The following is a 72,089-nucleotide window of genomic DNA, read 5'->3' on the forward strand; positions in this document are numbered from 1 at the left end:
CAACTAATAGTTCCTGAGGTTTAGTAACATATGTTTTTTTACAGGAACAGGTTGTCAGCCTCTAGCCCAACCCCAATCCTGGAGAGCCAGGGACTCTTTTGTTAGGGTTGCCATGTCTGTTTTGGTTCGGGGTTGGTATTTTTATTTCCCTACTACCCGCAGGTCCTATGACCGGTTAGGGCGTTCTCCTATCCACCATTTGGGGACGTGTCCGATGGGAGACAGACAACTCCCCACGGACAACTGTATGGATAGAAAACGATAAAACATGTGAACTTGCAAGGAGGCCACGTATGACGTGAACTCAAATTGAATATAAAAAGAAAAACAATTCCTACAGTTGAATTTCCTAAAAAAAGTTCAGGAAAATTAAAAATGGACAAAATAAAGATAGTTATAGTTACAGGAAGAAAATCAAAAAAATATGACACCTTAAATAACATTTTTCAGTTTGGTATAACAAATTGCTCAAAGAACTAATAAATGTGCTAAAACAGGAACAGAATTAAGCAAATATATTTATAATTAACCTTAAAGAGAAACAAAACGGTATTAAAAAATGTACAGTATCTTTTATAAAAAAAGAGGGGAAACACATTTCTCTGAGAGTTTATATTGCGACGTAGGGATGCCGCTTACTGCTTGTATGAAAGACTAGATGGCGCTCACTTGGAGATCAATAATCAACAATTTGTACGTATACGCATTTAAAATTGCACATAACATTTGCTTCCTACAAATAAAATCAAAACTAAAAAGTATTTTTAAATACTTAGGTGTATCTTGGATAACTGGTAGCGATATAAATCTTTTTGTAGTGTAGAACTTTCTTAACTGATGATATTTATTTAAGAAGTAGGTTAGGGTTACAAATTACGTTAGTGAAATATACCTATAAAGTATCAAAATGTGTGAAGTTAGTTCAAAATCTGTGGTATAAGCAGTTGTGTTAAGAAGACTTCTCATATTATACATCTTGTACCATCTACGATATACTATCAACAAGTTTCAGATGTTCTTTTAGCGAATACATCCATTTTATTCGAGAAAGTCCTCTTTTTTTCTGTACCATCCTCTTTTTCTTTCCGTTCCAAACGTTGACGATCATTCTGGCTATGATGACTTTGTTGGTTGCTATATGAAATAGCTGTGTTGAAGTCTTTCTATATCATGCTCTCAGGTTAGCAATCCAGGATATTCTTCTTCGTCCTGGGGCCCTTTTTCCTTCAATTTTACCTTGCAAAATGCATTAGAGTAGCTCATATCTGCCTTGATTTCTTATTATATGACCCAAGTACTGCAGCTTACGGCCCTTCACGAAGTTAACCAAATCCGCGGTAGTGTTCATCCTCCGTAGTACTTCTTCATTGGTGACTTAGTCTGTCCTTCAGGATCCTTCTGTATAACCATAGCTCAAAAGCCTAAAGTTTTGATAGTCTTCACCTTCAATGTCAACGTTTTTACTCCGTGCAGGAGCACTGAGTACACGTAACATTTAAGGAGCCTTATTTTTGTTTCTAGGGTGAGGTCATGGCTCTTTAACACAGAGCTCATAGTCAAGAATGTACTTTTTGCCTTTTCGATGCGACATTTAATCTCTTGGGTATTGTCCCACGACTCATTGATTATAGTTCCCAAGTAGTTGTACTGTAAGACACGTTCAATTCTCATTTGGTTCACATACAGATTTGCTCCAGTTATGTTTTCCTTAATGAATCCAGATATGCTCTCCTTCAAACCATCTTGCAAGGAAAAATATTTGGAAAACGAGGTCCAGAAAGAAGAAGATCATCTTTGTTAAAGAACCTCAGAATCTGGTTCAATACAACATCTGTGCAGCTATTCCGCGCTGCTGCAGATAAGATAAAGATTGCCATGATGATCACCAACATTCGTAACGGATAGGCACATCAAGAAGAAGAATGTTTTCCTTGCTGATCATCATTAGCTTCTATGGTATTAGAAAACACTATTGTATCATCTGCATATCGCAGGTTATTGAGCTTCATTTATTGAGATGAACCTCTTTAAAAATTTGCTACAAGTACAGATTAAATATCAGTGGTGAAATTATGCACCCTTGTCTCACTCCCCTTAAGATTTTGACCTGATCTGTATATTCTCCATTTATTCGGAGCAGCACTGATTGATTCCAATACAGGTTAGCTATTATGTGTAGGTCTCTTCCGTCAATTTCTGTCCTCTTCAGCACTTCCACCATTTGTTCACGCCCGACTCTATCGAAAGCCTTCTTGCAGTCAATCAGGCATGCAAAAACATCACAGCTGACATCTCTACATTTCTGAAACAATACCTGCACGCTAAATAAAGCTCTCCCCGTACCAACGGCGTTCACAAATCCAAACTGATTGAGCGCAATTTGTTCTTCACATTTCTGGTAGATTATTTTGTTGATGACTTTTAAAAACAGCTTCAGAATATGTCCCGGTGCCTTTCCATCCTTCATTTGTCTGACGGTCTTTATTTCTTCTGGTAGGATTTCGGGACCTGAATTTTTTTCAATGGTGGGTTCTTGTATTATTCTAAGGTCGTGGAAAAGTTTCTCCAAGTATTCTTGCCATACTTTCTTTTTATCTTATTTTATTATGGCAAGATTGCCTGCATCATCTGTTATTTTTATTCCATTATTGTGTTTTCGGAACTTTCCAGCTATTTCCGTCACCTTTCGATGGACATTGAAGTTATCATATCGACTCTGATACTCCTCTATTTCTTGACATTGTTCTGTTTTTTGTTTCTCTTTGGCTTCTCTTATCTTTCTTCTGACGATGGTACGTTTTCTCTTATATTCTTGGAGATGTTCTCTTAGAGATTCTTTGTTATTTTTTCTCTGATTCATAAGTTCAAGTATTTCATGGGTCATCCACGATTTCCGTTTCTCTGTATCTTTTTTCAGGTATTGTCCTTGTATCTTGTATTTCTCTCACTGTTTGTTGTATGATGGTTAGATTTTCCTCTATAGTTCCTGCATTTCTACATTTTATACCATCTGTACCATCCTGTACCACCCTCAGTGTTTATTAATTCTTTGAGAATTCTTTTTTTTCGTATTTTAGCTATATCATTGCTCTATCTTAATCGTTAAATTTTAGCAAGTATCATTATTTTTGGTTGTTATATATTTGCATTATTTCATTACTGGTTCTCGCCAGACATAATACTCTTTTAAACCTCCGTATATTCTTTTACGTATCCTTCGCTACTCCTCCTACCCGTTTGTTCATTTTTAAAATCATCAATAAAGCTCCATTTAGCTCCGAAAAAAACCTTTTTACCAATGATAATATGATTGTCAAATTTTTAAAGTGTCCTTATAAATATGGGCACTTGTATTAGTCTAACGATACATAAGTTCGTCTAAAATAGAAAGTGGACACGTCCTATCATTCGACCTTTCTTTACAAACATTAAGATTCGCTGATGACACTGCATTAATAGTAGCAATAAATGAGGAAATGTTGAATTTTTTGCAGACTATAGTTTGAGAGCCATCAATTTGGCCTAAAAATAAATAAAACCAAGACAACAATAATGGTGGTAGGTTGATTTCGCTTTGTACAACTGACAGACCACTCACACGAGTATAAGATAGCAGATAGATTTATCTACTTAAATTCTAAACTTGATAACAATAGAGGTTGTAAAAGGTTTACAAAATAGAGGTCTCACGGCACATTTTTATGTCTAAAAAATGGTTAGTCGCTTAACCCGGCAACTGTCGTGTGGGGTGAAAATTACCCACGTCGTTCATTAGCGCTTGTTAAAATAGTGGTAACATCGTCAGATTCTTCTGGCGCTGCGAGTACCTTCCGAAAATATAACAGACCTTGTATTGCATCATAAATTTCAGTATATAAACAGAGAAAAACCCAACACTGTGTCTCTGTTATTCTAGGATATAAATAAGATTTGAATGAGTGGTGTCGCGTTCTTAGGACTTGTTTGTGATTATGACTCCACCACATAGTTGTAGCTCAGTATTATTTAGATTTTGGTAATTTTCACCCCACAATACTGGTTCATTTTTAACAAGTAAGTTCTAATATTGAAAATTAACTAAATGTTATTAATTTCAGACATATATAAATATGTGTAGTTGGGAGAAAGAACAAGAAGTCCTCTTGAAATTTTGTCAGGAAGAATTAACTGAATTAATTTGCAATTTTTTAATTTTCTTTTAATACCTATGTAAGCTTTGCAGATGATCAAGTAGTGATTGCATAAGACCAAGACGACCTCAGCTACATGATGAAGAAACTACAAGAAGAATATACCAACGCTGGCCTAGATATTAACCTCGCGAAAACAGAGTACCTATCTACAAGTGAAGAAGACATAGAAGATCTACAGATTGATGACAACGTAACGTAACGCAACGTAAAAGATTAGGACAAACAAGAACAGCAACTTAACTCAGTATGGTGGGATAGACACCTAAATATGAAGACAAAAACACAGATTTATAAAACATTAGTGCGAAGTATTATGACATATGGGGCTGAAAATTGGATCATAAACAAGAAAATAAGCAGTAAGATAGTAGCAACAGAGATGGAATGCCTGCGAAGATGCTGCAGAGTAACAAGAGATAGGAGAAGTAATGATGAAATAAAGCAAAGAACATCAATAGAAACAGACATACTAACATATATAGAACAAAAAAGACTAAAGTGGTATGGACATGTAAGAAGAACTAGCGACAGCAGATGGATAAAGAGAATAACCGAATAGAGCCCCATAGGAAGGAGGAAAAGAGGACAACCCCGAAGATCCTGGAGGAACGAAGTAGACGTCGCCATGAGTAAGAGAGGCCTAAATGATGGAGAATGGGACAACAGAGAGAGATGGAAACGATTGAGCGAGGGAAGGCAGTGAATACTGTAGATTCCCTGAATATATATGTATATATATATATATATATATATATATATATATATATATATATGAATGAAATGAAAAACTTCACTGAAAAACTTCAATGAAAAAAAAAATGCTGAATGAACTTCATCAAATATCACTGCAAAAAGGCCTAAAAATTAACTTCAACAAAATAAAAGTAATGACAAACACGGAAGACCAAGAGACAATAAAAATACAAACAGAAAAAATAGAACAGGTAAATAAGTATATCTATCTAGGACAAGCAATCAGAGCTAACAGAGAAAATCAAACAGCCGAAATATCAAGATGAGTAAGAATGGGATGGGCAGCGTTCGGCAAACTTTCTTACGTTCTAAAAATTCAAACAACCCCTCTATACTTACGAAGCAAAGTATATAACTCCTGTATAATACCGCTGCTCACCTACGGATCACAGACATGGACATTTACACAGACCAATTTGGATAGGATAAGAAAGACACAAAGAGCGATGGAGAGACAAATGTTGGGTATATCCCTTAAAGATAGAAAACGTAACCAGTGGATCAGAACCAGAACAAAGACAGTAGACGCGATAGAACAAGCAGCAAAACTGAAATGGAAATGGGCTGGACACAATGAACGTCTCCAAGACGGACGATGGAACAATGCCATCGGAAAGCGGCGTCCATACAATGCAAAGAGATCAAGAGGCAGACACAGATGAGGTGGAAAGATATATATAATTTTCTGAATGATTCCCTTACCTCTTCCTCCTCAATATGTATTTCTTTGTTTGTCGCCTCCTCTTGTGTTGGTGATTCATTATCGTGACCTTTAGCAAATTGGGATTTGAAGTAGTCTACCCATGTTTCCTTCTGAATGTGTTTCATTTTTATTAGTTCGTTCATCCCTTTTCTTTGTCCTCTGATTATTCTCCATATTCTTTTTGTGTTCCGTATTCCATCTGTTTTGAGAAGCTCTGGCAGTGTTCCCATTTTATTTCTCTAACTAAAGTATTCGTTTCATTTTTGATTCGTTTACAGTCTGTGTATGCCTGTGGTGTTTGCTGTTTTCTCTATTGCAAAAAGGGTTTATTTTTTACTTCACATTTTGTCTTCACTTCCTCTCTAAAACATGGGGTTTTCTTTTTTAATATGTTAGCGTTTGTTACTTCCCTCTCTCCAAGTGATTCTGTTACTGCTTTAATTATGTTATTTTTGAGTTTTTCCCAGCTTTCCTCGATGTTATCGTTTTCTAATATTTTGTTTCCAGCGATCTTCTCTGATATTCCAAAATTTTTTGGTAACCAAATCTGCATATTACAATAGTTATTATATTTGTTTTTTTGCAATTGATTCTTCTTAATTGATTTCCTGAAGGAAAAACTGGAGAAATGTTTCAGAAATGCCGAGAATAATGTACCATTAGAAAAAAATAATAAAAATACCTGTAGATAAATTCTTGTTGAAATATATTTATTAAATAATTTATTACAAAGACAAAACGAAGTCCATAACACATTTTATATCTAATACAGATTGTAGAAATATGAAAGAAAAACCTAAACCTATCTACTAAAAATACTTAAATATTTTTCTAATTGACTAGATTCTTTGAGTACGACAAGTCTTATTATTGCTAATTTGGCATTATATTGCTTTATCTTAGTTTTATAACTACCTATCTGTCCCACACATTTATTTATCAATCTTTTAACAGGGGTTTTCCGGATAAATAACAAAAAATATTATTTTTGATCGAATAAGTTCTGGCATGGGCATATCGTTAGAATGCAACTGAATATAATTACAAAAAATGTAACAATAAGGAACAAAATCGCAAAACAAGGCGAAAGCCCTTGTTTGGGACTTTGGAATAATCCAAGTATCGAGCATGTTTTTTTAGTTATAAATACTTATAGAAATAAACTTACAATAATACACTCGAAAAAGTAGCATTTTTGGCAATTGAATTTTTATTACTAAAAAACAATACCGAATTCTAGACAGGAAACAGTAATTCTTTGCATTACTTCCCTAGATTATAATATAAATCTAATTCGTAGCATGGAAAAGCAAAAAAAAAGTAAATAAAGAAGAACAAAACCTAAAAAGAAGTGAAAGAAGATGACTAAATACAAATGGAATGCCAGAGCACAGAAAACTGAAGAAAGGGAACCGAATAAATAGAGCAACAAGAGCAAAAATTGAAATACAATAAAAAATATTCTTTTAAACCAATTACAAAACTTCACCAATTCAATAAGTACAATTTTTGACCTCATTTTAAATATTTTTGGGAAATAGGGACAGAATTTCCCAATATGGAATTTTTTAAATGGACGATCCTGTACCGGTTGCTCCATCTCCACCTCTCGATGCGTCACTCTGCAGCGTCTGTTGTTGCAGGAATTTTGCTGCTGCGGGAAATCCTTGCAAGTCGAATCCAGGTGGCGCTACGATGGCAGCTGCTCCTGAAGTTCCCTGTAAAGTATTGATATTTTAAGTGTATAAGGTTATTTTATAAACGCAAAACTTTGATGATTTTTTTATGTTCTTGAATTTTAGATTTCTATCTCTTTCTTTTTCTTTATTCATTTTTCGTAATAAGAAAAATAATACAAATTCTGATTTACCTGCAAATACGATATAATCCTCTTCATTTCTTCTAAGGCATTGGCTTGCATCAAAATGTAGTTTTTAGCGAGTAACAAGGTTGCTATCTTTGACAATTTTCTTACAGACGGGGAGTGGGCATAAGGAATAACAGATCTGAAACAAGAAATAAGTTTTAAGGGCATATGCCCAAAATGTCGCTTGTCAAAATGTTCAGTGTGTTTTAAATGTATTCCTTTTTTTTCGAATCCTAAGAAAACTAATAAGTATTTGAAAAATTTAAACGCAGAATGAAAGATTACATTATTACCGAAGGCCAAAAGTACCTGCAAACTTCTATTATGTTTACTTTAATAAGTTACAGGGGTGAAAAAAAAAGAGAAAATTTAGTGTGACTTTTAATTTCAAATATCTCATTCAAAAGAAACATTTTGGTTATTCTAAGGGACTTTTGGTCCTCGGTAATAATGCAATCTTTCATTCTGCGTTTAAATTTTTCAAAAATACTTTTAATATAAATTTTTAATGGATTTTTTATTACTTTTATGAACTATCTTTACCTTAATTCATCTAGCGCATCATTCAAATCGTGCATTCGTCTTCTTTCTCTGGCATTAATGTTTAAACGGACGGTTTTTCCTTGTCTTCCTTTTCCTTTTGACGAAGACTGACTTTGGGCGTTGTGTAAACGAGACTCTTGGGGTCTAAACAATAAAATAAATGTTATTTCAAATATCAAAAAATCAATATAATCAATTATGATAGATGTTGTTTTAGTAATTCTTGTAGGAGAATTAACGTGCATTGTGAAACCATACGATTCGAATATATTGACCAAGGATAATTGGGTAGCACAAGCAACAGCGTAATTAATATACAAGTCACCGCGTAGAATCTTTCTGGTTTTATTGGGCAGATCGTCTAACAAATTTAACAGGTTCTAAAAAAATAGTTCTGTGGAAGAATCAGGTGATCTATAAATGCAAATAGATTAAGATTTTTGTTATAAACCAATGAAAACTCAAAAAAGGATTCATTCAACAGGAAGTCATATTTTATTATAAAAGAGAAATCATTATTTGTAAAAAGAATTAGGGTGCCACCATGAGCTGAACTTGGACTATAATACCTAGCAATTGTGGTATATTTTTCTATCTATGTGGTAACCGCAACTATCGGGGGAAATCCTAATTCCTCTAGAAACAAAAATAATTCATCTGTTTTATATCTTATAGAACGAATACTAATCAAAACCATGCTAAAGTTGTCATCACTAAAATAATTTGAGGTTTCTAGTCCCACAGAACACGTCATATTATTTAAAAATTTCGTTTTGGAGAGGCAACGAAATAGTACCTAGTTTCGGTGACTTTCCCTTGATTTTTGTAGGAGAATAATTATTTGCGAAGTATAAAAAAACCTAAAAGCAGCAAGATTAACTTCCACCTCAGTTGGACTAATTCCATAGGCATCGTTATATTCTAGAAATATTTTTCGTAGATCTTCAGTCTTAGTGGGAACTCGTTCGAAAGCCAAAAATGTGTTGGTGAATCCTTCGTAACATACTGAAGCAGGTTTGTCTTGTAGAAAACCAAGACGTAGTTTAATGGCTTTCAAGATATTCGGTTCCTTTAATCTTGCTAGAATATATCGACTGTTCGAGTTATTGGTTAATCTAACTCTTAATGGGGTCGAAGGATCCAGATTTATCGATGCTTCCAAAGTATTCTTCTTAATGAAGTTAATATGAGAATGGAAAGCATTCTAAGATTTGCAAATTTCGATGGCCTGCTTGTCTGTGACTATTTTTGTGTTTTCCACTTCACTTTTGTTGTTGCTTAAAATGGTAATTGAATTTTCCAAGCTAGCGGGACTTCTGATGTTCTTCGGACTCATATTTGACTCGGAGTTCGGACTCATATTATACATAGAGTAAAAATATAGAAAATTAAAGGAATTTAAAATAAAAAAGTATTCAAAAATACCGCAGTCAAAATTGTAAGTACTTTCTTTTTAACACTAAATTTTCCTATTTTCCTGTTTTCAAAATTGGTATTTTGAGAAAGCCTTGCTTTTACGTATTTATTCCTTTAATGGATTATATAATTAGCGCCTATCATTAAATAAAAACACTGCCGAAACACTTTTCTTAACCCAGGCTACAGCAACCAAACTCAGAGTAGCCCAAAGACGAATGGAACGCTCGCTACTTCGACTGACTCTCAAAGACAGATTGAAAAACGAAGAAATAAAAAGAAATATAGCATAACTAAAGTGGAACTTTGTGTGCCATGTGGCTAGAATGAATGACGGGCGGTGATACAAAAAATTACAGTATAGAGACCAAGAGCTGATAGAAGATGCAGTGGTAGACCACCTAGATGACGGACAGACGGCGTCAAATGAATTGCTGGGTTGGCTGAAGGAAGCTCAAGACCGACAGAACTGGAAGAAATTGGGGCAGCCTATGTTCAACTTTGGACGAAGAAGGCTGGATGACGATGATGATTGTTAAACAGTCAACCTCTGCCACAAAAAGACGACATAAGCACATCTTTACCAAGCGGAAACAGCTGCGCTTTAGAGCAAACTATATAGGCCGGAAGTCAAATCTGGAGTTATACCTCTCCAAATAAAAAGTGATTAAAGTAATTCCGATTATAAAGATGAAACATAAGAAGAAAATATAAATTTAAAATCATCTTACAATAATGATGAAACTAAGAGATTTGTAAACGATATTGTGGCCAGAATACTTAACAGACGCCATGCTAGAGTATTTATAAAAAAATTCCCCAAAATCAAGAAATGGATCTGTGTAATCATCTTCTATTCGATGCAGCGAAGGGTTAAAACAAATCACAAGACAATTAACTATTGCCTCCTACCCTTCTCCCAATAACTAAAAGATATTGGTTGGCTTCTACTGAAACCAACAACTTATTGTACTGTTATGTCTGCAAATTATTTTCCAAGCAAACAACGCTAATGATTAAAGGGATGAATGATTGGAAAAATGTACATAAAAAATTGCCTGCATATTAAAACTCCAGTGATTACATTAACTCCATTTTATTTAGGATCTAAAATTATCAGACGCATTGACGCATTAAAAAAGAAATGATGAATAAAAAAAATATTGAAGAAGAAGAGAAATATGCAATCTGCGGCACCGCTACTATAAACTAAATAAATTAGGCCAAATTTTACTCTCTAATTATTGATTCTATTTATCTATCTTCTAAAACAACACAATAAAAGTAAAAGTGGAAGCCCTATTGAAGCTGCCAATTGGATAAGACAGATAGATTCCCTGAGTCCTCTATTGATCAACGCGATTATGGATGAAATAATTTAAAAAAAGTAAGAACTAAAAAAGGATACTAAATGGGAGAAAAACAACTTAAAATAATCTGCTATGCAGACGACACAATACTACAACGTATGCTGCACCAATTTAATATAGGTAAGAAAATTTAACATGTTAATTTCCCCAAAAAAGACAAAATGCATAGTTACAAGAGAAAATTTACTAAGATGTAAATTGGAGCTGCAAAGTCAGATAATAGAACAAGTGATGCAGTTTAAATATCTAGGCATCACATTATCTAGCTACGGAAAGCTCCAAATTGAAGTGGAAGAACAAGTAAATAGAGCAAACAGAGCCACTGGCTGCCTGAATGAAACAATATGGAGAAATAATAATATCGGAAAAGAAATGAAATTCAGAATTTAATAACAGTCATCAGACCAATAATGACATACGCGGCAGAAACACGAACTAACATAGATAGGACAAAAAGGATATTAGAAACAGCAGAGATGAAAGCACTTAGAAACATTGATGGTACGACATTATGGAACAGAGCTAGAAGTACAGATAGACGACGTAGATGCAAGGTGGAAAACATCAAGAAACTGGGAAGAGTAGAATGGAACGATCATATAAGCCGAATGACAACAAATAGAGTAGTAAAGACGACAAAGGATGGTTCCCCAATAGGAAGACGATTAGTAGGAAGACCAAGGAAACGATGGAACGACAACTTACTAAAGGCACATTGAAAAACAGACAGAGTCATGTCTATATAAAAAAAATAAGAAGAAGAATTATTGATTCAACACCTGATATATCTCACGTAGATCATCTAACTGTCATTATTTGCTATGTTCTTCCAAGTGCTATAAAAGAAAGATTTTTGGGATATCTACTTATATTTTCTCATAAAACATGTAAAAAACTGGTAAAAACTTATTAGAAAGTTACGAGAAATTTATTTTAGAATTTTTAAATAATTTAGATCTAGACATCACTAACTGCCGGGAACAGAGTTGTAATAATGTATTTATTATGTCAAAAAAAAACATATTTTTTCTTCCATATTATAGCGTGCGCTAATCGTTCATTAAATTTAATTGAAAACGCTGCTGACAAAATTTCCATGGAAGTGACCACTTTTTTCAATACCATTCAGGAATCGACTACAACGATCGATTACGGCCATGGAACTAGAAGAAGAAAGAAGTTCAGGAATTGTACGAATTTTTTTAAGGTCTGTACATAGGTGGGATGCATTACAAAAATTTTGTAAGAACAAACACTCGAGTATTAAACGTATTTGTGACACTTTGTCTGTAGATTTGTAGACTATCTTTAAAGGAAAATTATGAAGAAATTAAACATTAATTACGTCATTTTTCCTCAAACATAGATGAAAAACCATTAATAAGGTGCGAAACTACTGGTTTTCATAAAAAACTTGATATATTTGAGTATGCACTGTAACTTACTATATTGGAAAGATTTTAGAGGTAATAAATGCGTTAATCAAGACTTTTCAATTTTTGTACATAATTACTTTTATCTTTGCTTTTTAACTGATATATTTTTTTCTTTTAGCTTTTCCCTCTTAGGTTGTATTATTTCGTAACATCTCGCAGTGTCACATTTCATGTGTCTCGGGTGATCCATTCTCTGTTTTCTCTTCTCTTCATCCTAATTGTTTCGTTTGAAACGTCCACCTTACTAATGTTTAATCAGAGTGAGAATATCTACATATTGAATACCAAAAAGTAAACGTAAAAAAATTTCAACTGTGTTCAACAATTTTCTTCCTTACCTTTGTCCTTGACTAGAACATCCAGGGTCAGGATTATTCTCATCCGAGGGCGGTCCATGACTAACAATATTAGGATTGGACTGACCGCCTTGAAAATAAAAACCACCCAGTCCAACAGTACTAAGCGGTGTTCTCCTACCAGGGATTTGTTGATGGTCGTCAGAATTGGTTGGAAATTGAGCAAAGCCAATTTGGTCCACAGCGGCGGACCCACTAGTGTGGGAAGAACTGGCTCCAGCGACAGAACTTCCCTAAAAATAAATTTTTACAGTATCAATAAATATTTCTTTCAATATAACTAACTCGAATCTAACCAAAAATGCCTTAATGAACTCATAAACATTGAAAGAAAATATAACGACTTACCGCCGCCTGCCATCCCCAATTCGGCGCGTTACCGCTTCTTAACCATTGCGGTGGTTCTACCACGCCCCTAGAAATGGCGTGCATGGTGGGCTCGTCGCCTTCCGAAGACGATTCACAGTCGAAGGATTTCATCCTTATGGAAGGTAATTCAATATCACAACTTCAAGATCAAAGCAGGAAATCAGAATTTTAGGTTAAGATATTGGTTATTTCTGATGGTTTCTTATTAATTAATCTTGTAGACTAGGTAACAGAACCACATGCCAATAAAGTGTTTTTTGACTAGCTAAAAAGTAATAAAAGAAAATAATATTAATTTTTCATGCCTCTATCTATCAGTAGTATATGTACTAATTTTATAAATTTAGGTATCACTCCTTCGTTTTAATTGTAGTTGTCTTCAATGCTTAAAGACTTCTTATTTCATCATCTATCTTAATAATCTCTGTTATTGCTCAGCCCATATCCATTTCATTATAGAGCGTGTCGTTTTTTTAGTTTTGCTCCGTATCTCTTCATTTTTCTTTCTGCCTCGCAATGTATGTGTGGTTGGTAGGAAAAATGACTGCGGATCACTGGATTCAATCGTTTAACCAATTTTAATAGTTATTGATATTTGAAATGTCAAACAAAAATTACAAAGTGCAGAAATTCATGATTCTGCCTCGCAATGATATACCAAACAATTTTCAAACCTCTGAATGTGATAGCAATATATGTACCAGAGAACAACAGAGATACCACCATAAGGGAAAACTTCTACAAACACCTGCATACTGTAATAAAAGAGACCCCAAATGATCAATATATAATCATTATGGGTGATTTTAACGCCCGTGTTGGCAATAATATAGTTCCAGGAATAAAACAACGATATAATGAAAATATCAGAAATGAAAATGGAGACCTTCTGACGGACCTCAACAGCATAAACGAGATACGTATTAATAATACATTTTTCTCTCACAAAAAACAATACAAGTATACTTTTAAAAATAGTAAAGGACAAAGATCTATGACAGACTATATTCTGTCGAACAAAGAGTTACAGCCCTCTCAAATCTTGGATGTAAGAGCACTAACATTAGCAAAACTAGGAAGCGATCATAAATTGGTATTGTGCAAAATCCGAATGAAAACATATGTGATAACAAAACACCCAAATACACCACAAAGATAAAAGTCGAAAGCTTACAGGATGACTCCACAAGACATCTATTCCAAAAAAGAATAACCGAAAAAAGCAGAAACATAGAAAAAAATCGCCTAAATATTATAAAAACTATCGAAAACATCTACCAAAACAACAAAATGAAAGTCAGAATAGATGGACAACTTACAGAACCCATAGAAATAGGCAGCGTAATAAGAAATGGGGATTAATTGAGTCCCATGTTTTTCAATTTGATCATGGATAAAATCATCAAAAGCATTAACAAAGGAAGAGGATACAGAATGGGAAACAAAGAAATAAAAATACTCTGTTACACAGACGACGCAATATTGATAGCCCAAGATGAAGATAGTCTGCAAAGACTGGTCCACAGATTCAACAAAAGGGCAAAAGAATATGATAATGAATAATAAGATATGACAATCTCATCTCAGAAAACTAAAACAATCGTATGCTGGCATAACCTATGCACAGCACTAGAAGATGATGTATGGGGCGAAGCCTATAGAATTGCCACAAAAACATTAAGGACAGAGACCCCATACAGCCTTTCTGCAAAAAAACGGAAGGAAATAGCTAATACCCTATTTCCTGCTAAGCCCCCACAGCAGTTCACTCAAAATAATGTCAACGTTCGATCTGTTGATTTTTCGGCTGAAGAAATAGCAATAGCGACAAAAAGTATTAAATTAGGAAAAGCAGCTGGTCCGGATGGTGTGCCTCCTGAGCATGCCTCCATACAGGCCGATCTGCCTTCTAGTCAGCCTGGGGAAATTTTATGAAAATCTTATTAAAAATCGCCTAGAAGAAAAATTACAGATAAATGGAAGTATATCTGACAAACAGTACGGATTCAGGAAATCTAGATCATCCATCGATGCGGTAAAAGAAATAGTTGACACTGTAAAAAGGACGAGGAAGAAATGGGCCGCACTCGTGATGTTTGATGTGAGAAACGCTTTCAACTCAGCCAACTGGGGTCACATTATCACCTCACTGGAAAAAGCAAATGTGTCAGATTATTTGATCAATATAATTAAGGACTACCTCAATGAAAGGTATGTCCAAGTGGCAAAACCTAAAGACCTGAAAACATCAGCAGGTGTACCGCAAGGATCCGTACTAGGACCAATGCTTTGGAACATTTTATATAATGAAATCCTAGAAATCGACTATGGAGCAGAGACCAAAGCTATTGCATACGCAGACGATTTAGCTCTACTCATTCAGTGTAACAATAACTTGGAGTTAGAAATGTTAGTCAACAGAAGCTGTAGAAAAGTCAAAAGATGGATGGTGAAACAAGATCTAGAGCTGGCAACAGAAAAAACAGAAATTCTGATCTTGAAAGGCCCTAGAGCCCGCCCAAACCTGGTTTTTGTAGTAGGTAGTACAAGTATAGAGCCTTCGTACTGTGCTAAATATCTGGGCATCCAACTAGACACAGGTCTAAGATTTACAAAGCACCTGATGAAAGTAGTCCAAAGAGCAGAAGAGAGAACCGCGGCATTAATAAAAATTATGCCAAATATCGGCGGTCCAAGTGCCCTCAAAAGAAGAATGTACCTTCAGATTGTGCATTCTACCCTCTTATACGGCGCTCCCGTATGGTACGAAGCCTTGAGAATGGGTAAGTATAAAGAACTGCTTGCAAAGGCACAAAGGAAGCCTCTACTAAAGGTAGCAAGCGCATACCGGACTACTTCTACGATTGACCTACAGGTCATAACAGGTACGCTCCCCATTCACCTCCTAGCTAAAGAAAGAGACACTTTATATAACAGAGAAAACGGTCATTTACCGGAAATAAAATCCGAAGTAAGATCACATATGCTCCAAATATGGCAAAATGAATGGGAGGCACAAACGGAGAAGGCACAATGGACCAAAATGTTAATCCCTGATGTGGTAACTTGGTCTAAATGTAGGTTCAGAAGGTTAAATTATTTTTTTACACAATTTCTCACCGGCCATGGCTCCTTTAGGTCGTACACGTATAGAATAAAGAAGACAACAAATGATTTGTGTATAGATTGTGGTGTCATAGACGACGCAGAACAATGCATTTTTGCTTGCACTACTTTCCAAAGAGAACGGAATAATCTAATATCAAGGCTAGGAGCGATAACGCACAACAATCTGATACAGAAAGCGACGCAAAACAAAGAATCCTACGATGTTACTATCGACATAATTACGCAAATTATAAAGAAAAAGAAGACGCTAGAAAGAGCGAGACAGGAACAGGGTGGTTGAGGTAACAAATTACATAATACGCTGTCATGAGTTCTTTACAGCTCGGCTGCACGACGGAATAGACGGCACCTTTACAGCCAGATCTGTAATTATATTACGTACGTAGTTTTCACGACCTCATGCCTCTTTTAATTCACATTCCTTCCTTGTCAGGCTGAACACACCTGCACTTTTTATGAACCCATATCTTGTTTCTCCACAATACCGTCTCTGCATATCATTTTAAGTGGTTCTTATCGTTGTTAGGTAAGAACCCTTTTACAATTTTCTCCCAAATTTTCAGACTGCACAAGGCATCTCAATGTTTCGTTCACCGATTGAACTCGTCCGGGGGTGCCTTGTCCGAAGAAGGGGTGGTTTTTAGTTGGTAGGCGACTGGTCAGGGGTGCATGTGGCGCATATAATCCATACTTTGGATGCTATGTCCTAGCATGTGCTCCTTTCCGGATCGAATCCAACAGTACTAGGGAAATCTTCCCTAGTCGGTTTAGAACCTTTCCACCTCAGTCCAAAAAAAAAAAAAAAAAAAAAATGTTAAATAGAAATTGATGGCATCAGTATTGAACAAGTAATGGAAATAAAATATCTGGGAATTACACTGTCTAGTACTTAGTGTAATTCCCAGGTATTAGTCTACACAAATAGACGGGAAGGATGCCATAATAACACTATATGGCGAAACAGACACATTAACACTGAGATGAAGTCAAGAATTTATAAAGCCAGTGTAAGACCAATAATGACATACGCCTCAAAAACAAGACCCGACACAGCCACAACGCAAAGGCTATGTAAATCTTAGGTATTTATTGTAAACCAAAGAACAAAGTCCTTATTATTAACTTTAAACCGACGATTTTGCTTGATAACATCGATGAAGACATGAAAAATATGAGAATTCGTGCTTGGTGGAGAAAGGCGATGGATAGGGATGACTGGAAAAAAATTCTTGAGGAGGCTAGGGCTCACGCAGGGTTGTAAAGCCGTAATGATGAAATCTTATCCTGGACGACGTAACGGACGACTTTGTATTTAGAGTATAGAGAGCGTATTAAGGTACTCTTCGCTCACGTTCTCTCAGTTTCTAATTTGAATAATTACACGATTGGATTGTTTAGGGACTAACGCATTTTAAATGCCAGCAATCAAATATCTGTACATAAATATGTAATAGATTATTTTGTTCCAAAAATAATCACCAATAATACCACTTTTTAAGTCGTTATCTGCTATATATAGTAAGAAAAAAAATGGGGCACTGAAAAAAGGCTGTAAGAAGAACTATACCAAAAAAAACCATAACTGAATCTATCCAGAATGAATACAAATAAAGTTACCAAAACATGAAATAACGGGATAAATACATTTGGAAAATATACAGTACAAAAATAGTCAACAGGACCTACGAATTATAAAAATAAATATATACAGGACATTGAGGAGGCACCAAAGGGGTGTCTCAACAATACAAAATCATATTAGACAGAAGAAACTGACAGGAAAATCGAATTATATCAATAAAAATGAATCTATTAAACTCGTATGGGCGATTAGAAGTATTATAGACCACAAAGTTATCTCAAATATGTAATGTGGGGAGAAAAATAACTCAGCGATTTATAGATATTTGCTAGAAGCTGAAAAAAAGATTGTGAAAAAATCACAAATTAATGAAAAGTCACCTTTAAGATGATATAAATGGCTTTTGCAAAAAAAAACAAATACCTTTTAGAGAAGAACTATAATATGAAATATATGTTTATAAAAACCAAAATAGCATGCCTGATATTATCAAATATTTATTGATATGTTAGCTTACCTTCAGTGTTTAATATAAATCCAAAATATTAATTTTTTATCTGCAAATTCGTCCATAATCATCTCAGTTATTAAATCGCACAAATTCGCAGCTTTTGATCGATTTATTCTGCTACAAATCCTAATCTATTCTTTTTGTCTATGTACATTAAATAATAATTTTAAATATAAACTAAAACTAAGGCCACAATCGACTCCGAATGGGAACTAGAGCCGAAAAGTTGACAGATGCAACCCCATGAAAAGAGATTCGCTCTGAGAAAGACTCAACTACATAGTCGCTGGATAGGGAGGTTTATAGGGATTAAAAATCAATTGGGTACAAAATTTTGTTTACTATAAAAGGTGATTATACACCCAATAATTATTTTGCTAGCTCGTAGATGTCTATGTGTTTTATCTCTTAGTATACAATTTCTACATTTGAATTGTTATGTTTTTCTCTGCCGCTTTTAGCATTTCCACCGCCATCGTTTTCTGCCCATCCATTCGTCTTATTTGATGGCTCTATCTCTCATTATGTACCGTACATTTTTTTCCCAGGTAACTGAAGGCCTTCCCCTTCTTCTTCTTTGTTGTGGTATGTAATTTAAAGCTTTCTTTGGCCATCTATCTTCATTAATTCGCTTCACGTGACCATACCACACTAGTTGTCTCGTTTCAATTCTGTCTACACTGGAATATACATAATTTGTCCTCCTTCTAATATCTTCATTCCTAATATGATCTTTTTTGGATACACCACACACTCTCCTTTGAAAATCTATTTCTACTACTTCTATTCTCTTTTTATCTTTTTTCGTGATCTGCCTAACTTCTGCCCCATAAGTCACAATAGGCTCTTCCGAGGTTCGATAGATTTTCAATTTCGTTTCTTCTCTGATATCTGTAGACCATATCAGAGAGTTTAGAATGTTTACCGCTTTTTTTTTTTCCCTGCTGCGTTCTGTTTTCGATGTCTCTTTTGGTAGTACCTTCTTTAGATATTATAGATCCGAGATATTTATATTCATTCCATGTTTTTGTGTTTTTGATTTCTAACTCTGGATCTTCTTCATCACTTACAGAAGTATTTAACTCTATATATATATATATATATATATATATATATATATATATATATATATATATATATATATATATATATCAATCGGTTTTAAAACGTCTTGCGACGTTGTCCGATGCCTAATTTCCATGACACTCTATCATTCCATTGACCCTCTCCAAGATCTCTTGCACTCATCGCCTTCGTTAGTCCCTCTCTCCAAGATTTTTTGGGTCTTCCTCTCTTTCTGCGGTTTGGTGGTATCCATTGCATAATTATTTTTGGGAGTCTTGAATTATCCATCCTCTGGACGTATCTGTACCATATCAACTGTTTTCTTTCTATGTCTGTTGTTAGAGAGCCGTCAACCCCCATTCGCTGTTTTATCTCATCATTACGTATTCTCTCTCTCCGTGACACTTCTACTGATCTCCTAAAAGCGTCCATTTCTACTCCCTCCAGTTTTCTTCTGTTGTTTTCGGTTCTTCGCCAAGTTTCCGCTCCGTGCAATAGACTGCTTTTAATAAGAGATTCGTAGATATTGTGTTTTCTTATTTTTCCTATTTCATGACTCCACACTACGCTGTTTAGACAACCTATTGTTTTTCTGGATTGTGTTATTCTTAACTCACTTTCTAAAATGAAACTCACTAATAACTATATCAAATTTACCGCCACATTGCCACTAGCGCTGCAACAGATACTCCATAATGCATGTCGTCCGCCGACAGTAGTTTGTTTTGATATACGGAGTAGTAGACTTTATACGACGTGTTATTGTTCTTTGTGCCTAAGATTTAAACACTGGATCGTTTATAAAAAGGTATGTTGCCTATAAATAAATAGTTTTGGTTCTCGTATATAGGTATGTCGTTATAATAATTGTGATGAATGTCTTTTTACCTATAAATATAGTTGCCAATAATTGCCGGGTTTTACGTTGACATCTAACTGAAGCTTTAAACCTGTGGTAGTACACATTGAAACATATAGTGGTGGTACACAATGAGACATGTTTAATTGTGTACCATTCTGAATCATTCTATACAAATAGCATTTTATTGCAGGTGCACCATGGTAAGGAGAAAGAAAGAAAGATAAAGAGCCAAATTTACAAGTGAACAAATGGCCACAGCAGTCACAGGGGTTAAAAAATTTGAACTGCACTTGGCGTTGCGGCAGATATGTTTGGCATAAATTTTAACACATTAAGGCGATATGGTCTAAAAGAAAAACGATCCAAATGCAACAATGGAGCCAAATTATGCTGTTAGATTAGTATTTAATACATAGCATGAAACGTCGATGAGTGATTATATCAAGAACTGTAGCAAAATGGCTTTTGAGTTGAATACTCTAAAAGTCAGAGAATTGGCATATGAAATGGCTGCTAAAAACAATATCACTATGCCAGAATCTTGGAAGGCCAACAAATGTTCAAGCAAAGATGGTTACGGGCATTTATAAAAAGAAATTCATCATTAAGCCTCAGAGGGCCGGAAGGATGTTCACTCTAAACTCTAATTTCACTATTTGGGAGAGTGAGTTATAGTTTGGAGGCGTAGAAGTGGGGAAAGACGTATGAAAATCCAGTGGCGTTCACTCACTTTTATTTCAACGTTAATTATATTATATTGTTTAAATATTATTGTTCAAAATAGGCCACAATATATTTATCTGGTTTTTACTGAAGTTTCAATCTCTATATCCAAAGACCGTTTTCAAAGTTATAAATTATAGTTATATTTATTTTATTTGTTTATTATTATATATTTAAATATTCTTATATTATTTTCTTTTATTTTCCTAACTTTAAAAACGGTCTCTGTAATAGAGATCGAAACGTCAGTAAAATAAACATGTAAATAGATGTATTGTGGCTTATTTCCAACATTCTCCCTATACATTTAGCCCATTTCTCTGGAGTTACATGGAGGATTGCTTGAATCAAAAGTTCCTTAACTTCGTTTAATTTGAACGTTTTGTTATTGCGTGCTACTTCTCCTTTCACTTGCGCCCAGATAAGTTCAATGGGATTAAGTTCGCAATGATAAGGTGGTAGACGCAGAACTTTAACACCATAATCTTTTGCAGTTTCATCCACAACATATTTAAGATATTCACTTTTCCTTAACCGTGCAATGTCAAGTAGTTGAATTTTGAGCATTGATTCTTCGTATGCAATCCCCTTTTCTGTAAGCCATTCTTAAATTCTCCCTTTCCGCCATGCCGTCGTCGGTAATTGTTCTAGTCTGCGGCTATGATATGGCGCATTGTCCATAACAACCACAGACCCAGATTCCAATTTTGGTAAGATTCTCTTAAACCAGCGCTCAAATACTTCAGAAGTCATTTCTTCATGATAATCACCTGTTTTTTTCGACTCAAATTGAAGCAAACCATCATCAAGGAACCCTGTATCACTTCCTATATGGGTGATGATTAAACGCCGTCCCTTTCCTGATGGAGCCTTTAATCCTGTAGACCAGCCTTCTATAAATGCTTCGCGTTTACTTTTTACATTTAAATCTTGCCAAACTTTTCCAACTGTATGACCTTCGTTAATCCAGGTTTCATCCAAATAATATATTTTGCATCCAGTGCTGCGAATTTTTCGTATTTCTTCTAAATATTTTCTTCTCCACAGAATAATTTCATTTTATTCTAATAGCATACTTTTTCTGTTGCGTTTTACGTATCGAAAGTTCATTTCGTGCATGGTCCTGATTAAGACCCTACGAGATATCTTGGGTAAAGAGTCATCATTTTCGAAAATGAATGAATTTTTCGACGTATAATATTCCTTGTCTCGTCATCCAAAACAATGCTTTTCCTACCTCTAGTTTTACCTTTTTCTTGCTTTTTATTTTCCGATGTATTTTTAAGTACACGATAAATACAGCTAACGGATACTTTTGTTAAACTGCTACAAATGTCGACCGCTTGGCTAACGTTTAATGCCATTTTTCTGCCGACATTTCCTTCATAAACGTTTCGTATCATTACCTTCTCTTCGGACGTTAACATTTTCCGTCTCTTTTGCGGCTTTTCATTCTTGGAATCAACATCAGAATTTTGCTGTCTTCTCTTGGAACAACTCGGTTTTTCGTCCATTGTATTTTAATAACCTGGATATATACTATATATACAATAATTTCAAAGAATATAACTAAATATTTAGTATAAAACGACAAACTATAACACTCTTATTATCAATAACACGTTTTATCAATACTACAATACAGTATTGATAAAACAGTATTGACAACTATAAGTTTACAAACTTATCACATAAAATATACTCACAAAAACACATGCACTATTTACCCATAGAAACACCAATCTTTTCTTCGTTCATTTCTTCGGCAAAAAATAATAAAAACTAGTTTTACTGCATGTCTGGATCCGAATTGTAAAACCGAGTTCCCTCGCTAATTCCAACATTGCCAAACGATTGAAAAATAATGTTTTAAAATATCGATTTTTATTTTATAAATTTAAATACGTAACGAAACGGAACATATAAATAAAATTTATTTTATTACAATTTTGTGCTTAATTTTTACTATTGAAAAAATCATGTTTTTTGGTATTTTTATGACGGTAATAATCGCTGCGTGGAAGAATACAGGTTTTGTATGACCATAATTACTACTTGTGAACAAGAATTGGCTACACTGTACGACAACTTCTGGTCAAGTCTACTATAGAGAAGCACAAATAAATATACTACTTTATATATTCTGTAATTTCTTATGAGGAAACGCAAATTGCAATCGAGAAAACAGGCAGTTTTCGAGGGCCGCTGTGTACATTTAAATTTGAGGATATTCGGCGTTTAAACTATGAAATCACTCTTTTGAATTGAGGGTTTCTACTATAGGCTTACTTCATTTACGATTGAAACAAAATCAGTATTGAATATTTATAAAAATTTCTAAGTTACTATTTTTACTTTACTCATAATAACTATTAAATTTTATAGACAAATGTACACAGATAACAGAATTCTAAATGAAGATTTTTTCGAAGATTGCACTCAGATGTTAGAGTAAATTTCCTAAAAATGTGTCATTGTGTACAGTCTCCCCTACACTAATAATTTTCGCTTAGAATAATATGTGTCAGAAGAAAATAGTTTCAAAAATATGAAAGTTTGTTCTGAAAATGCAAAGACGTATAATGCAAAAAGGCTGATAGCTGCAATACATGCCCGTTCCCCCAGTGAGACAGAGAAAATTCTATTTGTATTATATTTGTCTATTTGTATTATATGTCTATGTGAAAATGTGTTGAGAGGTTAGGTTGGATTTTCAGTACAGTCCAAACTTAAACTTATAGTTAAAAATAGGAATTAAGACAAAAGGCCCATAACATTAATAAATTACAACTTGGAGTTTCTGACTACCACAGTAAAAACACTTTTTTGAATGATATAAGCTATCGTTACTAAAAATTAGCATTTTTGTATGTAATGTAAAAAGAAAATTCGTAAACGCTACTGCCTTTTTACATCAGTATGATTATTATGCGACCTGAAACACCCCTAGCGAAAACAAGGCCCCTAAAGAGAACAAAAGAGGAAGCGGTTACCCTAGCAACGACCACTTGTTCCATCTATCAAATATTCCGGGAACTAATCGAAAATGTTTTAAGTTTTCCTTATAACAATTACAAGGCATTTTATTCCGGTAATTTTTGCAGAATGTAACAGTTTTAATTTAATAATTAATTTTTTAAAACGTATTTATTGAATAGAAAACAAAAAAATTAAAAAAAGATTGTGTCAGAAGTGGGATTCGAACCCACGCCCACAGAGTGGACCAGAACGCTCGCACACCCGTTGAACGGGTAAGGTTAACCTTGAGTCTGGCGCCTTAGACCGCTCGGCCATCCTGACAACTACGTTGTGCTACAAAATTATTCTATGAATATGAACACTCTTCTCTCTTGAATAAAATTAAAAATAAAAATGTTCACTGCCAGAATAGTATTTACATTACATTAAAATAAAATATTATATTTCTTCTTTCTTATTTTCTTTCATCGTTTCGCTTTGTTACTCTTTGGGACCGCATCGTTTTTGGGTAAGTACTGCTGCTGATGTCCGCTTCGGTAGGTAGGTACTATCAAAGAAATCTGTTTAGCTAAAGCTGCTAAAACCTATTAAGTGCTTTTAGTCAATCAGTTTGTTTCTCTCGGAATTGTCACTGCATCCTATTTTTGGTGAGGATATTAATGAGTTTTTTGTGGCCCAGTGGTAGTTCTCTTATGGCTATTTTCGATATTTTCGAGACGATAGCAGGTCATCTCACTTCTTATTAGTTTCTTCCAGTTTCTTTATGCCTTGAAACTGCATAAAACCCTACCGCTTTAACGCAAGTTGGTATACCGAGATCTTCTTGGCACGAAAGGGTATTTTTCTTGGATCTTGGATTAAGATGAACTGGATCTTCTCTGCGTTGATCTTGATTTTAGATTAATCTGTGTATTTTGCCATGATTTTTCTGTTATTCTTTGGTGCTCTGTAGATGGCTATATCATCTGTGTAGAGGACTGCATTGGTTCTGGCAACAGTGGGTATATTTGAAACAAAAATGTTTATATAACAGTGATAAAATCCTATCTTGAGGCACTTCTTTTTAAATTACTTGCATACTAGATATCTTTTGGGCTGCTGGTAACTTAAAAGTTCCTTCAGTCAAATCTAGCTCTCTTGATGTTGAAGATTAGGGCATTTTTCCAAACTGTGTCATAGGTTTTTCTAAACTCAAATTGTTCTTCGGTTTCTGTTGAAGTCTATTTTTGTATTGCTAACCACGCTTGCTAGTTCACAATTTTCTTTCTTTTTTTGAATTTAAATTAATCTTCTTGGATGAATCGTCTTCTCTCTGAGTGTTTATAGGGTCTGGTGAATATTCTCTCCCCCCTTTTTTTCCCCAGATGTTCTAGTGGTCAGTTTTTGCCTTTTACCGCCTTAGTCTTCTTTAATAATCACTTTAGAGTCATATTGTGTATGTCTTGCATGCCTGGAGCTTTTCTTCCTTTGATTTTTCATAATATTCTTGCCACTTCTCCTAGACTTAGGTTGTCTTCTTTTTCCTGAACTCCTGAACTCCTTCTTATATAGTTCGTCGTCTCCCTAAGGAGGTTGGCAAACATAATGGCTATTTTTATGTTTGAATTTGCTGCTCTAAACAAATCAATCGATCTGCATTGTATTATGAATCTCAAAATTTCATATTTTGGTCTACTCATTACATGGCCTGGGTTTTCTAGTATTCTTGTTTGAATTTTAGTTTTTGTTTCATTTGATAACCAGAGTTTGAAAGCCTCGATTCTTTTTAAATTGCATTTTTTTTAATACCCAAATCTCAGTTCCATATACTTAATAATGTTAAAAATATATACCTAACATTGAATGGTAGGTACGTAGTCTCATTTCCAAATTAAGATTTCTGCACGTTTATTTGTATAAATGCTAATCTAACAATTTCTATTTGACTGTATATTTCTGCAGTACTCTTGAACTATAAAAAAATATTAAAAAAATTTTACACAAACCTTTCAACATGGAAACCAATATCATTCCAATATTCATCGTATTTTTGAATAAACTTTTTAAAACTTCTAATTACTAGTTACGTAAAATACGGTTTAAAATAGTATTTTATTTAGATAAAATTCACTAATATCTCATATATTTTAATTTAATAGCAATTGCTTTTGTTTATTAATAATTTTGTATTATTACTCTCTTAAATTAATATTGTAACACCTTTGCTTGATTCGTAGAAAACTGTGAACGGATGCTGTTTTCTTTCGTTTGGTTATAGATTCAGCCACAAGATGGCAGCAGCAACATTAATTTAATGTATTAGACTGTGATTTCCTTGTAAAATAGTAAAAGTAATTGATTTAATTTGACAATTACTGAAAATTTCATGCTAACTTGGTCTATTTATCTATCTACCGAGAATAACACATATTTTGAATTTAGGTTGTAAAGAAATTCTTCAGTTAATCCTCCATATTTAGTCCCAACATTTCTTCCTAGATATTTCATTTTTATAGCGTTTGTTTATTGAAACTACATAGCAGGGGTATTCATGCAATAATATCAATGAAAAGCAATAAATTTTCTTGTCCAGACCAAATAAAAAGCCTTTTTTAAAATCAATTACAAAAAGGTGGATATTTTGGTGACGTTTTTAAATAAAATGTACATAACAGGACCTATCTCCAGGGAAATGTTAAGATTACCATTAATATGCATATCAATAGACTCCAAACTAAGCTATTCTGGCCTAGAGATTAATCAAAACCTCTACGTTAGCTTCGTAGACTTCAACAATCACTTCGATAGGGTTAAACATGATAAACTCGACAGAAACAAAAACCTGGACTAGCTAGATACAAGATTAATATTAAACCTTTATTACAATCACCGAGCAACAGTTATTTCTTAGTTATAGTAATTAGGCTTCTTGGATGGTTCTCTATCAAACTTCATTGTATTTTTTCAAAGGGTATGGTACCTACACATTCTATGCATCCTAACACGAAGCAAAATAGATATAGGTATAGAGGGAAGAGGACGAAATCTTGACGTCTCTATCTTGGCCTATCTCTACAAAACCTTGGTGATTATATACTACAGACTTGCTTTTGCTTTGCTTGCTTGGTTTTGATTGATTTTGCGGTTGATTTCATTTTAATCATATTTATATTTTTGTTCATAATTGAGGGACTGAGAGGAAAAGTAGTACAAGCGACGTTTTGTAGAAAAGTCGCTAAAAGTAGAAGATGTTGATATTTATTAATATACAAATCTCTCTTTCTTTGTCTAAGATAAAAATGGTAAAAGCACAAAACACAATCCAGTACGGACGTCTGTCTGTGTTAAGTAAAAGCTTTTACCAATTTCTGTGATATTTCTGTAATAGTTTTCTGTATAAGCGGTACAAGTGTACATGTCCCACTTTTGTTCTAAACCCCATTTTATTTATTTATATCTTCAAAAAGTGGTAGTTGAAAGAAGCTGATAGCATAACCTTAAAATGTGACCTATTGTCATAATCTGACAATTATTAGGAATATGACGATCCAGAAGGGAACAAAACTTTTCTAGAAAACATTGCAGATGTTGATTTAAACATGTAAGAGGCAAATAAGAAAATGAAAAAGGAATACAGGTGAAGAATACGTAAGCTATAAAAACAAGTTAATAAAAGCAAGAAGTTTGCAAAGTTATATACATACTTGCAGATTTCAGTGTAAAAAATTCACCGATGAACAAAGACAGGAAATATTTAACCGATTCTGGGGTCTAGGAAATTGGAATCTGCAGAATGCATTCATTACGTCTTGTACAGAGATCGCTTTGCCCAAATGACGACGTACAGAAGTTGCTACTAATAAAGGAAAGAGCTTTACTATAAAATTGAAAAATATGAGGGTTTGCAAAAAGTTTTTCTTAAAAATCTTGGATATCAGCAATGAATATTATTCGAGAATTTTAAATGGGATATCTGACGTTGGAATCACCGCTGTTGGTAAAAGGGGAAGAGCTCCATGTCCTAATAAACTATCACAGGATGTAAGTGATAAGATAAAACGATATTAATATGTTTCCAAAATATACCAGCCATTACACCAGACATTACATTCAACGTAGACGGCATCTTCCTTTATTTTTGACCATAAGAAAAATGTATTAGTGTTACCTAGAGCTGTGTCAAGAAAATAACGAAGCTCTTGCCTAGGAATGGTGTTATAGGAGTGTGTTTAATACCAAATTTAATCTAAGTTTTCATCATCTCTTGTCCAATACTTGTAATAAGTGCGATAAGTTCAAAACATCAATGAAATTTTGGGAGAGAGAGCTTCATCACCGAAAAGCCGAATCGAGAATACAAGCCAAAAAAGAGGCAAAAATAGTAGCCGAGACTTCAAGGAATAAAGAAGTGGTATTAGTTTGTTCGATCTACAAAAAAATTTACCTGCACCAGCACTTACAACCAACAAAGTGTTTTATATGCGAGTATTATGGACATATAATTTTTGGATCCATAATTTGGCAAAAAATGTGCTCCGATGTATATATAGGATGAATCAGTTGCATCCAGAGGCTATATGGGAGTTTCTTCATGTCTTTGGAAATTTATTGCTGGTCTTGATCAAAATACACGACATCTTATTGCATTTAGTGATTCTTGTTCGGACAAAATAAGAACAAAAACATTTTGAAATTTTTTATGTACGTGGTTAAAGAAACGCAGCTAAAAATAATAGACCACAAATTCCTTAAACCGGGCCATACCTTCATGGAATGCGATGAACATTTCAGAGTCATTCAAAAGTACAAAAAGCAAGTACCTTATATTTTTGTACCTAGTAAGTGGATGAATGCTGTGAGAAACAGTTCTAAGAAGTGTAAATGTGAGTAAATGAAGATGGAGCACTTCATTTCACTCGAAAACTTCAACGAGTACGTGCACAAAAATATTTAAAAGGATGATGAGAATATGCAAATAAAATGGAGAGAAATAAAATTGATTCGTTTTGAGAAGAAAGACCTATTTATTATGAAATTTAAGTACACTCTTAATGAACATACTAAATTTATAACTGTTTACTGTATGAAGAAGATGCGTGGAAGAACAGCTCAGAATATAAGTCGTAGCCAACTGTACAGTTCAGTCATGACTTTTAAGTACGAAAAATGGGAGAATTTACAAGACCTACTATGCTTTGTGCCATCAATTTACCATCAATTTTACTTAGCTTAATCATACTGCGAATAAGCGAAAACACGGTCAGAAAAAGAAGCCAATGCAATCTAAAGAAAAGAAAGAGAAGGACAATAAAGATGATGTAGAGCTACACGACAATAACAAAATACTTTTGAGTGACTATGATGATAAGGAAGATATCTAACTCAGTTGCTAGCAAGTTTATATAATATCATTTCGTTGTTATTTTTTATGCATTTTTTGTTCATGTATAAAATTATGCATCGATATCATCGATGCAGTTAACGAATTTTTATTCCTTGGAGCACTGTCAACTTTTCAAATTAAGATTACAGCAGAGATAAACCGCAGAATTTACACGGCCAACAAGTGCATCCTTGGTTAAATCTCCTTCTTAAATCCTTAATTTTAACGAGGAAAGCAAAGGTTAAACTATACAAAACAAAAATACACCCAGTCCTAACATATGGTTCAGAGTCTTGGACTCATGTGGATAAAACAAACTGAACCATCTAGAAAAACTCTCCTTGATAGACCCATTGGTCAGAGCAAAAGAGGAAGACCTCTAGACAGATAGGGACCACTAGAGAGAAATAAAGAAGCGTTTGTAAAATTCTTGTCAGAAATTTTAAATATTTTAATACTAATTGATAAAAAATAACATTTCCATAAAATGTTTTAATACATACATCTCCAGGAACGCTATTTGCCAGTTTCTTATCGACTCAAAAACATTCTACGCATATGCCGCATGGTTGTTTCTTCTTCTCGGACATTAGACCCTATCATCATATCCCATATTCCTTAAATAAACACAGGAATCCCTTAAGGGCCTTAATTTATTCCTTGCATAGAAATCGGGATCGGGATAGTAGGTCGTGAGGGGGCCAATAGTCACCAGAAATGCTTAAGAATCAGGGCGTAGTCTTCGAGACGCTGTTGCCAAATTTCACCTTTTAAAATCGTATTGTCAAAAAATCATATTTGCTCATGTAATATTATTTAATTATTTACACGCTTTAAAATGGATCAAAGATACAGAAAAGTAAGAAATATTGCTAGAAAATAATAAAACAAGCTTAAATACACCATAAAATATATAGATAACAAATTGTATGTTGGCAAAATGAGTAAAAACTTGAAATTATTTAATTTCAGACGGTTATAGAGTTTTCTAGATCAAGCCAAACGTTTTAATGTCAACTAAATCATTTTAGATCAGCTCTTTAAATATTTTAGAATTAATTGACACTTTAATAGTGTCATTCATTGACACATCTACAAATATTCAGTCTGGTTTTCTTCCAAATTAAATTAAAACATTGAAGGTCTCCCTTGAAGTATTTATAGCTATCTTAAAACAAGCATTATTTGCAGGAAATAACCTCAACATCTGAGCATTATTAACTGCCCTAGTTGCCTTTTTCCAAATATCCTGAAAATTTTTACGGCCATGTGAAATAGTTGAGTCGATTTTAGAATATTATAGAGATCACTGAGTCACTCCAAGGATATCTAGGTTACTGAAGGCTTAATTAAAACTTTTTAGGCTATAAAAGGTCCTTGCAGGTCCACTTAAATAATTATCAGTTATCTTGAAACTAGAATACATGAATAAACCAACTTCAATATTAGTGAAATATTCTAGAGCCGTCAAAATATTTTGTAGTACTTTTAATCCTTTTTTCAAATTTTTCTGGAAGTTTTCATTATTTCGGAAAATATTTAGGACGATTTTTAAAACATTTCTAGAGCCTCTTGTAATATTTTTTGTTACCCTGGATTCTTTCAGTCTCTACTGGAATCGTTTAGGCTATATTTAAACCTTACCGGGTTCCTGAAAGTACTCTTGATACTTGACTTAAAACAAAAATTGTTTAGAGGAAAGAAACTTAATATTTATCAAAATATTTTAACTTAATTTTTTAAAATATTCAAGATGCTATTGAAAAATTTGAAGCAGATCTAAAACCATTTTGGTCAAAATAACCACTTCCAGGCTATATTGGAAACTTTCAGTTCCAGATGAATTATTGTTGGTTGCCTTAACATTAGGATCCTTGACAATAACAAGCCTGGATATTCATACAACATTTCAAAACCACTGAAAGATTTTTGACTACTGTAGATATCTTTTTCAAATTTTTAGCATACTTAAAATATTTTAAAGGACCCTGAAACATTTTATACTATCCTGAGATCTTTCAGTCTTTTAGGCTATATTAAAACATTACTGGTCCTCTTAAAGCATCTATAGTTTCCTTGAAACAAAAATTATTTACGACTGAGATATTGTTGACTAACCTAGTTGCCCTGTCAAAGATTTCAAGACCATGTGAAATATTTTAGTCTACTTTTAGAATATTTTAAAACCATTGCTACATTTTACCACTGACGCCTAGATCTAAAACTATTAAGGCCCAAATAAAGTTTTTTACGATGTAATAGAACCTTTTAGTTATTTTAGATTACCTTGAATTTAGGATACTTGACAAGAAGCAGCCTGAATATTCGTGAAACTTTCCAGAGCCCCATATATGTAGTAGATTCCCTATCAAACATTTCCTAGGAGCTTTCAAGGCCAAGTGTAACATTTTAGATTACTAATAAACATTATAAGACTCACTGAAAAATTCATGCTTATTCTGAAATCTTTCAGGCCATACTGGACTCTTCCAGATCTTGGAAACTTTCCCATAGGATTTCAGATCTTTGAGGACCCCCAAAATACTTTTTTATTATTTTGTAACTCGGATACTGAAACTATCCTATAAAAATATTCCAGGACACTTCTAAAACAAGGCCAAAAACATTACAGGACCAATCAATATTTACCCCTTTAGAGCCACTTCTAAAATGATTCTACGGGCTAGTATTTGGGATAATATTCAAAGAACTTAATGTTGTTTATCAAAAATTACAAATTTCTTTGAACTTTTAATCTTATATTGGAACAGCTTGGATATTAGTGAAACATCATAGCCGCTTAAATATTGTTGATTGTTCTTTATCCTTCTATATCCCTTTTTCACTATATACTTCTATTTTCCCCTTTTCAAGGTCACGTCAAATATTTCAACTCACTATTTACACATTATAGAATTCCTTGAATCACTTGAGGTTCTTCTGGAATAATTCAGACTCTACTGAAGGTCTTAGAAGTCTTCCCAGTGGGCTCCAAATCTTCCTGGAGTCCTTGAAAGCTTTAATGGTGGCACTGAAACCGTCTAAATACTGCCATTGAAATATTTCAGATCATTTTTGAAATTTTACAAGGCTTTCCAAAACATTATACCACACTACAGAAATAAAAGCCACTTCCTCAATGATTCGAGTACTATTCCAATGACTTCCGATGACAAATGAGTTTAAGGCACAATGCAAAATTACAGGCCAATGCCTAAACATTCAAAGGCTTTCTGAAAAACTCCATGATATTATTGAAACATTACAGGGGCCTGTGAAGCAATAATATCAGCGTCTTTTTAGTAGTTTTTGTTTAGTTTGTTTTAATACGATCATCATTTCTGGCTTTACAACCCTGCGTGGGTTCTAGCATCCTCAAGAATTTCTCTCCAGTCGTCACTTTCCATCGCCTTTCTCCGCCAAGCACGTATTCCCATATTTGTTATGTCTTCATCGATTTTATCAAGGAACCTTGTTCTGGGTCTTCTCATTCTTCTCTGACCAATGGGTCTATCAATGAGCGTTTTTTTAACTGGGTCATTTTGTTCCATCCTTATTATATGCCCTATTTACCACAGACGTTTTATCTTAATATGTTTTACGATATCAGGTTCCTGGTATATTCTATAAAGTTCGAAGTTGTATCGTCTTCTTCACACTCCATTGTCATTCATTGCTCCACAGATTCGCCTTAGTACTTTTCTTTCGAAATATCCCAACATGTTTTCATTATTTTTTGTTAGAGTCCAGGTCTCTGAACCATATGTTAAGACTGGGCATATTATTGTTTTGTGGAGTTTTATTTTTGTATTTCTCGATATAATTGTGGATTTAAGGAGGAGATTGAACCCAAAATAGCATCTGTTGGCCTTGTAAATTCTGCGGTTTATCTCTGCGGTAGTACTATTCTCAGTGTTAATTATCGCTCCCAGGTATACAAATTTGTTCACTGCTTTGATGACTTCGTTTTCTATAACAAGTTGTCTTAGAATTTGTGGTTGCGTGCTTATGTTTATATACTTCGTTTATCTATTCTAGGTGATTTGTTTCTGGCTTCATGAATCGTTAGTGGTTCCTCTTCCCTCTCGCCTGCTCCCCTTACCTCATCTCCTTCGTCTTCCAGGTTTTCTTTTTCTTCCTCTATATTAAGTGCCTGGTTAAAGTATTCCTCTTATCTACGTATTCAATACGATATTGGTGTTTTTTTTCTTGAGCGTAGGTTAAAGTATAGATTTTCACTCATTTCTTTTGACATATTTTATGACCAAAACAAATAATCTCAAAAATGTACATACTTACTCAAGATATTGAGTGAAAACCTTGTGTCCGAATACATGAGCAACATTTTTTTCTTCGTTTTGTAATGTTCGCAAAGTTTTTATGTTTAGGTATTTTTAACTGTTCTACATTACTTTGGTTTTATCTCAGTTAATCTTTATCAGAGAAAATCTTAAATATTAATTATACACAAAGGAAACGTGGCGATCAATTAAAATCATATAGATAGGGAAATTTGGCGACATATGGCAACGTTTGGTATTCAACCGATTTTCGGGCGCACTTTCATTGTTATATTGATCTGGGATTGCCATAGCGGGGCCATGGGAACGAGAGAATTCGTCACTAGAGACAGAGAGGCTCAGCTTCCAGCTTCAGCACCCGCTTTCAAGTATAATCCGCATACAACAGAGTAGAGACTGGGGTGCTGGTTGTTATATTGTTTTTTCACTCGCGTTATGTTTTGTTTTCAAGCGGATTATGTCTTGTTTTGATCAGAAAAATTGGATTGTTTATGGCGAAATGAGATGAGGAAATATGCTCAAATTGGCGTTTCACTTTAGAAAAATCACTTTCTATTTTTATTTTTTTTTCAAACATTTGTTGCTTAAAAATAAAAAAAGACCACAAAGAACAAATGAACAGAAAATGTTAGGAAAATATTTACTCACTTGTAAATAAAATCAGGGGATATAACAATTACATTGGGCGACTTCGAGCAACGCTCAAATTTGATACAAGGGTATTGACCATTCTAAAATCTGTCCTTACAGTTTCTGCTACTCTATTTAAAGCATGTGCTAAACACGTAACATATATCAAATTTTGAAAAATATTTTTAAATGCTGTCCAGCTTTGATCCTATATGGCCCAGCATCACTTAACAATAACAAAATTTTTGTTGGTATCGGTTGAGGTGCAAAAAAGTTAGTTCATTCATTCACAAATCTAAAAATAGTTACATTGTTCGTTTTTTGCAACTCCTTAACGGAAACTAAATATCCGGTGCAACATTCACTCTTGTTTAAACTTCCTATAACCAAATTTGCGATATACCGTCCTTTAACATCAGTTGTCTCGCCAACAGATATCCATATTGGATTATTCCCAGTTGCAGTTTTAATCTTCTTCTTCTTCAAGTGCCCTGTCCGTTGCGAACGTTGGCTATTAACATGGCAATTCTGATCTTGTTTGCGACGCTTCTGAATAGTTCGACCGATGTGAGCCCGAACCACTTCCTCAGATTTTGGAGCCACGAGTGTCTTCTCCTGCCTGGCCCTTGCTTACTATTTTTTCTATGAAAAAATGGGGAATATGGTCTATTTTTCCCTGAAAAAAAAAAATAGGGAACAATAGACAGTTTTAATCACTTTTTTAAAAATTGTTGGAATAATGGATATTAATGGATTATCCAATTTTGCAATTAGAATATTGCAACTATTCAGCAAACTGCAGAGATGCTTATTAAAATTTTGTTGGTAAGAATCTTTTATTTGTAGTTATGAACTGCTAAACAGAAGCTTTCTTTGAGGAGGTTTATGCGTTGCAGTGCCCAAGTATTGATCAACTTGTAACTTTTTTTCACATACAATCTGTAAATTGGAAATAAAAAAGTTAACCAACAAACTTGTAGTACTTCGCCTCTTTAAAATTAATATAATATCCTAATTTAATTGGTTTTCACCTCTATTAAAATTTTATATATAAGATATTAAGACAAAGAGCGATTTCTTTAATCAATTTTAAACGGACAAAAAATATTAATCAAGCACACTATATGATACAATTATGATACAAATTTTGTTTCCCGAAGTATCTCCTATACAAACAATTTTTTGAGTTTTGATCGTAGAATTTTTCTTCAAAAATATCAGACGTTTTGGTAAAATGTCACATTTTTATCGTTACAAATAACGTATTAATTTATGACGAAAAAGTCAGTGTCAAAACCATGTTTACACCTTTGCTAAAAATAATTTTAAAATCAGTGCATCAAAATAAATAAGTTTTTCATAATGAATGACAGTCCTCTTCTAAAACTTACATTTTAAAGTAAAATAATATTTAGCTTATATTTTTAGAAAAATATTTAAAAATTAAAACAATAATTAAATTAAACATAATACTTACCGTTTTGTTAGAAACCGTACAAAATGTATGGTTGTCATCAATGATTTTGAACTCTGTTTTACTATTATCCTCTTTTTCAGAAGAATTGATTTACTTGCACTTTGTTTTGGCATTTTCAAATACTTTTGATAAACATTTAAACACAACATAATGACGGTATTAGATTTTTGTTTTGATACAGGGCAGCGACAGCCGCTTATACGTATTTCGACCTCTTTAGGTCTCGTCAGAACGGTATAGCCACTACTCTGAACCAAAACAAAAATCTTTCCCGTCCTAGACAATAGTTATCAAAATAACTATATACGGACGTAACTACGCCATCTAAAAACAAAAAGAGAAATCAAACGATTTCTACCTAGTGAAACCGAATTCAAATTTTTACCATTGTGTCTCCTAAAACTTGCGAAACAAACAGCTGGATAAATTACTCGGCAAGGGAATCTAAAATTGCATTCCACATGCCGTTCATCCTGGTCAAAATTCGTAGTGAATTTAGTTTCTGGTACTCCAAACGAAGTAAGTAATAACACATAATGACGGTATTACATTTTTGTTTTGATGCAGGTTATAGTTATTTTGATAACTATTGCCTAGGACGGGAGAGATTTTTGTTTTGGTTCAGAGCAGTGGCTATACCGTTCTGAGGAGACCTAAAGAGGTCGAAATACGTATAAGCGGCTGTCGCTGCCCTGTATCAAAACAAAAATCTAATACCGTCATTATGTTTTATTACGTACTTCGTTTGGAGTACCAGAAACTGAATTCACTACGAATTTTGACCAGGATGAACGGCATGTGGAATGCAATTTTAGATTCCCTTGCCGAGTAATTTATCCAGCTGTTTGTTTCGCAAGTTTTAGGAGACACAGTGGTAAAAATTTGAATTCGGTTTCGCTGGGTAGAAATCGTTTGATTCCTCTTTTTGTTTTATTTAAACACAAATTTACTGAACCAAAGAATACCAGAGTAGAGAATACCATAGAGAATACCACACTAGAACCAAACTGAACTAACTGTAACTACGGACAGAACGACAATTGCATTTTGTCTTTTACTAATACAAATTCTGGTAATTAGTTATTTGTTAAGCTTTTGGGGAAAAACCATATTGATTTACGATTTGTGATTTTATTTAATGCCAGCAACCGGCTTATCATGTTTTACTGCCTATATTGTCATATTATGCTAATACCAATAAGGGGTATTTCTGAGGGATATTTTTACCTACCTCGCTAAATTGCATTACTTGTGGTCTAAGATTTTTGTCTATATTGGGGTATATCTGAAAAGATGCACTTGCATATGCACAAATGAGATACGACTGTATCAAACCAGTAAAAGCACGACATAGTGTTATATTCTGATCATAATTCCTTGATTGGCCAAATTCACATACAAAAGAACAGTAAAAAACGTTGTTAAAATAAACGCTATCGTAGACTAGTGAGAAACTTCAAACATTGTTTTTTGTATTTTTAGAATCTAAATAATATTTGTGGTCATTTTTTTGGAATTTCTTCCTTTGAACTATCACTAACACTATTCTTTTTGAAGGTTCTTTTTTCTTACCTAATAATCGCAGAACAACATAATTTCAGCACACCAAAATACGAAGGTTTTGGAAGACTTTCTACTACTGATATCCACTCAGTTAATTACCCATTTTACTTCGGAATGAAGAAATGGAACCAAGTTTTATTTAGTGTCAAATATTAAGACAAAATCTTCTGTTTATTGTAATGAAACAGTTGCAAAATCGGCAACCAACTCAAAACAGTTTTCTCATTCAGAAAATGCAAAATCATGAAATCCTGCCTTCTGATATCCCCAATTCTACTGCTATCTGTCGCAACTTCAATTTACGATCACCCAAAACGATTTTTTGAACTTTTTTTCCAGGAAAACTGCCGAATTTCCCATCACCAGATCACCAGAGAGATCAATTTCGACCACAAGAGCATGTTTCGTCGTTTTTGTCCTTATAACCGGGTTTAAAGTCAGCGTATCACCTTTTATTCGTTATTTTCGACGAAGCAAAGTCCTAATAACACTTACCAAGCCATTGTTTTGGTTGAACAATATTGTTTCTCATTAGGAAGCAACGCTTTACCAATACAAAGTTTAACTTTTTAAAAATTGCTAAAAATGCATTATTTCATTCACTCAAATTTCAACTTTTTTTAAATAATATTTTTAAAATTGAATACAGTAATTTTACTATTTATTTATTATTCATATTTAAAACAAATTAAATTACGAGTATGTTTAAATAATTATAATGTTTGCTCCTAATGCCCGCTGTTGACGTATTAATAAAGCATACATTGTTTACTTCCGAAAGAGCTGTCAAATTTAAACGAAATATTAAATTAGAATAAAATATAAATCAATATCATTCGATAGTAAATTCGATTAATATATATATATATATATATATATATATATATATATATATATATATATATATATATATATAAACTAAATAATATGTTTAAACATAATAATTGTATTTATATGAAATATAAATGATGAATAACATTTTTTATTAAAAAAGTACAATTTAATGCACACTCGTATTACATCTATATAAATCTCCTCATTCTTTTAATTCCTACAAAAACTATCCCTTCGCTCTTTGGTCCAGTCTAAAAGGTCCGACGTTCTTTAACATTATTAGTTGCATAACTTGGCGGAATATTATTCTAAGGGGAGACACAACTGCGATTTTACTCGTCGCTAAATTGAAAACTAAAGATACGGGTTGCTTTATCCCCAAGCCCTTTGCTCAAACTCGTCAAGCTGTTAGAAATGCCAAAATGGCTCTGTAATTAAAGAAATAATTCAACAAAGGCGTACGAGGTAGATTGCTTTGAAGTAGTATTTTTGCTTTTTATTTTGCTTGAATTATACTGTTTAATCACAAATTAATCCCTAAATTTGTAATCTCACATTATTCTGAATATTTTATAGTTTCACCGTGTATAATTGAAACATTGTGAAAACATATCGTGTAATATTTTAATAATTAGTTCATTTACCTACAACGTAATAAATTGCCGAATAATATATTTTACAATTGAACTTCCTAAGTGTTGCAATTACGGCCTAGATTAAATTGTATTGTAAACTCATCGTTCAAAGTTTGTTAGTATGATAGAAGCAATAATATCTGTGCTGAGGTATACATTATTTGTGAGATTATAAATTAGGGATTTGAGCTCATTTGGGCGCAGTCTATTATAGAAAGTTACCTAACTAACATCTATAGTGTAATTATTAGTAGCTGTCAATAAAACTATAATTTTTACTCCACAACTTCAACGTTTTATTGTATTTATCATCGTCGATCGAGAGGAAGCGGACAAAGGGACATTACAAAGGGAAAATATTGTAAATTGTTGTTAATAAATAATTATAAAAGTAGGTGTATACATATATTTATTTACTTAGCTTAGAGATTCAATATTTTCATAATATTGATAATTAAAAAATGGTTTAATTAACCTTTTTCAAGAGATATTGGTACTATTGATTAAATAATAGTAGTGTCGGATTCCAAAATAAAAAATATGCACATAGTATCTAGGTTGTCAGATTCTTTAAATAATTATAAAATACATTCATTTATGTTTAAAAAAGACTCCGAGTAAGTATACAAAATATCCAGAGTGTAGTAGAACATTTTCAAAACTTTCAATAAATCTTCTTGACTTTCATACAATGGAAATGAAAGTATATGATTTTTATTTCTATTAGTTTTTCTTCACTTATTTTCGTTTTTGGTATAGTATTTCCTCTTTTATCTTCGACATCAGTACCTGCGGTCGTAGATTGTATCTTACTGGCGATAGTTAAAATAAAGTTTTTGCTTTCGTCGAAAACATTAAGAAGACAACCACGACAGATAGGCTCCTTATTTCCGTTTATAAAAAGAGAATAAACCAAAGTTGATAATATATTTATCCTACGACAAATAATTGAAAAGCGTGTCGAAAGAAGTAGAGAGACCCATTTGGTATTTATAGACCTTGAGAAAGCATATGATAGTGTCCCGTTAAAGAAAATGTTTGAGGTCCTCGAAAGGTCCGGATTGGGTTCGACGTATATCCGAGCGATATATAAATTGTACGAAAATGCAGTTAGTTGTGTAAAAATTGGAACCAGAACCTCAAATGAATTTAAAGTCACTAAAGGCCTAAAGCAAGGATGCCGTTTGTCACCGACACTCTTTAAAATATACGTCCAAGAAGCGTTGAGGAATTGGAGAAATAAATGTAGATTTATGGGCATCGAAGTGGGACAAGAAACTCTGTATACATTGTTATTTGCAGATGATCAGGTGGTGGTTGCAACCGATGAGGAAGATATAAATTATATGAGTCGAAAATTATTTGAGGAATATGCCAAGTGGGGGCTTACTGTAAACATAAGCAAAACAGAATATTTAAAAATTGGAGGAAATACCACAGATCTGAGGCTTGAAAACACAGTTATAAAAGGCTGCAACCAGTATAAATATCTAGGAAGCATCATATCAGCAGATGGCAGAGTTAAGATAGATGTACAAAACCGAATAACCCAGGGGAAAAAGTGCATCCGAATACTGAATTCATTACTGTGGTCTAATAAAATAAAGATGCATACCAAACTTCGCGTATACAGAGCAATTGTAGAACCAATTACCACATATGGTGCTGAATGTTGGACGATGACAAAGAATAAACGAGATAAAGTAGACGTTGTGGAAATGGATTATCTTAGAAGGTCATGTCGAGTATCGAGAATGGAAAGAATTAGGAATGAGGAAATACGAAACCGTACAGGAATTAGAGATACTCTTTCAGATAGAATACAAGGAAGGCAATTACAATGGTATGGTCACGTGATGAGAATGGAGGAGGAGCGGTGGCCAAAGAAAGCCTTAATGTATGTTCCGCCAGAAAGAAGGAAAAGGGGAAGACCACCAAATTCCTGGAGAAGAGAAATTACACAAACAATGCAATCTAGAGGCTTAGAAGAGGGAGATTGGAGAGATAGGAAAAGATGGAGGCTGAAATGCGGGAAGCAGCAATCGCCGTAGGACCCCCGTTATATGATGATGATGATGAATAAACCAAAGTTCTTGATCTGCATTTAACCGTGTTCAGATCCATTGTTCTTGGTCGATGTGAAGCAGTTTCTTTCACTTGAATAAGAGATGCCATGTATGTCGCTTTCTTTGAGTACGAACCTAACCTCCAATCACACGAGCTTTATACTTTGGCTTCGCGTAAACGTATTAGTTTTCCTTGTAACGTAAGATAGCCTTTTCCTAAATTTTGCTGTAATTGCTTATCAGCTTTGCGTTTCCTTGTACTTTGTTTTTCAATAGAAGTTGATTTTATCTCAGACGCTGTTTCGTGTGTACTTTTCATTTGCAATGTTTGTAGTGGATTGTCACTATCTGAGGAGTTTTCTGATTCGGGTTGATATTCAGGGTGTAAAATGGATGTAACAGAAAAATCACTATCATGTGATGATAGGTTTTGCATAGCGTCCATAACAAAATATGTAGATGGAAGATATTCAGACGACATCAATGAACCTCTTTGTTCGACATGTGATGGACCTGCTAAAATAAAAAAAAATATAAATACAATACAAAGCGGAATAATAGTTGATTTATTATAATGCAGGTAATAAATTAGTCGTGGATTAAGTAACTCTGCGATAAGCATTGCACAAATAAACCTATTCAAACGGAGAAAGCGCCACAGCTAGATTTTTCAATCAGTTCCGTTAAAATGTGTATTCAATAGTAGTGGGCTATTGGACAAAAATACCTCTTCTTTCCTAATACCCTTTCAAAACGAATTCGGCAGTAGTTGCAGGACATAAACGATACCTGAAAACAGCTCCCAATTCGATGATACTATCTGCTGAAAAACTGCACTCACTAACAATAACATCAACAAAAATAAGAAAACGAAACACAGGGATCATCTACAAAAAACAATAACCACAAATAAAACTAAAAACAAATCCCAAAAAACAGAATGAAGAGGTGCAAGCCTAAAAGTGGACGACCAAAAACAAAAAAACTTTTTAAGAAGAAGAAAAGCCAAACAAAGATATTTTAATGATTGAATCCTGTTAAATCTGCAAAAAAACACTAACCTCAAATAAAATTAAAAACGAATCCCAAGCAAACAGAATGAAGAGGCGCAAGCCTAAAAGTGGACGAGCAAAAACAAAAAAACTCTTTAAGAAGAAGAAAAGCCAAACAAAGATATTTTAATTATTGAATCCTGTTAAATCTACAAAAAACACTAACCTCAAATAAAATTAAAAACGAATCCCAAGGAAACAGAATGAAGACGCGCAAGCCTAAAAGTGGGCGACTAAAAACAAAAAAAAACTCTTTAAGAAGAAGAAAAGTGAAACAAAGATATTTTAATGATTGAATCCTGTTAAATCTACAAATAAACACTAACCTCAAATAAAATTAAAAACGAATCCCAAGGAAACAGAATGAAGAGGCGCAAGCCTAAAAGTGGACGACCAAAAACAAAAAAAAACTCTTTAAGAAGAAGAAAAGCCAAACAAAGATATTTTAATGATTGAATCCTGTTAAATCTACAAAAAAACACTAACCTCAAATAAAAATAGAAAGAAGACGAGACTGGAACCAACACATTAACAGAATGGGAACAGAGAGACTTGCCCGAATAGTAAGAGATGAAAAACCAGAAGGTAAAACACCTCAAGGCAGACCCCCTAAAAGAATGGAGAGGTAGCGGGCAGTCAATATCGCAAATACTGCTAAATCAGACCAGAAACAACAGGCCTTAAGGCCTAACATACGGAGACGAATAAGAAGAAGGAGAAGGAGAAGAAGAAGAAGAAGAAGAAGAAGAAGAAGAAGAAGAAGAAGAAGAAGAAGAATTTAAACTAAATCATCTAAGAGCTTCTTCAAGAAAGGTTTAGATTTAATTTCATCATTAGAACCCATCCAAGTGGTACTTCCTTTTTAACAAAGTTATCGTACTTCCCAGCATCAGCTACAACACATTTTGCCCCTTCAGAGGAAATGGCCGCTGGACACAATTTGCCGTATCCCACATGGAAAGCGCTAAATAGACTAAGAACTGGCGTTTCACATTGTGCTAGTCCTGAAGAAATGGGGATACCCGGAGGACGATACCTGCGAATGTGGCGAGGTTCAGAATAGTCACCATCTACTATCATGCACAGAGATGAGAGAGACCTACACAGAAGAAGACCTATTTTTAGCGAATGACAGGGCCATCTATGTGGCCAACCATTGGAAATACAAAATTTAAAGCTGTTGGTGTTCTGAACACGGAAAGTAAGTTTTACAAAGTAAAGTAAAATGGTATAATGGTCCGACTGGGCCGAAAACATTTTAAAGATTTGCAATTCTTTTGGATAAATTTTTTAAATTATTTTTAATAAATAATATATCAGTATTTGCAGAGAGGTTCTTACTTCTCTGCAAATTTTTTAAAATAGTATATATCGTCTCAAGTTACGTTTCTCTATTTGATAAAGATTTATAAAAATACAGTAAAATACCTATTAATTACAAACTTCGTGAAATTTTTCTTGTGAATATTATTCAATTCCGTCTAATTCCTAAAAGTTACCAAAACTTATTCGACATATAAACGCAAACTTAACTATTGGCAAAGAAAATTAAATCCACAATCAAGAAATATTTCCAATAAAAAGTTCCTCCTTAAAGATAAATGTTGTACTATGACAGAAGTTGAAAAGAAAAGCGAGGAAAAGTTAAAACTGTTCGGTCGGAATTTTCAGTGGCGAGTGGATTTTGTGATTAACCCATTTCAGCGCTTTCCAGAAAACTGAGTTACGTTCTTTTTTGGGAATAGACATCATCAAATTGGATTTTAGTTTGTATTGAAATGTAATCGTTGATTAGTTAAAGAGGAGAGTCATGATGTGTTATTAATTTGATAGTAATACCTTCGATATCAATTTAAGTGTTTTTGGCAATCTCTTAAACTTTGTTCTCGCAGTAAAGATACTTTAAATGTTTGATTTTCTTCTTTTTCTCAACTTGTTTATTTTAAAAATCATCTTCTGTAATATTTCCCTGCTTTCTTTGTTTTAAAAGTCTATAAATTTGCTTGCCATTCTCCGGTAATGATTCTTCTTCTTCTTGATGTTTCTATCCGTTGTTGCAGCGCGGAAAAGCTGCACAGATGTTGTATTGAACCAGATTCTGAGGTTATTTAACCAAGATGTTCTTATTTTTCCTGGACCTCGTTTTCCAAATATTTTTCCTTCCAGGATGGCTTGAAGGAGAGCATATCTGGATTCATTTCGCATAATATGTCCGAACAATTGTAACTTTCGAGATTTGATGGTGGCCAGTACCTCTCGGTTCTTATTCATTCTTCTGAGGACCTCCTCATTTGTGACTCGGTCAGTCCACGGGATCTTAAGTATTCTCCGAATAGCCACATCTCAAATGCTTCCGGTAATGATGGAATACTTATTTTTTGTTCTTACCAACTGCTTTGTTTCATTTCGTATTCTTTTATAGGTGTCTCGGGATTCTGGAGTATTTGATGTTTTGTACTGTGTAGGCCTCTTTTTTCTGTTTACATTTTTTTAAATGTTTTTCTGAACCGTGGTGTATTGTTGTTGTTTCTTTTGTTCAGTATGACTTTGCGTTTTCCTAGAGTTTCTGTTGCTGCTTCTTTAATGTTGTTTTTAATTTTCTCATAGCTCGCATTTACATCTTCAATATCGTCAACAGTGATTCTACATTCAATTTTTTCTCAGTGATTTTCTGTAGAAAATGTTTTGGTGTTATTTTCATTATTATTTTTGCTAGTACTAGTTTTATGTCCACTACCCTGTGTGTGCTGAGTTTAAACTTCGGATATCTAGAATCCGTGTTGGGTGTATTTTTCTATTATTGTGACTATAAATTCAATCATAGATTAGTGCCCCCTGAAATTTTCAAATGTATATTTATATTGAATTTTATATGTTTTATTCCTGGAACTATTTTATTTACGATTCTTGCATTAAAGTCACTCATAAGAATTAAGGGTTCTTCCTGAGGTATTTCATCCAGGACGATTTGTAATTGTTCGTAGAATTCCTCTCGTTCCTCCTTAGATTTGCAGTCCTCGGGGCTGTAGATAAATATGACATTTAATTTTTGGTAGTCCATGGTGATGTTCATATGTATTATCCTTTCAGAGATTTAACGGCAGTGATTTGTTGTTGTTTGCTGTAACTTAATTATTTTGAATAGTAATGTCGCGTCCGTGAGACAATATAGTTGAAAATATAGCGTACTATAACTACACTGATTTTGTAGAAAGTGTCAGTGCCAGTGTCGGTGTGAACGTAATTCTTGAAAAAAAAAATACCCTTAAAAAAATTCGAATGCATTTAAATGATAAAACAAAGCAAATATGTTTCAATGTATAGTTATTACAGTATAAATCCCGTCGCACGTCATTATCTACGTCAGAGATCAAGTTAACAACGTTACCAAATTGCAGAAAAATTCCTGAATTTATTTTGAATCAAATATATCACATAATTATTGCAGAAGTGGATTATACAACATAACAAATTAATATTCAATGTAAATATGTAAAAAAATAGAAACAGAAAACCAGAATTAAGTAACAATCTTACTTTAAAAATAATTTGTGCCGCTTATGTAGTATAAAGAATAATAGTATATAGAATAATAAAAACAACACTTTGTGTATTACTTATTTACTTATTTACTGTAAGAAGAAGAAGAAAAAGAAGAGTACAATCATAGGTATATGGCAGTATATAGTATTTTCGTAATTGTTAAATTAACTAGAGATGAATTTTTCAAGTATTGACTTTACTATTTATTTTTTTCTTTATCACTAAAATTTTTTATCAATCAATTTGAGGCACATTATCTGATTTGTAATGTACATTTCTGCTTCTACTCCAAACCCTTCACCGTTTTGTTTACGTAACATTTATCATTAGTTACCAAACAGTTGGTAATACTTTTTAGTGATTATCTAAGTTTATGACAAACGGTTTGTACCTGAAATATTCACGTGATGTTGGCAATTTTCGTTTTACAAAATCTCCACAGTTCCGACGATTTATCCCGCATAGGCGGCGCAGCGAATCAAAAGAGAAAACTTAAATTTAATCTAATCTTTATATATACAACGTTTTTTAGGCATTTCTTTCTTCTGTAGTAGCCCATTCGAGTATTTACTTATTTTGGGAGTTTATATTTTTCTATTTGTCCTCCATGTCTTTAGAGACCAGGGCCGATTTGTTTTAAAGTGGAAGTGAGAGGCGGCCTTCTGATTTTTGTAGAAAAAGTTGTGTGATAACTTCAATAATAATAATCAACTTTCTCTCTCTCTCTCAAATAATTCGGGAATATTATTAAAAAATTAAAATATTTGAAAATTGTTTAACACATCTTTTTTTTCTGCTTTCCTCGCTTATAACTTTAAAACTATTTATTTTGATACAAAGTCGTAGTAAAATTAAAATTAATTAAGTTTTCTATAAGATACAACTGGCTAGAAATAATTAAATTTATTACCCTTTATGCAAAACAGCAATAAATACAAAAAAGAAAGAAACACAAGCCTTTTCTTATTCAATGTTTTTCAACCACTTAGATTGCAGTAAGCACCAAATTTCATTAAAATCAATTCAAAAGATTTTGCATAATAATTTTTCAATCTGAATTAAAAAAAATCAAAAATTTTTAAATCTTGAACAACAAAGACTAAAACATATTAGAAATTTCCTATTTTTTTTGCATATAAAACAACATTCTGCCTATCGAACGCACTTTATAGAATTTAAATCGGAATATTTGAGCAGCCTCAGGATTTTTTTTTAAATTGTAAACAATGTTTTGGCTTATAAACAAATAGAATATGTCGGTAATTATTAGTTTAAATTAAATTTAGAAAACGGCGTTGAAAGACTCGGCAAGACTTATTTTAATCCTAAAAATACTACCCATTGTAATTTTTACGACACCAATGTCATTGTTGTAGGTTATTGTGGAAGAAGTAGACCAGTTTCTCTCGCCCGCTCATCTTCTTACTTCTTACATTATTGTATATAGAACATTTTACAAGTATAATTAAGCCTATATGTTAAGTAAAGTACCTGCAAGAGAGCACAGCTTTGTAAATATTACATAGGTCAGTAATAACGTTATAATTGCAGATAAAACGATATTATTAGTTTTTTCTAGTGTAAAATATGGAGTTGGAAGATGAGCATTCAGTCCATCTGAATCAGAATTCGAACCATCAAACGAAAATGACGCAGATTCCGACCATGACTTGCCATCCATTAGTAACAAAAGAAAAAGAAATTCTAAAAAGAGTAATGAGTTGGAAAAACAGGTGATTTCAGTGTTCAGGGTCCAAATTCTCTGGAAAAAATTATAGGATATCCAAATGCTGAAATTTCTGTTAGGGCACAAAAAGATAAAGTCGAAAAACTTACAAGCCCGAAAGTAAATATTGAGGAATTGCATGCACTCCCAAGGACTACTTATTTTTGCCGTTTCTCCTCCATTAACATCTGTTTGGTGCTTTTTTTCAATTTTTTTTATTTTTTAAGTTTTTATATAATTTTCTATTTCTTCTACGTATCTCAGCATTGGTCTTTCTTTTGTTCTTTTTTTACTGACAGTTTGTTTTGTTTAATGTTTCGCCATATTCCATTCTTTCCACATGTCTCATCCAACGCAGACGTCCAATTTTAATGAGTTATTATATCCTGATCATGGTATTTTGGATATTTTGAATAGTTCAAAGTTGCATCTTCATCGCCAAATTTGATTTTCTTTTGTGCCTTTTTATAAGTGTGTCGCAAAATTGTTCTTTCAAAAGTAGATAATAATCTTTCCTTACTTTTGGAGAGTGACCAGGTTTCTGAACCATATGTGAGGAACGATCTTATTAATATTAGCAGTATAAATAGTTTCAGTTGACACATGGCCACAAAATAGAAATAGAGAACAAGTTTAAGAAGCATTAGATAATCTAAAAAACCCTGAAATGACTGTTTGGAAGATGTCGTATATTGAACAGCATCCATCACTGGTTGCATCTACTTTTTTGTACCATTTCAATCTTTCCTTTTTTATATTTGTTAATATTTCTTTTTTCTAGCCATGTTTTTGTACGTATTTCCTTATCGATTACTCTGTTCGTTTTCATTCACTTTCTAAGACATTCCGTTTTTGTTCTGCAGCTATTTTGTTGTTGCTGTATTTAATTATCATTTAATTTTTTTGCAGTACATCGTAATGTTTTAATATTTTATATACAAATGATGTATGATAATATTTAGTTGTCTAATTGTTTTCATTTTTTTCTTAGCACTGCTTAACCTCCTTCCATTCTTTTTCTCTTTAAGATGCCTATATTAGATTAACCTGGCTATTTTCACTTGATTTATACTTATCATCTAGCTAACAATACTATTTGGATTATCTTGAGATTATCCCCAAAATAGTTGTATTGACTACAATTTTTTTTTCAAACTTAATCAACACACTTAATCTTTTACCCTTTTCATTTTCTTCACCTTCACCTTCTATTGCTGTTAGGTATTCTTTTTTCGCAAAGTTAATCCCCAAGCCTGCTTGAAAGTTACATTAAAATCTTTTTTTGGCCATCTGCAGTACATTATCTGCTCATTTTATGTAGCGCTGTTCTGACTTTCACTTTTCAAATTCTCACAAGAAACCGTATATCTTCCTTTTATTACCACCTATATCTGGTTTGATTTGTGCCCGCCATAAATTACAAAAAGCGAAATCGGTCACAGCGTCCGTCACGCCACTGAGTTGCACCTTATGGCGGGATACACGGGCTGACGTCATGATCCTGGAGCGTAACCATGGAAACCATCTAGGGATGTTACAATCCATCTTGTTCGTTCCATGTCTGGGTCGTTCGCTATTGCCTGAATTTGGTTTTTCCTCTCGCTCGCGCTCATTCCGGCCGAATGTAGAACGGTAACTGCTAGTCTTCAGTCGTCGTAAAATTCTGCCAAATGTATTTTTGAAGAGAAGTTAAGGAAACTACTGTGGATATACGGGAATTGGCAGAAGTTATTCAGGGGATTTTGCTATTGGCCGAGGACGATTTGATTTTCGAGAAAAAATTGAACGGTTTGCACTATTTCGCAAAAAACGTTTTTATATATATATAACGGTCGAAATTTTATAGAAAATATTCCAAAAAGGAAACCGTTAAGATAAGTAAACATACAGAGAAAATATTAGCCACTGTTTATGTGTGGAGTATTAGATGATGATCCAGCTATTCCAGTTCTTCCCAAAGAACATGGTAGTGACAAAAGTATTTTTGGAAGCTTTTCATGTTCTCTCGTATGTTTTATCATTCTTCTCATACCTATTCTATTAAAATAAAATCTTAAGACTAGGGACAAACTAACTAGTATCGCTTAGCTTCTATTAATTTATTACAACTGCTTGCCACCACTCTGCGATTCACATTTCACTTAATTAATTTGAAGGGTGTCTTCCTGTTGACTCTTATAACTAGACTTCGGCAAATATGCATATTGCATATTTTGCATATTGTGCATATTTTATGCAAATATTTCATATTTTGGCATATTTGTATAAAAGTTTGCATAAAGTGCATAAAAGTTCAGATTTTTATACTGTATTTGAAAATTTTTAAACATACCAATTTATTTCAATTCTTGTATAAAATTTTGTAGTCATTTTAATCAAGAAATGATCTTGATTTAGATCGAAGTACGTAATCTCTACAGGTACAAAACATTTACAATTTCAAAGAAGATCAATTTAAGTAGCCCTCAACATTCTTAGAAAGTCTAGGTCACTGAGGCATTCAGTTATTGGATAATCGCTAAGGGTTCGCTCATTTGCATTTTATGATCTAATCCCCAAATCTATCTACAATTTATTGTATCTTAACAGCAGGTAAACGGCTAATAGTTTTGTTCCTAATTTAGGGATTTTCCAAAATCTCCCAGTTTATTGAATTAGGTACCTAAACATTTCTAATTTGATGCTCAGATTTGTAAATCATTTTTGTTTTGATATTCAAAGTGTAAACACTCGTTGTGCGTAACAAAAAGGAAGATTGTGATTTTATAATGCCTAAAACAACCAGTGCTTCAACTTGGATTAAACCTTATAAAGAGCTGTCTATGGATATTGGAAAAATCTACTGTTCAGTCTGTGGCAAAATTGTAAGTATCTAATATTTTCTATTAAATATCTAATATTTCATACATACAGGGTGTTTCCAAATGACACTTACAACGTTTGACTGTAGATACTTCTCAAAAAATTGAACAAAACGATATAGTTAATGAGGGGTCAAACTTATTTACTTTTCGAGATACAGGGTGTTAAAATTAAAAAAAATTAAATTCTTTTAGTTAATAACAACAATAACTTTAAAACCAATAAACGTATTTACTTGAAATTTAGTAGTCGTAGGTTGTTTTTAAATGAAAAATAGCTTCCTTTAGTGAGAAAAAATTGTCCATGGTACAATACAATGGTGTGTATTTAGAAAAATTTTTCACCTTTACTTTTTTTTATGAAGTCAGCTATTCTAAAACACAATTATTTTTATTGTAATTGAATTAACAAAAAAAAAACTTTTGTTGAATTTTAAAATAAGTTATATGATGTACTAATGGTTAGTAACAAAAACTAATTTGTGGATTAATACTGCATTTAAAACACTTAGCGAGTGTTTTTTTTTCCAAACCAGTTATTTGATTAACCAAAAACACCTTGTATATTTTTATATTTTAAAGGTTGGGTTAAAATAAAGGTTTTTATTTTTATTTATAGATAGCATGTGAGAAGAAATTTCAGATAGACCAACATGTGAGAACTGCTTCACACATTGCAAAAAAAGGAAAAATAGGAGGAAAACATCAAACTTCAATGGCTAAATGTTTCCAATCTACTTCAAAAAAATTAGATGAGCAAAAAACTTTTAATGAAGACTTGTGTCGCGCATTAGTGTCTGCAAACATACCGCTTTCAAAATTAGCAAATGTAAATTTTAGTTCGTTTCTAAAAAAATATTGCAAACTTAATGTTCCAAGTGATCGGTCTCTAAGAAGAAATAATGTGAACGGGCTATACTCGTCGGTGTTAATTAATATTAAGGAAGAAATTGCAGATAATTATTTTTACATATCTGTAGACGAAACCACTGATTCCTCAGGAAAGTATATTGCTCATTTATTGATTGGTGTTCTTAAAGAAGATACCTTACCAAAATCTCATCTTATTTCATGCCAGCAACTTGAGAAAACAAATGCGTTAACAATTTCGCGTTTTATACAAGAAACATTAGCAACTTTTTTTCTTCCGACAACTATTCCTTCTAATAAATTACTGCTTATTTTATCGGATGCTGCTCCTTATATGGTGAAAGCAGGACAAAATTTAAAAATATTTTTCCCAGATTTAATACATGTTACTTGTGTAGCGCATGGATTAAACAGAGTTGCAGAGGAAATACGAAAAAAGTTTCCTCTTGTAAATACCATATCCAGTGTCAAAAAAGTATTTCTTAAATCTCCTATAAGAATTCAACTTTATAAAGAAATGCTACCTAACATTCCTCTTCCACCACAACCTATTTTAACGCGATGGGGAACATGGTTAGAAGCAGCTAATTTTTATGCAGATCATTTTGTTAAAATAAAGAACATAATTGATACGTTAACAGATGAAAGTTCCCAATCTCTTTTGGATTCTAAACAAACTTTTCAGAGTAACTTGCTTCAACAAGAACTTTCATTTATAAAATCAAATTTTAGTTTTGTTCAAAAAACAATTACTCAGTTAGAATCACCAAAACTGTCATTGTTCGAAAGTACAGCATTAATAAAAGAATTTGCGTCATGTTGTCGGAACGTTAGAGGTAATATTGGAAAAGATATTTTAAAAAAATTTGAAGCTACTATGGAAAAAAATAAAGGTTACCATATTCTTTCTGAAGTAGTCAGTGTTCTAGCTGGAAATATTTCGGAAACAATTAATTTAGAACCAAATATTTTGGTTAGTTTGAAAAATGCTCCCGTTACTCCCAACATCAGTTGATGTTGAACGAAGTTTTTCCATATATAAATATATGTACTCAGACAGAAGCCACAAGTTTTTGTTAGAAAATTTTGAACACCACTTGGTCATTTATTGTTACCATAATTCTAAATAAGTTTATTCATACTTAAAAATGTAGTTACTTAAAATAAATGTAAATCTTAATGAATAGTAGGAAATATTTAGTTATGTACACTTTTTTTTTTTAAATAAAATTGTTACTATTTTACGATTTTTTTATTTATTTGTATGCATATTTTGTAAAATATTTGCATATTTTCGGGTAAACACGTGCATATTTATGCGCATATTTTCTACATTTTTATTTGCATATTTGCCGAAGTCTACTTATAACCATATCTGCGTAGTCAAGGAGGTGGGTAGCCTCAACATTTGTCGTAAAAATGTCGTTGTTTGTGACCTATGGAAAATTTTTCAATGATCCTATTAACAAACCATTTCTAAGTCTATGTCAAGGCTCTTCTCTTCCTGTAGTTCCTGTAGTTCCAAAGAGCGTTGACAATGCCCCTTAGCACCTTATTTTGGAACATCTAGATGCTGTCTAACTTACTCTTATTGGCTTAACCCCACAGCTGGATGCCATATATATCCATATAGGTTTTAATATATTTTTATAGAAAAGCATTTTGTTGTTAATAGAAGAATGGATCGCTTTCCCAGCCATCAATACATTTTTTTATAGGCGATGAGCTCATGTTTTTTCTTTTAATATAAGCCCTTAACACAGCCTGGTATCTAATACAATACTGATATGTAGCAGCAGCTGAGTAATATTCACACAAGGATTATTCTGTTAATTGTTCTTGTTATAAGCACTGATTTTATTTTATTGAATTCGCTTGCATTTAGTTCAGTTGTTAAGTTTGTTACCAACGGTTGCGAGTTTTTCTGTTGCGTCTTTATGATCTTTACCATATTATCCATCCAACGACTTATCTGGAGAAAATAACAAAAGCCATTATCAATAAAACCTCTCTTCCTGGTGACATAAAACAGTCTCTAGTTCCTCGTGAAAAGTCTTCCAGAATACCTCGAATACCTACTCAAAATTCACAAATCCGATATTTCTCTACGTCCCAATGCCAATGCATACAACTGCTCTACATAATCATTGACCAAGTACTTGGCCAAAACTCTACAACCTCTAGCCGAAAAATGCTTCATCCTTCGTCAAAAATTTTCTTCATTTCATCGAACTTCTTAAACAATACCCTATCTCACCGTCAGACATTCTAATAAGTTTCGATATCATTTCACTCTTTACAAACATTCCTGTGGATGAAACTTAAAATATTCTGAAAACTAAATACAGTATCCAACACTTATTTCATCTTCCAAAATCAATTCTAAAGACGCATAAATGGTGCCCCAATGGGCTCTCCACTATCTCCAGTAATTGCCAATATCTTTATGAAAAACTTCAAGACCCGAGCACAATCCACATCAAACCCACATGTTGGCTACGATATCTTGACGATACATTCTTGATTTAGTCTCATCACAGGGATGCTTTGGTGTCTTTTCAAACCCATCTGAATGGTATACATCCAAGTATTCAGTTTACGATGGAGGTGGAAACTGATTCATCCCCATCGTTTCACGACGTTATCATCAAGAAAAACCAATCCCAAGGCTTTCATCACTCTGTTTATCGAAAACTCACCCATGCCAATCGTTACTTTCATGCCAACTCTCATCATCCACTTTCACAAATTAATTCAGTAATTAATACCCTTATCTCCAGATCAATACGCCTTTGCGATGATGAAAGTAGACTCGCTGAGCTTTCTAATTTAAAACAAGCCCTCATCCAAAACGGTTACAGCAAAAATCACATCAATCAAATCAATAGGAGCATCCACAGATATCAATCTCCCACTCAATCTCAACCCAAAGACTCAGACTCTCATCATACGAAGTCTTTTCTTTCTTACATTAAAGGTAACACTAACAAAATCGATAAAATCGTAAACCAAGAGGAATAAAGACATTATATACCCCCCAACAAAAACTTTTATCTCTTGATGATATTATATTTAATGATACTTCTCAATGGTTTGTGATCTTTTTGCTATATACTTTTTTCCAAATACATACTGAGAAAACCTATTGATACCAAACCAGACTGCAAGAAACTCTTTTTCTATCTGTACTGTGCATATCTTGACTAAGCATCAGTAAACGAGGCAGAAGCATGTATATAAAGCATATTTCCTTGTTAGAGAATAGCAGCCATGCCGTTTTTTGCACTATCTACTAAAATATTTGTCAATTTATTGATATCGAAGAATCTCAAGGAAGGGCTATTACATAAAATAACCATTAAGTTATCAAAAGTTTTATTTTGTATATCTGACCATTCAAAAAAAGAATCTGTTACAATTAATGCCTTAAGGGGAGCTGTCCTTTCTGACAAGTGGTCTATAAATTTTCCCAAGTGTGTCACCATTCTTAGAAAACGTTGTAAATCTCTTGCATTTTTTGGATAAGACATATTTTTATTGCCTTAACTTTGGATTCGTCAGGTTCCCAACCTTCTGATGAAATCCTAAACCCAATATGTTTAACTTTCTGTTTAACCTAACCTAACCTTCTCAACCTGTAAGAGACATTTCTGTTTGTTAAATTTTATATTATGTAAAATTTTTTGAACGATTCTGAAAACTTTTCTTATTCTCTCAAGGTGTTCCTATTCATTTCCGCCTGATACTATAATGTCATCTATAAATACATTAATACCTTTAATATCATTAAATATTTCAGTCATCTTTTTCTGATATATTTCGGATGCACTTATGAGACCATAAGGCATTCTTAGAAATCGATACCTACCAAAAGCTGTAGCAAAAGTGCAGAGTTTTGAACTTTCTTTGTCCGATTTTACTTGCAAAAAGTCCTATGTAGCATCTGAAATGCTAAATACTTTGGCACCTGACAATTTCTCTGTTAGTTCTTCAAATTTTGGCAGCTGAAACTAATACCTTTTTATTGACAAGTTTAAATCTTTAGGATCCAGGCATAATCTTAAGTCACCATTTTGTTTTATGACCAGAAATTGTGCATTTCCAGTCTGCACTCCCATCTGCTTTTTCAAGATTGTCTAGGTTAATCTTAAATGTCTCTTTAATAGCAAGTGGGATCTTTCTAGCAGGATAGACTACTGATGATGCATCTTCTTTCAGTTTAATATGATAAGGTTTTTCCAAACAACCTATACCCTTGAATAATGTAGCATAATATTAAACCAGTGAATTAACATTTTCAGTTCGATCAACTGAATCTATTCTCCTCATTAAATCAAACTCTACACAATGTTTTAGATACTCTTAGATTCTACCAACGTTTCTCGAAATGTTTTCATTCAACGTTTTCTAGAAATAAACGACGATATGAGACGGCGTGGACAAGGAAGAGGAAGGCTCACAACACCACGCCAAGATCAGTTTATTAGGCTTCGTGCTATAAGAGAATGTTTTGTCGCAATGAGACATTTACAAATACAATTGACAGATGTACATAATATTCAATTTAGTAAAAACGCTATACAAAGGCGTCTAGCTGAACAAGATTTGCATATAAGGATAGCAGTCAGAGCACCAGATTTAAACGCAAATCATCGTAGAGGTAGATTACAATTTGCCAGAGGGCACCTTGACTGAAATGTTGATGACTGGGAGCACGTATTATTCACTGATGAATCGAGGTATTGCTTATATAGCTCAGATAGACGTGTGAGAGTTAATCGATGGCCAAGAGAACGCTACGCACAATACGACCTATTACGATCTGTAATGATTTAGGGAGGAATATCTCTTACAACGCGAACGGACCTTGTTGCTTTACGAAAAGATTCCTTAATAAGTGAAAGGTATATTACAGACATTTTGTCTAACCATGTAGTTCCATTTGCTCCTTACATTTGGACGAGGTTGGAATAAAAACCATAAACTGGCCACTCTGCAGCCCTGATCTAATTCCCATAGAGAATTTGTGGTTTAGATGTAATTGATCGACAACTAAGAAGCCGGTAACCACCACCTGTCTATTTTGATGGCATATAAAGTTATGGTGAGAGAAGTATGCGATATAATTGATCAAGACCAAATACGCCGCTTGATTTTAAGTAGGCCTCGTCGCTGTGAAGAAGTAGTTAGATATAGAGGTGAAAAGAGTCGTTATTAAGAGTTTTTGGGACAAGGAATTGTTAAAAATTATTTAGGATATGTTTTCTTAGACTTATGTTGAATTATATGTCAATAAAGTTTATATAAGTAGTGTTTTCTTTGGTTTAAATGTTAATAAAAACTTTTTACAATTAAAGTCGGTATAATCTTTGATTATAAAAATATCGCGATAATTTTATTAAAAAAATCTTAAGAAAGGAGAGACTATCTCAAAATGTTAATAAGATGTATCGTTTCTATCTAATTAAATTCCACAGGGTGTTGCAAAATACGATGAAAAAACACAACTTTATTTTTACACCCCGTATACGGGTAAAACGTTGATGTTTTTTAAAACCATTAACACCGTGATGTATTAGAAATAGACACAGAAATAGACATAGAAAAAATACACCTACGATAGGCAAAATAGGCAAAAAAGGCATTTTGCCTATAAGCCGAACTTAGTTATTACTATCACTTTAGTCTTTAGTCTTTAGTATTTTTTTCTTTTATCCTTTTTAAATTTGATGATTAGATAATGTGCAAAGATGACCCGTTGCTCCTATTGATCCTTTTATAGGTGGATAAATATCTTCCCGTATACTTAATTTTCTTGTTGCCGTAAAAAAGTGTTTATGAAGATCGTTGTTCTAATTTATCATTATCATATTCTGTGCACAAATTAATTTGACCGCATACTTAAACATTAGAATAATTCCCGTGACATGCCTAAAAGCTTTTCCCTGTTTTTCATTTCCATCTTCTCTCTTGCTCTCTTAAATTCAATATATAATTTGTTTCAGCCAAACCAACCACTCTTGTTATTATAAATAGATTGGAGTATAAAATTTTTATTAGATTGTTAGAGGGCATGTTCCTCTTTCGGGAAGGATTTTACATAATGAGTTCGGGAGGTTGGTGAAAAAATTAAAGTATTAGGCCCAGTTTTTCTCTTCTTAAGAATGCTTTTTTCTTGTTTTATGTAGAGGGGTAATTAAAATACAATCCACAAAGTCAAATCCATCACTTAATTAAAAAGAATTTGGACAATATTTAGATTATGATAAAAGGCGCTACTAAGTTGGGAAAATGTTGAACCTCCTCCTATACAAATTCCACATTGTAACACAGATCTGTCAACTTATCCTAAGGACAATATCCCTTCATCTCTTTTTCTTCAATACTTCTACAATATTAAAAATAAATATTCATCCTGTCAACTAGGTTATACCGATGCATCAAAAACATCCAAATTGGAAACAGTAGGATTCGCCATTGTCACAGAGGATTCTGTGCTCAAATTTCCACTACCTAAGGACTACTCAATATATTCTGCTGAACTTTTTGCGATATCCAAGGCAGTACAACAAACTCTTAATCGACCCGAAGACATGACAGTAATATTCATAGATTCCTTAAATGCAATTCAGGGATTTCAGAAAACTTAGAACATTTTAAAAAAGACCTTGTGACTCTATAAAATAATCATAAACAACTACATATTGTGTGGATACCATCTGATGTGGGGATACCAGGAAATGAGATAGCTGATCAAATGGCCAAAGAAGCTTGTAAAATGGAGAGATCCGATGATAGAACTAACCAAATTCCTCACTCAGATATAAAAAAATGCATCAATGAGTACACAAAAAACTTATGGTTACGAAGATGGCAACTCAACCAAATAATAAATTACGGCAAGCAAACCCAGATCTATCAGCGAAAACAACAAATTTAGTAAAGCAAGGGTGTACTACATTGTATCTGAATAGGACATACCAGACTGACGAACGAACACCTACTAAGGAAGGAACCTCCTAGAATATGCTACGCCTGTGACACCAATATAACTGTAGGCCACATTGTTATAGACTGTCCATTATTTCAAATGGAAAGACAAGCTACTGGACTACCAAGTGATATACAGTGCGTTTTAGACAGTGCGGATTTTGACAAAATCATTAGTTTTTTAAAGAAAACGAAATTGTATAATCAAATATAAGTGATAGTTCAAGAAAAATTCTAAATTATAATCAACTTTGTAAAAACTTTATAGTTTATAGTTTATATTTTATATTAATTAATAAAAAAAATGTTGAACCTGTATGCTATTCAGTTGTTTGTAAAGCAATTTATTGCATCTTTTAATTTATATATACTTTAACAGCTCTTCTGAATCTATTTTTTTCACTATTTTTTTTTCTCTTATTTTGTTTCCACAAATTTTTGATTATCATATAATTTTTCATACCTTTATTTCCCAGTATTCTCATTTCTTTTTTCTGCAGTTCTGTTTTTCTTTTTTTCTTTGCTGCCTTATAACTCTTCCACGTTTCTTTTGTGTTCAGTATATTCATTTATATTTCAGCTTATCTTCTAGCTTCTAATTCCTTTTTGGCGTTAAGCTTAAACCAATTTTTACTGTTCGCTTTGTTTATTTTTCCTACTTTTTTTTCTATCGCTTCCTATTATTATCTCTATTTGTGTCTATTCTTCTTAGTAAGTTCATTTGATCTTTTAACTTACCTTTTAATATTTTTTAGTTTATTAGTTATTGTACCGATATGCATCGTCTCGGTCCCGTCAGCATTCTGTACATACGCATTCCCGCCAAAAGTTCCTCTTCCATCGATGCGCTCTAGAGGAGATGGAAGGCCGAGGACGGCATAAAGCAACAGCCGTCGCACGAGAGAATCTCGTGCGACCTGTGAGTTTGCTGTTTAAAAGAGCACCTCGTCACAAATTGGCGCCAGCAAAAATAGAGATGCCGCTCAGTCCAGCAGCGACAAACACAGACTCAGTAACAGGTGCCACGACACGTACGTCGTGGATATACTGCCTGTCCAAAGAAGAATTATAGCACGAGCCCGAAAAGTTCGGTTTAGAGTCCAAAGGAACCGCCGAAGATCTAAGATCAAGGCAAAAAGACTTTTTTAAAGATCGCGGATAAGCCGTCAAGCCTTCCAAAGAAGATAGTTATTAACCCTTTGCGGCTTAGTGGTTCCACGGGAGAACGACCTTTAAACAAATTTTTTCCTACTGCCCGAGTAATCGTACGCTGGGACCACTAGACGGAATGCGATGTATACGTTGTGTATTTCACTTCCCACGCGATTACAAAATTCCAGGAGCAGTTATGCATAGTGTACATAATACATTTGGCGCGCTCACGCTCACAAGTGAATGACAGTGAGGTTATATATTGTTCTAAATAAACAAACATTTATAACATTTTAAAACCAGACTTGGTCATCTGCTAAACTTATCCTCTGATTTATTAGCACTCGTAAAGTTTTAGCGTAGTATTTAAAAAATTAACCTCTGTAATTTTCTGGCTGTTTTTATCTCCATTTTTAAATAGTGGAATTAGTTCGCTCGTTCTCCATTCTTCCGGTATTTTATTCTATTCTATAATTTTATTAATTAATGTTGTTAATTGTTCTGTCATTGCTGCTCCACCATATTTCAGTAATTCGTTTGGTATCCCGTCTCTACCTGTTGCTTTTCTGTTCTTCAGGTTTTCAAGTATTTTTCGAACTTCCTGTACATTTATATTAAGTTCTTCATTTGTGGTAATTTCTGGTGTTTCCGGTTTTAGCGTCGTTTTCTCTTCCTCTGCATAGAGCTTTTTTAGGTAGTCAATCCACGTATCCATTTCTATTTCTTTAAAAAATGATGGCGTTTATTTTAATTGCCGTAAATTCCGTAGTTGCAATAGAAAAACAACTTACGCTTTCAAAATGATAGAACAACCCCATTTTATTCAACTAGAAACGTTTAACCCACATTTTTTTGTAGACCTACAGTCTCCACAGGGCCTAAGTCATCGAAAAGACCTATAAACACCCGCCACTCCATCGTTTAGCTACTCCTTTTAATTAAACAGTACATAAAGTGCTCTTCGTAAGCAATTGGGAGAGTTAGGTAGTAAGGGATAATAAGGAGTGATGTGGACGATATTGCGAGAGACCCAGCGTCTAAATTTCCACCCCCGGGTGGCGGTAAAGAGTCAGAAAGAAGGGACATTTATCGGTCGATACAGATCGGAAACTCGAATGGAACCAGGAAATTAAAATATTTGAGGGTCGCACAAGTGGGATTTTTGCAAATAGCTTGTCGAAGTAGAAGTTCAAAAAACGGTTTAGACTTCCTAGGGTGTTTAATTATCATTGGAAAATGTCACTGTGATATTAAAATTTTGAAATAGCCAATAAATAATTATTTTTATTAATTTTTTTTTTCACAGAATTCTTCGATAACATTCAACTAGATTTTACAACAAAATACATGTATACTTTAATAATTTCATACATTTGTTTAAACGTCGATAGATAAAAAATATTCAATTAGTACCGAATCAGGGTTCAATAGTGGATGTTTGTCTCCAAACATCTCTGTTTGGAGACAAAGGGAAGGAAGTCTTCCCCGGATGGAAGTCTCCATATATTATTTGTCATAAAACGTGTAAGTTTTTATAATTTTCTCTGTGGTTGGTTTTGCCTTAATTATGTGAAAACTTGTGGTAACAAATGGTGGTATATTATTTTTAATTAATGATTCTTCGTTTATTATAGAGCTATTATTACCGAGCTATATTGACCACTACATGTTCTATGTGTTCTACTTGTTCTACTAACTGTATGTTCAGTTGGTTTAAAGCATAGCATATTATTCTTTTTATGGCGAGATACTACTTATCTTTAGCACTTCGTAGTACGACCTTTGTATCAAACCCTCTCCTTTCATTAGAGTCTGGTTTAAAGATAACTTCTGGCTGTAGAAGACACATGTTACAAGGTATCCAATTGATGTTCCAATATGTCCAAAACATCTTTTAATACAATATGTTTTAAAAGATGTTCCAATTACTTATGAGCTTCCAGACTCAAAATTTATTGTTTGGGCTGATACAAGCAATAGATCTTAGTATTGGGAAAGCAGAAAAAGTACAGAGAGAACACTGGTTTTACAAGGACTAAAACAGAGTCCTAGCGCATAAGAACAACGCAAAAATGGAAAATATTAGAAGTAATACAGAAAATGTACTGTCGTGTCTCTTATTTAACCTTGCACTAGAAAAAGTAATTCGAGAGTGCCATATTAATACGAATGGCACCATCTTTAATAAATCTGTACAAGTGGTCGGATATGCAGATGACATAGACATTATTGCTAGGTCCACAGAATCTCTGATCAAAGCATTTCGATCACTAAGGGCGTCTGCACTGAGAATGGGATTAAAAATAAACGCACAGAAAACCAAGTATATGTATTGTACTAGATCATGCAACCAGATACCTAGACTATTAATTGATGATCTGGAACTGGAAGGTGTGGACACCTTCGTCTACCTGGGCTGGGCACCTCGCTGCTGACCAAAGACAACAATGTCAGCGAAGAAACTAAAAGAAGAATAGTGCTTGCCAATAAGTGCTATTATGCCTTGAGGAAAGAGATGGCCACAAAACTACCTAGAAAAATTAAAGTTACCATATATAAAACACTAATAAGGCCAGTGTTAACATACGGGCCAGAAACGTGGTCACTTACACAGAACGACCAAGAATTGCTTACACGTTTCGAGAGAAAAACTCTAAGGAAAATATATGGAGGAGTCCAAGAACAGGGTTGGTGGCATAGGCGCTACAAATTTGAGTTATACAGAGGTTTTGGGGAACCTGACGTTGTAAAATGTAATAAATTAGCACGCCTTCGATGGATAGGACATGTAATTAGGCGAGATGAAGACGAGCCAGAGGAAGACCAAAACTTAGATATCAAGATAACATAGAGGATGATATTGTTCTGAAGAAGGCTTTGGCTCATAACGAGCTGTAATGCCACTGATGATGAATATAGAAAAAATAAAGAGTATTATTAAGCCAAAATGAAAGAAGCTAAATGATTATGTAGGTAAAAGATAGCGATGGGTTTCGCAAATGACTTGGTATTTTTGATACGTTTAGGAATATAATTTGAAAAATGTTCACAAAATTTTGGAAAAGAAGCTGAAAAATATGGCCTTATTATAAATCAAGAAGAAACCAAGTATATGAAAATGAGAAGGGAAAATGCAGAAGAAAATAAGTGAATCACTCTAAGAACGAATGAGACAGAGAATAAATTTGAAAAGATAACAGAATTTGAATACCTTGGAGTAACAGTTACAAATAGAGAAGGCGAATAAAAAGAAATAATAAATAACGGGAAGTGGAAGCACAAGATTGTAGAAGAAGGAGGGTAATCGTGGATGCGGCGAAGTTGTGAGGTCAGACAAGAAGATAAGTTACAATAAAAACTATGTACATCAGTTAATGACATCACGTAACACATCAATAAGCACCACAATGTTGTTTCATCTACTATGATGAAAAAGTAGTTTTTTTTAATAGGTTAGGTACATGAGACCATAAGTTTTACAGTCAATATCCCAACCACACACATACACACAAAGATTAGTGCTTCTCCGAAAAGGAAAGAAACCACCAGAGGAACCGTTATCTTATCGTCCACTCTGTATGCTGGATACAGTTAACAGGATATTAGAACGAATCATAGAATCAAAACAGCAGTTAAACCTCTGTTCAACAGCAATTAGTCTGGTTTTCGAAAAGGACACTCAATACTAGATGCGATTGATTTTGTCGTTAAAGACAGCTAAGGAGGCGATCGCAGGGACCATATGGAAGAAGGGTGCGAAGAGGTATTGTCTGGTGGCCACATTGGATATCAAAAATACTTTCAACTCCGCCAATTGCAGCAACAGACTCAGCTTTAAGTAGCAAGTAGATCCTGTCAATGCCAAAGCGTCAGTAGTAAGAGCAGCCTTGTCACGGCTAATGCCGAATGTAGGTGGGCCAATACAAAACAGGAGTACGTTATAGTCGTCAGTACTAACATACGGAATATCAATTTGCTGAGAGCTCTAAGAGTTGCCAGTGCATTCCGCACAGTATCTGAGGATGCAATATACGTCATGCTACCCATTGGTGTGCTAGCTGAAGAAAGGAAGACCCTTTATCGGCAAAGAAAGTTAACTACAGGTGAATGGCTGAACCGCAAACATGGCGCGGTCAACTATTTATCTGACGCAGATGCTCTCAGGATATGGCTGTTTGCGAGCATATTTTTTTCGCTTTAAACATGATGATTGGGATGCAACTTGGGTTGTAACCAGCAAATTAGCGATAGAAATCCTACAGGATCTTTGCCAAATCGAACGAAGATGAATAAGAGAAGCATTGACTTTAACAACAGGAGGAAGAGCAATAGCTAGATCCTCCCTCCGTGAAATCGGTAGTACCGTGGGGAAAACAGAGACAGAAGAAGAGGACGGGTTGTAGTCGGTATTGTATTGTAATATACGTGTCCGACATATCAGGCAGAATATCTAGTCCTGATGATACGTAAAAGTATTTCCAAGCCAAAACAAAAAACACACACACACACACACTTCTAGAATAATAAAAAATATTCAATATTTAGTGGACGGACATTATTTATTTGGGCGGTACTAAAATTACGATTTATTGTTTTTTTTTGCACTAGTATAGGAACTAGGAAATCCCGGGATTTTTCCCACATACCAAAGTGAGGGAGCAATCAGTTTTTTACGAGGAATATATTTTTAATACAAACTCAAAGTAATAACAATAAGAAATATAACAAATAGGCAAATAATGCTATCGAAAACAACACATTTGATAATATTGATTGACTTTGACGTGTCTAGACTCGCCGATTGCGTATGGTGCAAAATGAATTTTTTCGTCTTCCACCCTCTCTCCTAAACAATACATGGTAATTCAGATCAAACGAAATTTGAAAAGGGTTGCACCCCTATCGGTAGGCGTTTCGTCAGTGCATGTACCTAACAGAATGGTAATAAATGTTTCTGTCTACAATAATTTTTTATCAGTTAGCATTGCAATGTATAGAGGGTAATGTTTTTGATTTAAAGTGCGAATTATAAAAAAAATAAAAGAAGGAAACCAACTATATAACTATTTTTTTTATCGGTAAGGACTATTTGTCATCGGTAAGGACAGTAAAGGAAAAAAAGTTATTCAAGTTTTAAAAAAATATTTTAAAAGGTATATGAGGGATACCTCAATAAAAAACCAATATTTTAACTGTATACACATCGGGTAAGGGTGACTTTGACGTGTTTTTGGTGAATTTTGAGAATGTTATAACGTCCTTGCTTAGTAAAGCAAACGAAATGATCATACTTACTTAAAATCTAATTTGACTCTTCTTTTGATATTCAAAACCTATTAACATCTTTTGGTCTAAAAGTAACTATAAACGATTATACTAGAATCACATCCCAATCCAGTAGTTGCATCGACAACATTATGACAAATTTTTCTGAAAATATCTACAGAGTGGGCGTATTTGAACCTTGTTTTTCTGACCATCGAGCTCAATTTTTATTTATTGACTCTGAGCATAAATTTGTTGACACTAATCAAATATTTCAACGGTTTATTACTTCTTCTGGTTTACAGAAGCTTAAACGTGCGCTAGCTAGTACAAAGATGGACTTTTACTATGATATTAATAATGATCCTTCTTTTTTTAGTCTTTCTTACCGAAACTTATAATAACTTAATATTAAAGCATTTTCCTCTGAAAAAAGTACGACAAACTGCTGAAAAATACTTGTACAATGGTTTAATAATGAATTAAGGTCTTACAGATCTAATCTTTCCCTTATTAAACACTTTGCAGATGCCGCTAAGGATCCCGATTTATTCAAATTATATAAACAACAGAAATTTGAATATAATCGGCAATTACAAAATGCTAAAAAGTCAGCTTACTGTGATTTTATTAATAATTCCTATTATAAACCTAGAGACTACTGGAAAATAGTAAATGTCGAAATAAACAATACAAGATCCAGTTCGGTACAACCTGATCTACCTCCCGACGAAATAAATCAATCTTTTACTACAATTGCAGAAAATACAATAACATCTCTTCCCGAAAATTATTATTAATGTTCTCCTCAATTATAGAAAGTATCCTTCTCCGAGCAAGTTTTTTTTTTTGTTCCGTTGTGGAGGAAGAGGTCCCTTAAATAATAGTCTTTTAGTAATTCTAATTGTAGGGACGTTCACGAAATTAATAGCAAAATTTTAACAGAAACTTACCAAATAGTTTTTACACCTTTCATCATTATCAGCATTGGTGCTACAGCCCTATAAAAGAGCCTCGACCTTCCTAAGTCTATTACGCCAGTCAGTTCTATCCATTGCCAACTGTTACCAGTTTGCTGCGGCTATTTTTCTACCATCCTGATCTACACCATCCCTCCATCTGAGTTTTGGCCTACCCCTACTTCTACTTCCCACAGGTTGTGACATAAGGATTCTTCTAAGAGGGTTGTTCTGCCTTGATCTTGCCAGATGTCGTGCCCGTCTTAGTCTTCCTATTTTTATAAGAGATATTACGTCTTTAACACCAAATATATGTTTATATCTCGTAGTTGTACCTCCTTCTCCAAATACCATTTTCACAGCTGCCACCGAATATTCTTCTCGGGATCCTTCGTTCAAATATAAGCAGGAGGTTATCATCTGCCTTGGAAATGGTCCATGTCTCCGATCCATATGTCAACACTGGTTGTATAAGGGTTTTGTATATGGTTATTTTTGTTTTTTGGCTTAAGTTTCTGCTTCTCATATGTCTACTCAGTCCAAAATAGCATTTGTTTGCTAGGATTATTCTTCGCTTGATTTCTTCCGTCATAACGTTCTCCTTGGTGATCAGGGAGCCTAAGTATGTGAATTTGTCCACCACTTCAAAGGTAGAGTTATCAACCGTGAATTGGTGGCCGATGTTTCTAGCTCTATTGTTGGGTGTTGATGCCATTATCTTAGTTTTCTCCCCATTTACTTTATTTTTTGAGGCATTTGACAAGGTGGTATACATTTCTTCTAGCTTGCGTGTTGTGCGGGCTACTAGGTCAACATAATCTGCATATGACAAAATTTGGGATGATTTATTAAAAATGTTTCCTCTGTTGTCTATTTGAGCATCCCTGACCGTCTTTTCCAGGGCTATGTTGAAAAGGAGATACGCCAGCGCCTTTTTTACACCTTTCACTCATCTTTTTAATTTAATTATATCAACAAGAGTATTTTCGGAAGTACTAAAATACTCAAAAGTACTACCTATCTACAAAAACGGTGATTCCTCAAAAATTGACAATTACAGATCCATAAGCTCTACATTTGGGAAAGTGATTAAAAAGGTTATCAAACAAAAATTTTATTCATAAAAAAATTTATTTAAAAATCCGTTCTGCCCGATTGGGTGTTTTAATTATATACCTTTTATAAAGTATTTTTAAATAAATTTTTTGTGATACATGGTATACAGCCAGCTGCAGGAGCTTAGTTTCCTTGTGAATTTTATTCATATTTTTAGTCAAATAATTACTTTAGCGACTCACAATATGGATTCAGAAGTGCTAATTCTACTACGAACGCGGTATTTAATGTTGTGAGCGAGGTGATTGATTAACTTTCACGCGGCAATTTCCCTATTATCGTCCATTTCCAAGTTTCTCACTGGTTCTTGCTCTGTTGTTAAATATTCGGTCTTTTCTAGATTTATTTCCAGTCCATTTTTTGTGTATTCCTTTTCTAATTTGCGGAGCATATAGCACAGATCTTCTTCATCTTGAGCCGTTACCACTTGGTCATCTGCAAAGCTTAATGTGTACAAGAAATTGTCCCGGATTGGTATTCCCATCCCTTCACATTTCATTTTCCATGGTTTTAATATTTGTTCCAGGAATATCTTGAACAGTGTCGGAGATGTAGAGCATCCCTGCAATAAACCTTTTGTGGTCTTAAATTCGTTGGAGTATTTATTGCGGTTTTAACTCTTACCTTGTTGTTATAAAGGTTTTTTACGGCTTCTATTAACCTCTGAGTTATTCCGATTTCCTTCATTGTGTTCCATAGTTGTTTTCTGGGGACTGTGTCATATGCCTTTTTTAAATCTATGAATGTCATGTGTACTGGTCTATTTTTTGCCATTTTTTTTTTCAATTAATTTTTGGAGTGTTTTCATATTATGCTAATACCAATAAGGAATATTGGTAAATTGCATTACTTGCGTTCTCAGATATTTGTCTATATTGTGGTATACCTGAAAATATGCACTTTTAATAAATGCATATGCACTTACACAATTTATCCAAAATATGCAAATATGCACTTAATATGCATTTTTCATATTTCCGGAGCTCTAATAATGAATTAGAGAATCTGAAGATTTCAATATTTCAGACAAATAAAGACAATTTATAGCACCAAAAGCTTCAATTCCAATCAATAAATCATTGATTTTATCAACTCTTAACAATTTGTACATTTAAAATAAAATATCTAAATTAAACGTTATGTACTCGAGGTATTTTTCTTGCCCATGTAAAAAAAACCGTTGATTACAAGAATCTTCTGGTCCAATTTATAGTTTTTTTAGTAAATTTTTACTTTAGAAGATGAATATAAATCCGGGTATTTTGCTGTTATCGGAAAGATATAAGATACCTGTTTTGGAGTTACACTTATTGTACTCAATTTAATAACTTCCAATAAATAATTTACTTTCAACATTGTTTCTTCTTGCTTTTTTATTTTAACTATGTTATCCATTCTTCCTGTATTATATTGCGTTTTATCCTTGTGTTTGAAGGCTATTGCAGTAATTGGACAGTTAGTATAAAACATACTGAGTATCCTATAAAAACTGGTTCATTAAAACCCAAAAAAAAACGTTTGAAACATCTAAATGATGATCAATATATATGTACTATTGCATTTCATAAAAATATTTTCCGGGGTGCATCTGTACAAACCCGGGATCGTATGCAATCAGCGGGGAAGTTTGAAAGTGCTCATTGGCGTTGGTGGCGAACGCCGTTTCTCATCCCTCCCCCGGTACGTATCCTATCATCACACACCTACACGACTAACAGTGCCAACTACCGGCTCTGGGATCCGAAAGGACCATTCCCCGGCACTGCCTGAGGTACCTTAACAACATACATGCTCAGCCACAAATACAGAAACGGTTATAGGAGTAGTAGGATGTTTTATTAGTCTGTGCAATTATAGCATGGGGAAAATTTGTAATTGAAATATAAACATTACAAATATTACGTCACAGTCATTTAGCAAATTGGTTTTCCATATATAAATAAGACATATTTCATAAATATATATCTCTAAAGTAAATATAAATATCTTTATAAATATAACATCACATCTAGTCTCACAAGCAATAACATCAAAATAATTTTCTCAAAAACAACGACGAGAAGAAGTCTCCTGACCTTTCCCTTAAGACACATCTCCAAGATTTCGATGTATAAAAGGACCTGAAAAAAAAAACTATAGCATAAATAAGCGTTTTGTACACGTCTTTTTAACAAAAATCCTTATATCAGCATGTACGTACCATTTATATACTTCCTCAAACCATACATTAGTAATATTGGCACTTTTTGCAACAAATCTGATAGATCTCTTTTAGTTATGATATGTAATTGTTTCAGGATTTGCATTTATATTGTTCGGGATACCTGAAGATTGTAGTGGTTGAAACCGGTCGTCCTATTAATTAACAAAATATATTGTCAGTATAATATTTAATTCTACAAATCTGTCTGAAATGGACTCACATGTGCTAATAATTCATTATTTTCATCATCATAAGTGGCTCGACAATCCGTTGTGAATCTTGGACATCTTCTAACCCTTAGAATCAGTAGATCTTCTTCCACATCATGAATCCATCTCCTTCGTGATCGTCCTCTACTTTATAAAAAAATTAATCTCTTCGTGTATTCGTGACCTGATATCCTAGCAATGTGTCCAGCTCATCTAAGTCTTTGCACTTTAACGAATTTCACAATATCTGTATCGGTGTATAACTGATATAAGTAGTTCAAAGTTATATCTTCGACGCCATAGCCCATTTTCTAAAATCTTTCTAAGAATTTTTCTCTAAAAAATACCAAGAAGTCTTTCATCATTTTGAGATAAGGTCCATTTGCTTCAGTTATTGCACATATAATGAAATACTCGTTGACGAAGTATTATTTAAACTCAAGAGAAATTGTAAAATAAAAGTGTTTGTAAAATTAACTGTTCAAATACAATAAAAATATTTCACTTCTAGTCTATTATTACTTTAATATCAAACTAGACTTTGCTTCGACGAAGAGTAATTAATCGGAGTCTTTTATAATCAATTATTATGGAAATTCGTTTTGATCCTGGTGTTCTGTTGGACGAAAGGATATCCTTTCCACAAACCTACAAACAAGCCTCAAAAAGCCAACGTTTAGGTAGGATTTTTTCCGCTCAGAACTTTCGTAAATTCCAAAATTTGTGCTTGACTTTCGGGGTGGCACTTTCCCTCTGTGGACGTGGACTATAATTTCAGTGATTTTTTAGATAGGCTTGTCTGTATTTTCAATAAGGCATCTCCTTTTATTATAATTAAGTTAAAACATTACAAACCCTGGACTACCAAAGGTATCCGCATATCAGCCATGAATATGCGTTCACTACTGTACATCAAGAAATTTACTACCAACGTCTTTGTCACTGAATATATCTCCAAGTACAGAGGAACCTAGCTAAAGCTTATTAGAACAGCTTAAAAAATGTACTATCAAAATCGTCTGGGAAGTTCTAAAAATGTTTCAAGAGAAAATTGGTCCATAATAAACGATCTTCGAAATAAAACTAACACAGCTCAAACACATTTTCTCTTCCAAACCCTACAAATCTAAATGAATATTTTTGCCATAACAAGATCCTATTTTGTATCTCCCCAACTCCTAATAGGTCTCGAATTTATTCTTTATGAGACCAGTTGATAAATCTGAACTTATCCAAAAAATCAGTAGTATCAAAAGCAGGTCTTCCTGTAGTACTGATGGACTATCCATTAAAATTTTCTTAAATCTCTCAAAAAATGTGTTGGAATTCCTGGTCTCACTAATCAACGATTCCTTTGAAAAAGGTATATTTCCAGACTACCTAAAGACAGCCATTATTATCCTCTTCATAAGGGTGGCGAAAAATCTAATGTCTGCAACTATAGACCTATTGCCTTACTACCGGTCCTATCCAAAATTATTGAGAGACTTATAAAAGCCCGACTTACGTCCTTTCTAATAAATGTACTAGCGACGCGACGTTTTCCGTACTACATGAGGTCTATCAAGGTCTAAACAATAATCTTTATACTGCCACTGTTTTTTGTGACTATCCCAAAGCATTTGATTGTGTAAATATTTGATATTTTGATAAAAAAACTAAATTTCTACGGAATTCGAGATATTTCTTTGAATTGGTTCCAATCTTACTTGAGGAATAGTAAACAACTAGTTAGAGCAAATGATACTGACTCTAGTCACAAAAGAATTGTATGTGGAGTACCGTAAGCGTCAGTACTGGGTCCTCTACTTTTCCTTATCTTTATAAATATAACTTCTAATCTACTACATTTTAGTTAAATTTTGCCATGGATTGTATCTTTTATTATGTTTTATTTTGCGATATTGACGAATTATGTAATTTTAGTAAATTTTAATTTTATTTTTTTGACTTTTTGTAAGCTTTGTCCATAAAATTGTACAATTTTCAATAACAATAAAGCATATTTCTGTTCTATTCTATTCTATTCTATATACACCACTAGGTGTCCACTTCTTGCCTATTCTATTGTCTATTCTACCCTATTCTTTGAGAACGGCGTTGGTGAACGCTATACAGATTGAACGAATTTAAAACGGAACATACGAAATCAATGTATTTCGGCTCTACTCCGCTCTAGGTGGTTGGCCAACAAAAGGTTGTCAAATAATTATATTATAAAAATCCAATACTTCAGCGGGCTGCTGGATTCTGAATTCATTCAAGAACAAGTCAAAACTCCACCCAAATAGGTTGCCTAGAATCACTGTGAAAACTAGACTACACAAGCAGTTATTATGCTGTCAAACCACTTATCGCTTCCTTATAGTCCAAGAGATAAAGCCGAAATTTTGAACTGATCAGTAATATGACATTTCTCTATTGGAATATATTCATTGTAACTGGGTTAAGACTTTGCCTTACAGACGGACGCCCCTCGTGGTACAGGGGGTGGCTATACAGGGATGAAGTTGTAATTTTTTTCAGAAAAATTAACGATCGATAATGTAATGTATTCCTCTTTAGGACTGTTGGACATAACATAAAGCTACTTACGATAGGTTTTATTAATTTATTAAGCTTTATATGAATTGTATAACTTAACCTTAATTCAGTTCACATGAAGTCCATGACCTAAATCTATTGTCATGTGTGGTTGTCATGTCACTGCTGTCACTTAAGGTTCCGTTTGCCAAGTGCAACGTTGCCAAGTATATCCGTACATGAAAACCATACATAACAGATAATATGGCTGAAAATTTGCCCAGAGTAAGATCTTGGTATAACCAGACGAAATCCCAAAGGGCGGACGCGAGAGTGGATACATAAGGAGTGGCGGACAGGGGTGAAATTGAAATATTTTGGGGAAAAATTAACGATAAGTAATATGTCCGCCATTTTCATGGCTCATTATTTAGCCCCTAAAAACTCTAAATCCAAAAGGGCGGACAGCTGGGTTGGTACAGAGAGCCATAAAACGGGGTCAAATGTACCACTTGCCTGCGCATTTTAGGTCTCAGTAACAATTTTCAAACTGATTTTATTATGATATTTTTATACCGATTAATTTGAAAATTTGTATGCTCACTTCTGTTACTATTCTGAGAAGCGTCAAGTAGAGTTTTTCTCAAAATTTTCCAAAAAAATTTCCGTAAATGAAAATTTTCGTAATTTTTTGAGGTAAAATCTAATTTATAGAATCCTTTCGATTTTCTGTAAGTCATACCATGATTTTTTTCCAAAGATTTTCAAACGATTTTTCCGATAAGAAAAAAAAAATTAGAAAAACTTTTCTAAAACATTTGATAAAACTCTACGTCATCGTCTGAATCTTTTATAGAATATTTTGTAGTTTTAAAATGATATTATGATAATGTTT

At 33.6% G+C, this 72,089-nt stretch overlaps 1 protein-coding gene and 1 non-coding gene across 2 annotated transcripts; both read right to left on the reverse strand.

Moving 5' to 3' along the window:
• Positions 1 to 6,338: 6,338 nt before the first annotated feature.
• Oli (basic helix-loop-helix family member olig) lies at positions 6,339 to 18,472 on the reverse strand. The gene is made up of 6 exons (XM_072536465.1): positions 18,235 to 18,472; positions 12,986 to 13,271; positions 12,620 to 12,870; positions 8,060 to 8,203; positions 7,520 to 7,655; positions 6,339 to 7,367 (listed from the first exon to the last, which is right to left on the reverse strand). The coding sequence occupies exons 2-6, from the start codon at positions 13,115 to 13,117 to the stop codon at positions 7,218 to 7,220; spliced, it is 813 nt and encodes a 270-aa protein (XP_072392566.1). The 5' UTR covers positions 13,118 to 13,271; positions 18,235 to 18,472; the 3' UTR covers positions 6,339 to 7,217.
• A 5,590-nt stretch (positions 18,473 to 24,062) lies between these two features.
• Positions 24,063 to 24,178, reverse strand: TRNAL-CAA (transfer RNA leucine (anticodon CAA)). Its single transcript has 2 exons — positions 24,141 to 24,178; positions 24,063 to 24,107 (listed from the first exon to the last, which is right to left on the reverse strand). It is a non-coding gene; the product is annotated as a tRNA-Leu (tRNA).
• Between the last annotated feature and the right edge of the window lie 47,911 nt (positions 24,179 to 72,089).

Source organism: Diabrotica undecimpunctata, chromosome 6, assembly GCF_040954645.1.
Source record: "Diabrotica undecimpunctata isolate CICGRU chromosome 6, icDiaUnde3, whole genome shotgun sequence".
NCBI lineage: Eukaryota > Metazoa > Arthropoda > Insecta > Coleoptera > Chrysomelidae > Diabrotica > Diabrotica undecimpunctata.

Coding starts and splice junctions, on each gene's coding strand:
- Oli (XM_072536465.1), bottom strand. CDS start 13,117: ATGAAATCCTTCGACTGTGAATCGTCTTCGGAAGGCGACGAGCCCACC. Junction 7,656..8,059: donor GATGCGCTAGATGAATTAAG/GTAAAGATAGTT, acceptor TTCTTGTTTCAG/ATCTGTTATTCCTTATGCCC. Junction 7,368..7,519: donor GGATTATATCGTATTTGCAG/GTAAATCAGAAT, acceptor AATACTTTACAG/GGAACTTCAGGAGCAGCTGC.